Raw genomic sequence first — 69,405 nt, 5'->3', positions numbered from 1 at the left:
GGTTTGTGTTTAATGCTAAGAGGATAAAGATGAAATGTCCAGAGTGAAAAGTAGAAGATTCTCTAAAGTCTAAAATTTCAGTGAGAAATTGTGACCGTTCCAGACAAAATTAATTTGGCAATATATCCAGCCATTCATTTGTGTTTCCTCGTATTCACAAAATGTTATAACACATACTGGCCAATTTGCCATTGTCTTTTCCAGCTTTCAAAATACCTCTGATTCTTCCCTGCTACCGTGTGCTTCCCCCCCCCAAAATGCTTCTTTTTTTTTAACGCTCAAAATGGAAACTGCATGACTACCTCTTCAGAGAATACACTCAGTTCATCGTAACTTGCTGAATTGACGAGAATTACGGCACTGCCCTCAGGAATGTTTGTAACCAGCGAAACTTTCATTTAAAGCACCAATATGTCTTTTTAATTTTTCAAATACTAAATACTGTTTCATATTAAATTCTAAATTTCAACATGTGTAGTGTTTTCTTCCTCTAATAAACAATCTTTTAAGACAATATTCAAGTTTGCAATCGTAAAAATAGACATGTCTACATTCAAACTAGCTAAATATATTTAAATATATTTAATTGCCTCTATTAAATATGTAGACAAATTCATGATGTTGCTTATAGATAATTTGGTTAATAAATTTACTGAAACGGTACACAAATTAAATCAAATTTAATATTTTACTTTTTTTTAAATTATGCAGGGTTTTGATCACATTCTAGTATAGCTTAGCCATATTCATATTGTCCTGTTTCCACTGTATTCTAGCCACATGCACAATCTGACCTAATGACCTGATTCCCAGCTAAGCACTCTAAAACAATTTTCGCTTTATTTTGAACTTTCAGCACCCGCAGATATTTGAGTGTGAGAAATTTTGTGATCAGCGTGAGAGCATGAGAATTTTGTGAAATGCGTGAGTCTCGCGCTCAATGCGTGAGTCTCGCGCTCAATGCGTGAGTCTCGCGCTCAATGCGTGAGTCTCGCGCTCAATGCGTGAGTCTCGCGCTCAATGCGTGAGAGTTGGCAGTCCTGCTAATAATGCAAACATTTTATGCAAGTTCCAATTGTTTGGACAAAAATCACTTATTACTGCTTTATAACAGTTAAGTTACTTTAAGACCATTTCAGAAATGATGGCACTCAACAAACAATCAACTAACAAATTAAAGCAAACTAAAGAAATAACACGTTCCCTTTCCTGACTCGACCTCATAAGCACTTTAACGCTGTTAACAGAGCAAAGTGATATTAATCTCAAGAATCAAAATGGGGAAAGTGCCCAGGGACTGGCTGCCGTTCCCAGATCAGCTCGCGTCCCAGGGACTGGCTGCAGTTCTCAGGTCGGCTCGCCTGCCCCGACCCTGCGAAAACAAATTGAAAAAAAACGTGGTTTTTTGGGTTGCGGGCCGGATTCAGCCCGTGTGCCGTAGGTTGCCGAACCCTGTCCTAGATGTTTGGCCTCATTGTGGTCCTCCCCATGTTTTACAACCAATTCACCTGGTTAGTTTTACCTCCGGCTGCTTCATATTGTCGGCGGCTGCACATCCAATCAAGAAAGAAGAGAAGAGATGCGACGTCACTCACAGCCCCAGACTGCACAGATCGTTGTGATATGGCGCAAAAAGACGAACTCTGCAGGGACTGAAGACAGCGTGAGAATTCTGTCATCAGCGTGAGAATTGGCTGAAATGCGTGACTCTCACGCTCAAAGCGTGAGAGTTGGCAGCCCTGTCTAAGGCCAGGATGTGACAACAGACGCACAGGGAGACACATACACAAAGGAAGACACACACACACAAACACACACACACACACACACACACACACACACACACAGGGAGACAGACACACACACACACACACACACACACACAGAGGGAGACAGACACGCACACACACACACACACACAGGGAGACAGACACGCACACACACAGGGAGACAGACACACACACACGGGGAGACACACACACGGATACACAGACACACACAGGGAGACACAGACACACACAGGAACACACACACGCACACACACAGGGAGACACACAGAGACACGCACACGCACACAGGGAGACACACACAGGGAGGCACACACACACACACACAAGGAGACACACAGGGAAACCGACACACACCTTTCCTTCCCCCCCATCCATCCTCCCCCCTCCCTCTTTCCTCCACTTCCTCCCTCTTTCCTCCCCCCATCCCTCCCTCTTTCCTCCCCTCCCTCTCTTTCCTCACCCTCCCTCTTTTTCCTCAAGCTTCCTCTTTCTCCTCTTTCTCCTTCCCTTCCTTCAATCCCTTACTACATTCCCTCCCCCTGTCTCTCTTTGCCTCCATCCCTCCTTTTTTTTCTTTCTCTCTCTCTCTTTCTCCCCTCCCTCTCTTTCCCCGTCCGCCCAATGGGGAGTCTGGCGGGCACGGTGTAGTGTGGATTGGCGGCATTGGCGCTGCCGTGTGAGTTGAAGGGCAGGAGGGAGGGAGCGAGGTTGCCGCGGCAGCCGGAAGCGCAGAAAAGCGCTGACACCTGCGGCCCGGGACCGACGCGCTTCCCCAATCCATGTAGATCGCTGTCATGTGGCGCAAAGAGACAAACTGTGCAGCAAAGATCCTATAGCTCTGCTATAGGATCTTTGCTGTGCAGGGACTGAAGACAGCGTGAGAATTTAGTCTTCAGCGTGAGGGCGTGAGAATTGTCTGAAATGCCTGAGTGTCACGCTCAAAGCGTGAGAGTTGGCAGCCCTGCTATTATCCTACAATCGCACATCTGCAAGTGCTCTACGTCAGGCCCTATTCCAGAATGACTAAGATCCATACTTGGTTACATTTCCAGTGTAATCTGACTACACACATGACACCATTCCTACCCTCCTGTGACTGTATGTCTCCTGTTCTCAGCTGCAATCGACCACCATGCTCCAGCTATACTTTGGCTTCCACGGCTGCTCAGCTTGCACTGGTGCAGATACCGGGTGATCATCCCAGCCCGTTTGATGAGAGTGGACAACTGAGGTAGAACCAAATGAACTTCCAAACCACTTGATGTCCCTGTAAGAAGCAAAGCATCACCCTCATGATTTTTGATGATGTACTGTAACCAGGTTCAGGAATGGAGCTACTTTGTAGAACTAAATCTGAATCCTTTCCAACTACAGCAGCAATCCTCCAGAATCCAACCCATGCCATCCAAATCGTAATAACGTTCTGGTGTCATGAGTGTTTAACTGTCATATGTATCACCAATATAACAATTACATTCTTACTTGTGGCAGCGTAATAGGCCCTGTAAATACAATACAAATAAATCAATAAATTATTAACAATACACTTGCAAAAAATCCAAAGTCCAATGTGCAACCAAAGAGCTCAGAACATGCATGTCCCTGTTAGAGTGAGGGGCAAGGCAGACAAATGTAAGGAAGCTTGGCTGGTGAGGGAAATTGAGGTTTTGGTCAAGAGTTAGGAGGTGACATGGGACGGGTATAGGCAGTTGGGATCATGTGTATCCCTAGAGGAGTTTCAGGAACTACCGAGCAAACTAAAAAAGGTAATCTAAAGGGCAAAAAGGAGATGGAGACAGCTCTGGCAGATAGCATTAAGGATAATCCCAAGAGATGTTAGAAGTACATAAAGGGGAGAAGGGTAATGAGAGAGAGAATGGGACCACACAGGTGTCAACTCTGTATGGAGCCACATGAGATGGGCAAGGTCCTCAATGAGTTTCTCCTGTTTTTATCGTGGAGAAAGTTCAAATTCAAATTCAAATTTATTGGTCACATACACCTAGGTGTAGTGAAATTATTTTTGCCAATGCAGCACATAAAAAAAGAATACAAACATAACAGTAATAAATAGCTTCAACATAAAAACATCCCCCCACAATGGTTCCCATTATGGTGGAAGGCACAAAGTCCAGTCCCATCCCCATGTCCACCCATAGTCGGGCCTATTGAGGCCTCCACAATTGCCTCTACGGAGGCCCGATGTTCCAGGCCATCCTCGCCGGGTGATGATGTTCCGGCGTCGGGAGAGTCCTCTCAGCGGCATGGGAACCCTGGAACGGCCGCCTCCCTACTCGAGACCGTGGCTTCCGGAGCCGACAAGGCCGCGCCGAATGGAGCTCAACTGGCGATCTCATCGAGAGATCCCAGGCTCCCGATGTAAAGTTCAGCGCCGCCGCCCGCAGCTCCGCGATGTTTTTAACGCCGGTCCCAGCTCACCGGAGTTCCAGCGCGGCGACCCAGGCAAGGCACCGCCCGCCCCGCAATGGCGCTCCAGCGCTGCACCGCCGTCCTCAGACCCGCAGCTCCGCGGCCGCCGATGCCCCGGGCGGTCCCCTCAGGAAATGCCGCTCCAGGCCCGCTGGTAGGCCGCGAGGACGGGTCGAAAGTGCAGCCCGGAGAAAAGCTGCATCTCCGACCAGGTAGGGACCCTGAAAATTAGTTTCCCCCTTCCCCCCCCCCCCCCCACACATAAAAAGTTAGAACTCCTGAAAACAAAACACTAAACTAACTAAAAATAAGAAAAAAGAGATGAAAAATAGACAGCTGCAGGCTAGGCAGCCATACCCCCTACAGGTCGGCGCCTAGAAAGAGGAGGACTGAGGAAATTGAGGCAGTCAATGGAAGTGTTGAGAGCAGTCAGCATTACAGTCGAAGAGGTGCTAAATGTCCTGACATGTATGACAAATCTCCCGGGCCTAATCAGATATATCCAAGGACACTGGGAAACTATTGAGGAAATTGCAGAAACTCTGGCTGAAATTTGAATAAAATACAGGTGCCGGAAGACTGGAAAATGTTGTACAGGGTACCTCTATTCAAGAAAGGCTGGGAACTATGGGCCAGTGAGCTTAACATATGTAGTTGGAAAACTACTGGAGAGTATTCTGTAGGATAGGATATACATGCATTTAAATGGACAAGGGCTGATTAGGAAGAGTCAGCATGTTTTTTTACATAGGAGGTCATGTGCAGTTATATAAGATGTGAAGCCACATTTAGAGTATTGTGTTCAATCCCGAGCACTATGTTATGGGAAAGATGTTGGAAAGGGTACAGAGAAGATTTATGAGGATATTGCCAGGACTTGAGGGTCTGAACTATAGGGATAGGTTGAACAGGCTGGGGCTCTATTCCTTGCAGCGCAGGAGTATAAGGGGTGATCGTATGAAGTATATAAAATCAGGAGAAGAATAGATCGGGTAGACGCACAGTCTCTTGCCCAGAATAGAGGAAGTGAGAACCAGAGGACATAGGTTCAAGGTGAAGGGGAAAAGAGTTAATAAGAATCTGACATGTATCTTTTTCTCACAAACAGTGGTATGGAACGAGCTCTCTTTTTTATATACTCCAGACCAACAGGGGGCGCTGACCTGTGCGCGGCTGCCCAGCCTGCAGCTGTCTGTCTTTTCATCTTTTTTTTATTTTTAGTTAGTTAAAGTGTTTTTGTTTCTGGAGTTCTAGACTTTTTTATGTGGGGGGGGGGGGGGAAGGGGGAAACTACCTTTCAGGGTCCCTACCTGGTCGGAGAGGCAGCTTTTCTCCGGGCTGCAGTTTCGACCCGTCCTCGCGGCCTACCAGCGGGCCTGGAGCGGCGTTTCCTGTCGGGCACTGCCCAGAACCACGGCTTCGGCAGCGGCACAGCGCTGGAGCGCTATCGTGGAGCGGGCGATGCCTTGCCTGGGTCACCGTGCTGGAGCTCCGGTGAGCTGAAGAACCGCCGAGTAAAACATCGCGGAGCTGCGGGTTTGAGGAGCGGCCAGCTGCGGGCGGCGGCGCCGAACTGTACATCGGGAGCCTGGGATCTCTAGATGAGATCGCCAGTTGAGGAGCTCCAACCGGCGCAGCCTTGTTGGCTTCGGAAGCCGCGGCCTCCAGTACGGAAGCGGCCGTTCCAGGGTTCCCAGGCCGCTGCGAGGATTCTCCCGACGCCGGAGCAACATCACCCGGCGAGAACGGCCAGGAACATCGGGCCTCCGTAGAGGCAACTGTGTAGGCCTCAATGGGCCCGACTATGGGTGAACTGGGGTTGGGGACTGGACTTTGTGCCTTCCCTCATGGTGGGAGCCATTGTGGGGGGATGTTCTTTATGTTTAATCTCTTATTAATGTTATGTCTGTATTCTTTCTTTATACGCTGCACTGGCAAGAAGCATTTCACTACACCTAGGTGTATGTGACTAATAAAATAACCTTTGACCTTTGACCTTTAGCTGCAGGAGTAGATAGTTGTGGCAGGGATTATTGCAATGTTTAAGAAACAATTAAACAGGTACATGGATAGGACACATTTAGATGGATATGGGCCAAACACAGGCAAGTGGGACTAATGTAGATGGAACATATTTGGTGGTCGGTGTGGGCAATTATTTCCACTCTGCACAACTCTATGACTCTAAAGAGACAGTCCATGATAGAGGCCCAAGACAGAAAGATTAGTGTGGGAATGGGAGGAGGAGTTTAAAGTGTTTAGCAACTGGGATATCAGGTAGGTTTAGGCAGACTGAGTGGAGGCGTTCAACGAAATGATCGCCGGGCCTGCACTTGGTTTCACCAATATATATAGGAGTCCACACCTGGAACAGCGGATGCAGTGGATGAGGTTGGAGGGGGTATAAGTGAACCTCTGCCTCACCTGGAAAGACCATGATAATTGCTGAGATTAGTGTTGAAGAACCTGATGGTTACTGGGAAGATGCCATTCTTGTGCATTCTTCTCAATGGTAGGAACAAAATGAGCATTGACAAAGTGGTCTTTGATATTTACTGCTTTTTTTGCAACAGCACCTCTTCTAATTACTTTTGATGGTGAAGAGGTCAGTACTGGTGATGGACTGGCCAGTGTCTACCACTGTAACCTCTTTTGTTATTGGGTGCTCAAATTGCTGGACCAGGCCAAGAAATGGTAGCCTATCCCCAGTTGATCTGTAGTGACGATAAGCAAATTGCAGTGAGTCCCAGTCCTTACGAAGGTTGGAGATGATGTGCAGCATAACCAGCCTCTCAAAATACTTCTTCAATACAGATGTTAGTGCCACCAGTCAGTTCTCATTGAAGCATGTCACCTTATTCTTCTTGGGCATCAGTTTTATTCATGCCCTTTTAAAGCCAGTGTGAACCTCTGACCTCGCTGTGCAGATAGTGCTTGTGTTTGTCCAGTGGAAGCAAATCATCTTAGATCCAGAGGAAGCTTGAGAAATTGTCAAAAAAGGCAAAAATTTACAGTCTTTTCAGGTGAGGCAGAGGTTCACTTATACCCCCTCCAACCTCATCTACTGCATCCGCTGTTCCAGGTGTGGACTCCTATATATATTGGTGAAACCAATATATATAGGAGTCCACTCACCTCACCGTCGCGGAGCTGGCCGAGTCCAGAGCGGGTGGAGCGGTGGTGGACGCTGCTGCGACCCGACCTCTGGAGATTCGGTGGCTGCAACTGCGGGTTTGGTGGACGGCGACACCGGGAGCCCGCGGGTCCCTGGAGGGAGTCCGCTTTTCAGGGCTCCCGCAACGGCGACTTCTCCCGCCCGAGTTGCGGGGTTGAAGAGCTCCTGGAGCGGGGCCTACATCACCGCCCCGCGCGGCTTGGAATGGCCGCGGGAGTTTGCGAGCGCACGCCGGGGGCTCTAACACCAAGACCCGGTGTGCGACCTTGCATCACCCGGCGTGGCTTTAATGGCCACGGGACAATTCGCCATCGCCCGCCGGGGGCTTTGACTTTGACTCTGACATCGGGGGGGAGAGTGCAGTGGAGAGATAAGTTTTTTTGGCCTTCCATCACAGCGATGTGATGGATGTTTATGTAAATTATGTTGTGTCTTGGGTCTATTTGTTTGTAATGTATGGCTGCAGAAACGGCATTTCGTTTGGACCTCAAGGGGTCCAAATGACAATAAATTGAATTGAATTGAATTGAATTGAATTGAATTGAATTGAATTGAAGTGCAGGCCCGGCGATCATTTCGTTGAATGCCTCCACTCAGTCTGCCTAAACCTACCTGATATCCCAGTTGCTAAACACTTTAAACTCCTCCTTCCATTCCCACACTAACCTTTCTGTCTTGGGCCTCCTCCATTATCAGAGTGAGGCCCAGTGTAAATTGGAGGATCAGCACCTCATATTTCGTTTGTGCAGCTTACACCCCAGCGGTGTGAACATTGACTTCTCTAACTTCAAATAACCCTCGCTTTTCCTCTTTATTCATCTCTTTCCCTTACTGTCTCCGACTACATTTTATCTCTGTTTGCTTAGTTGTTACCTTCTCCCAGCTAACAATAATATATTCTACATTTTCTTTGAGCTGCATTCCCTTTGTCTTATTTTCACACCCTACACTTTCTTATCTATGTATCTGCCTCTCCCCTGACATCAGTCTGAAGAAGAGTCTCGACCTGACATGTCACCCATTCTTTCTCCCCATAGATGCTGCCTGTCCCGCTGAGTTACTCCGGTATTCTGTGTCTACCTTTGGAGTAAACACAAAGTGCTGGACTAACTCAGAGAGTTTAAATATATTGACTGAAAAAGGGTCTGGACCCAAAATGTCACTCATTCCTTCTTCCAGAGATGTAGCTTGACCTTCCAGTACCTGCTGAATTACCCCAGCACTGCGTGTATATCCTCCACAGATGCTGCCTGGTCCACTGAACTAATCCCGCACTTTGTGTCTATAACCATATAACCATATAACCATATAACAATTACAGCACGGAAATACGCTATCTCGACCCTTCTAGTCCGTGCCGAACACGTATTCTCCCCTAGTCCCATATACCTGCGCTCAGACCATAACCCTCCATTCCTTTCCCGTCCATATAACTATCCAATTTATTTTTAAATGATAAAAACGAACCTGCCTCCACCACCTTCACTGGAAGCTCATTCCACACAGCCACCACTCTCTGAGTAAAGAAGTTCCCCCTCATGTTACCCCTAAACTTCTGTCCCTTAATTCTCAAGTCATGTCCCCTTGTTTGAAACTTCCCTACTCTCAGTGGGAAAAGCTTATCCACGTCAACTCTGTCTATCCCTCTCATCATTTTAAAGACCTCTATCAAGTCCCCCCTTAACCTTCTGCGCTCCAAAGAATAAAGCCCTAACTTGTTCAACCTTTCTCTGTAACTTAGTTGCTGAAACCCAGGCAACATTCTAGTAAATCTCCTCCGTACTCTCTCTATTTTGTTGACAAATCTTCTGCATCTGCAGTTCCTTCCTCCACAAAATTGGTGATTAAGGTCTGGACCTCGAAATGTCAGTCATTCCTTCTCTCCACAGATGCTGCCTGACTCTCCAGTAACTGCTGAGTTACTCCAGCATTTGTGTCTACCTTCAGTGTTAAGCAGTATCTGCAGTTCCATCCAACACAAAGTTGGGAATAAATAGTTCAAGAAGGAACTGCAGATGCTGGAAGCCTTGGGAATAAATAGTTCACTTTTAGTTTGTGCTGGGGGAGCCTCGCGGGCTCCCCCTGGCGGCGGCGTGTGGCGGCTGCGCAGTCGGGCGCTGCCGACAGTTTGGTTGGGAGCTGCGACGGGGCACCACACGTGGAGGCAATGGCGGCGGCAGACGTGGACTTGGGGCAGGTACGGGGCAGGGGGGACACGGTGTTTCTCTATCACCCTCTCTAAATGGGCTCAGAGATGTGAGGTGAGGCCGCGGGTTGGAGCGGCAGCAGCAGCAGCAGGAGCTGGCGAGGCCGCGCGGGTAACGGGGAGCGGGACCGAGACCGCGTGGTGCGGGAGCCTCAGGACTGGGCCTCGGGCCGGGGGCTGCAGCGGGCGGGGGGTCGGGGTCGGGGCCGGGGGTTCGGGGCCGGGGGCTGCAACGGGCGGGGGTCGGGGCCGCCGCACAGGTGGAGCTGAGCACTGCTCCTGCAATAAACCACACACGCTGGCAGCCCAGAATACAAAGCAAACGGGCAATGCTGGAGCCGCGGGTCAGGAGGCGCCCGTGGAGGGAGAGAAACAGTTCACAGGTTAGTTTTGTTCAGTCCGTTTCCCTTCATGCGCCCGCATCTACAGTTGATTTTCGGCCTTTAATCTCTGAGAAATATTCGTTGCCATGAAGTCCCGTGGAAACCATCAAGTCTATTTTCAACTTCTCATATACTTCCAACACGAAGGCGGCAGAGTTTGTTAACTATTATAGGGACTATAGGATGGAAATAAAAGGTTAGCATCTATGAAGTGCACTTTTTTCATTAAATGGAATTATAGGAACGGTAGACGCAAAATTCTGGTCGAGACCCTTCTTCAGACTGAGAGTCAGAGGAGAGGGAAACGGGGGATATAGATGGTGATATAGAGAGATGTAGAACAAATGAATGAAAGGTATTCCAAAATGTAACGATGATAATGGAAGCAGGTCATTTTTAGCTGTTTGCTAGGTGAAAACAGACAGTGAGACTCACTAGGGCGACATTGAAACTCGTACAACGACCTAAGGTGGGGAAGGGATGCTGGGCCGATGTTGCCAAACACTTTAATTCCCCCTTCGCTCCATAGACGCTGCTGCACCCGCTGAGTTTCTCCAGCTTTTTTGTGTACCTTCGATTTTCCAGCATCTGCAGTTCCTTCTTAAACACTTTAATTCCCCCTCCCATTCCCATACTGATCTTTCTGTCCTGGGCCTCCTCCACTGTCAGAGTGAGACCAACGCAAATTGGAGGAACAGCACCACATATCTCGCTTGGGCAGCTTACGAATATTGATTTCTCTAACTTCAGGTAACCCTTGCATCCCCTATGTCTCCATCCGTCCTGTACCCTAGTCGTTGTACTAGTTACAATAAGCGAGTTCAGTATTCTGACTGTACATGCCCAGGTCATAGGTCACTGGAGATAAACATTCTCTGCAGCTGAACTGCTGTGTGTATACAGACCTGCGTTTCATCTGTAGTCAGGATGGAACCGGGTCTCCGGCACTGCAAGTGTTGTTGAATGGCTACTGGAGTTAGCGACACTAGTTCTCCCTTCTCCACTGGTCCATGCAGAAATCTCAGCAGTGACAATCTAATGAATCACGGTCCGGTCCCGCTCAGCCTGGGTGTATGGGTTCCATACACACTCGGGCTGTCCTCCCGGGTTATACATGGTTATTATACAGGGGCGAACCACTCACCCCTCTCGTGCATAATCCCAGGAGGCAGAATTGTGAGCGGAGTCTCACTACCGTCCCCATCCCCTCCCGATTGTCCTATTCCTGTCCGGGTGCGGCCGGACATGTCCGGGGTGACTCTGGACTGGTGGGACATCAGCGCGGAGAAGAAGCGCTAACTCCAGTTAAACTTTGTTCCAACTCCCGAGGAATCGGTTCCCCGACGGGCCAGGGACTGTCAGCTGCATCTCTCGCCTTATCCAGTGGCTGTTGGTTAACCCCCTCGGTGCTGGCGAAAGCCGAGCACCAGTCATCCACGGGGATATACACAAAATGCTGCAGTACAGGTGCACAACCTTTTATCCGAAGATCCAAATAACGAAAACCTCCGAATAGCGGCCATTTTTTCGGTCCTTGAAGAAAGGTCCTTGAAAACGTTCACCGAGGGCGGCCCGCAGAGGTGACAGCGGAACCTCCGGTCGGTCCTCGAAGAAAGGGGAACTAAATCCCCATTCATAAAAGAGAAGATGAGGGTATATTGCGCGGGAGGGTTAATAATTGACAATATGCTGCTGCCTGCCCGCTGAATTAAAAAGTTCCCACGGTAGACTCACGATATACAGTGTTTCGTGAGTCTTGCGTGGGAACTTTTTAACTCAGCGGGGCAGGCAGCAGCAGATTGTCGCTCGCTTCAGTATCACCCCACCTACACCCCTCTGCTTCCCGGCCATGTGTGTGACCCCTTCCCTCCCCTCTCCAGCTCCCCGCCCATTGCACCGGCGCGGGGGCTTTGCACTGTCTTCACGTCGGCGATTGCAGCAGGACCGTGTCAGGACCAATTGGACACCGACCCCCAGGCCCACCGCAAGCACAGAGACCCACAGCCAACAGCAGCCCAGCCCAGCCCCACTCCAACTACAGAGGAACCTGGGTTGCGGATGACGGGGCGCAGCTCGGGGCGTCGTAGGGGCCCATCGGGGAGCGGCCACTCAAAGCCACGCCGGGAGATGTAGGGCCCTGCCCCGGTCTTGATGTTGGAGCCCCCGGCGGGCGCTAGCAAGTCCGCGGCAATTTACAGCCGCGCCGGGCGTTGTAAGGCCCCCCTCCAGGTCACTCTCAACCTCTATGATGTTTGCTCTCAACCCCGTAATTCGGGCGGGAGAAGTCGCCGCTGCCGGTGCCCCGCAAAGCAGTCTCCCACCGGAGACCCGCGAGCTCCCGGTGTCACCATCCACCGGAGTCGGGTCGCAGCAGCTCGCCCCCGCAACTCTCCACGCTCCGAAGCTGGCTAGCTCCACGGAGGTAGTTCCGTAGGTCCACAGCTCCACAGCTCCCACCGCCGCCCACCGACCCCCAGGCCCACTGCAAGCACGGAGATCCCAGAAACCCACAGCCAGCAGCAACTGCAGCCCAGCCCCGCTCCACCCCAGAGGAACACGTAGGGGCAGAAGCTGATGGTGTGCAAGGTACGTCTTGTTCTTGGGGTGGCGGATGAGGGGGCGCAGCTCGGGCTGTGGGCAAACTGCCACTTGTCGCCGTAGCGGCCCATCGGGGAGCGGATTCCTCTGGAGTTGGAGGGGGAGGGGGGTATTGTGCTGTTTGATCGCCCCCTGCTATCCCAGGGACAGGGAGACACAGCGGCTTTTTAGACTGGTGGGCAATCACTTCCAAAGTTCTGCCCACACAGTCAGTACACTTCTCCTACACTGTATTTCATACAAACATTTATTCTGCAAGAAAAAACGACATTGAAGACTCAAACTCGCGATCGAGTAACTGCCAGGATCAAGGCGCAAACTCGCGACCTTGCGGATATGAGCCGAGCACTCTACCACTGAGCCAGCCATTAAAATCTACGCTAAAAAAATTCCATTCCGAAGACCGACAAATTCTGAATTACGAAAAGTGTCTGGTCCCAAGGCTTTCGGATAAAAGGTTGTGCACCTGTATCTCAGCAGGTCAGGCAACATCTCTGGAGAAGGGCCTTGACCCGAAACGTTACCAATTCCTTTTCTCCAAAGATGCTGCCTGTCCTGCTGAGTTACTCCAGCACGTTGTGTCTGTCTTCGGTGTAAACCACCATCTGCAGTTCCTACAGAGTGACGCCTGTCCGCGGGTAAAGAGGAGGCGGCGGGGAGAGAGTAACTCGCTATCACGGCTTCACTGTAGGTCCCGGACTCTCCATCTCCACAAGAACTCCCCGGCGGTAGGACAATCCACCCACCCCCCATCCCCCCCGTCTCCGCAACCAACGTGCAAACCCCGGCACTCCCCGCGGAATGTTAAACTAAACACACCTGTGAGCAAAACACAAACACGCACGTCTTTCACCCTCTCTCTCCCCCACCTCTCACCGTCTCTATGCCAGACCAGTCTCTCCTCCCTGTCTCCCACTCGCATCTGCCCCCTCTCTCTCGTTGTTACACCCCGCTCTCCCGCTATTTGGCATCCCCGTTCGCTTTTATTTTTCTCGAATGATTCCCTGCGTTTTTCGGAATACCAAACTCGCTCATTTTGAGCTTGTTCAGATGTATGGAGTTCGTGGCTATTGCCTGAAAGCTTGTATGATCTGAAAAGTGCACTTCATAGATACTAAGCTTTGATTTCCATTTAATTTGCTTGGTAGGAGTATTATAGAATTCTGGGTCAGAGGGGATGCAAGGGTTTCTTCCCTTGATTCCAGTTGAGGGTAAAGAGAGAGGGAGAAACATAGCAAATATAAAAATTGTGGTATTGGGAACCCTTGAAATGAAATATGTTATTCTTGAGGGCAACAGTCACAGAGCTGTATACCACAGAATCGGGTCCTTTGACCCAACTCATCCATGCTAACCACATTGCCTAACTGAGCTAGCTCCAGTTGCCTGCTCTTGGCCATGTTCTTACAAAACTTTTCCTGCCATGAACCTGTCCGGGAGTCTTTTAAACTTAAATTAAATTGAAATAATAATGGCTTAATTTAAGATTACATGAAAATTACACTTTCATTTTAATGGTGTGCATCGCAGATGCCTTGAATACAACATCCAAGTGTTCTCAAGTTTTAGAGAGTTTGTAATTGAAATGCCTTGTTATCCCAAAATGGATATGTTATTTTGTAATGACATTTGCACCCATGTCATTTCATCCCATCAGGTACGGAAGGCTGTTATTGCATTGAATGAATATGTGAAGAAAGGCAAAAAGGACACAAAGCTATTTCTGAATGAAGATGAAACTATAATGTTAAATGTCACTGTGTGGAAGATTCCAAAACGGGAACAAATATTAAAAATGTGAGTAAACTGAAAGCTCTTTTGAATGCAAAGTTTGAGGCAAAATAGGATGCCACATTTTCTTTGAATTAAAGAAGATTGTTTATTGTGGTGTTTGTACCAAACTTTCATTTTTAGTTTGTTTCAAACTATTGCAAAATGAGACTTCTTGCCCCATGAATCTTTAGGAATGTGTAGCAGGGGGGTAGCAAATTAATAAGGCCTCTAAAAAAATAATAATAATAATTTTACTTTGAATATACGATGTAACAACAGGCCATTAAAAAGCTGCGTTTGTACTTTGCTCTGGCTTTTTGTTTCTCATTAAAGGGCCTGTCCCACTTGCCGATTTTGTTCGGCGACTGCCGGCATCATTGACTGACGTGTCAGGTCAGCGAAAAATTTGCGGAGTGATGACGTACTGACGCGCGGTGTTTTTTTTCAAGTGTCGCAACATTTATTTGTCGCCACTGGATTTTGAAATGTTCAAAATCTTTTGGCGACACTGATGTGACACCCGCAGTCGCCGAATAAATCGTCAAGTGGGATATGCCCTTTACTGTCAGGCTGCTCTCCACTGCCTTCTATCTTGTGCTCATCTGTCTTCTCTTCTAATGCAACTAAACTATCATCTGCAACTACTCTTATGGCAGCAGGTTCCATAATTTTATCTCTTGGGTCCACAGAATATTTTCAAATCCCTACTCGTGGATTGTTATCCTCTTATGATGCCCGCTAGTTTTGCTCATCTTCACCAATCGAAACACACACTTTGTGTCTTATCAGAATCTTTCCTAATTTTAAAGATTACCGTTGGACCCTGTTTTAGCTTTTAAAAATACCCATCCTTTATCATTCCAGGTGTAATTTCAAAGTTCTGTTTTTCATTTTGTGACCTCTTATTGTATCCTCTGCAGTAGCATTGTTTGTATAAATGGCGATCAGATTATTGCGTAGTGCTTGCAAAGTATGATCAAACCAAAGTTAGTACACTTCTAAATCCCTGTGAGAAGTCTGGTGGTTGCAAAGCTTTATTTTATAATTATTGACCTGTATTTCAACATTTGTAACAATTTTGTTCTCGAGATGTCTTTGTTCTCTAGTCCATTTAGATTCTTATTTTCCAAGTAAGGTGTAGTCTGCTTTTAATAAAACGTATTGGCCTGGATTGTGCTTCATCATGGGCGGTGGTTTCAGAGGAAATCAAAGCTCTCCACTTTTCAGTGACGAATGCTTTTGTTTGTCAGATTCAGATTCAAACTTTATTGTCATTGTGCAGTGTACAAGTACAGAGACAACGAAATGCAGTTACCATCTCACCCAGAAGTGTGGGGGGGAGATCAGTCACTGGGGGAAGGAATGTCTGGGGGGGTACACACAATTGCTGGGGAAACTCAGCGGGTGCAGCAGCATCTATGGAGCGAAGGAAATAGGCGACGTTTCGGGCCGAAACCCTTCTTCAGTCTGGGGGGGTGATTGGCAATCACCAAGGTGTAGATTTAAGTAGGGTGGTACAACCTGGTGGAACCTGCGCACAACCTGAAACCTGATGGAACATGTCAACTGCCATTGTCTTTACCCATCTGCTCTTTCCCTGGACTCAATTATGCCGCTGGATCCCTTCATTACAAAAGTATTTAGCTGAGGTTTTGTTCATTTTTATTGATATTACTCACTAATGCGTTTTCACTTTATCCAATTTTCCCATTTGTTAATCCATTTAAATATAGTGAAATATTACTGAATGTTCGAGGCATTTAAAACAGGGTGAGATGCTTTTCACCACATTGAGCTGTCGTCCACATTGGCTTGTGTACACTGGAATTTAGAAGGATGAGAGGGTATCTTATTGAAACATATAAGATTATTAAGGGATTGGACACGCTAGAGGCAGGAAACATGTTCCTGATGTTGGGGGAGTCTAGAACCAGGGGCCACAGTTTAAGAATAAGGGGTTGGCCATTTAGAATGGAGATGAGGTAAAAAAAAATCACCCAGAGAGTTGTGAATCTGTGGAATTCTCTGCCTCAAAAGGCGATGGAGGCAGGTTCTCTGGATGCTTTCAAGAGAGAGCTAGATAGGGCTCTTAAAAATAGCGGAGTCAGGGGATATGGTGAGAAGGCAGGAACGGGGTACTGATTGTGGATGATCAGCCATGATCACAGTGAATGGCGGTGCTGGGCCGACTGGCCTACTCTTACACCTATTGTCTATAGTCTATCCAAATGACAATATTATAGACAATAGGTGCAGGAGTAGGCCTTTCGAGCCAGCACCGCCATTCATTGTGATCATGGCTGATCATCCCCAATCAGTACCCCGTTCCTGCCTTCTCACCAAATCTCCTGACTCCGCTATTTTTAAGAGCCCTATCTAGCTCTCTCTTGAAAGCATCCAGAGAACCTGCCTCCACCGCCCTCTGCGGCAGAGAATTCCACAGACTCACCACTCTCTGTGAGAAAAAGTGTTTCCTCGTCTCCGTTCTAAATGGCTTACTCCTTATTCTTAAACTGTGGCCCCTGGTTCTGGACTCCCCCAACATCGGGAACATGCCTCTAGCGTGTCCAAGCCCTTAACAATCTTATATGTTTCAATGAAATCTCCTCTCATCCTTCTAAACTCCAGAGTGTACAAGCCCAGCTGCTCCATTCTCTCAGCATATGACAGTCCCGCCATCCCGGGAATTAACCTTGTAAACCTACACTGCACTCCCTCAATAGCAAGAATGTCCTTCCTCAAATTAGGGGACCAAAACTGCACACAATACTCCAGGTGTGGTCTCACTAGGGCTCTGTACAACAGCAGAAGGACCTATTTGCTCCTATATTAGACTCCTCTTGTTATAAAGGCCAACATGCCATTCGCTTACTTCACAATTAATCTTGGCCCAAAATTTGCACTCAGCATTGAGCCAACAAGAGTCATTGCTTTCATTATTTAAAAATTGACCACTTAACTTGATGATTGCCCTGGTGTTCAACTCGCATAAGGAATTTTCTTTCTTAAAGTTACTCCATTAAATAAGAAAATTAGAACTGTTTGACATCACAAATTAATTCTAGAAGCAATTTAAATTTTTTTTTTTAACTTTCAGTTCTAATAAACAGTTACATAAAATGGAATCTGGCTGTAGCACATTTTTTACCATAATGATGAGTGATTTTAATGCTTTTCTCCTTTCACCCCAATGTTAATGTGACTGCAGATGCTGGTTTAAATCGAAGGTAGACACAAAATGCTGGAGTAACTCAGCGGGCAGTATCTCTTGGGGAGAAGAAATAGGTGACGTTTCTGACCCGTCACCCATTCCTTCTCTCCAGAGATGCAGCCTTTCCCACTGAGTTACTCCAACATTTTATGTCTACCTTAGGTGTATAACCAGCATCTGCAGTTTTTCCTACACATGAATACTATTTGATATTAGCAATGTATATTAGGTAGCAGTCTCTATTTGACTGAGCCATAGTAATCTACGTTCAGTTTAGATTATTGTCACGTGTACCAAGGTACAGTGAAAAGCTTTTGTGTGTGCTGACCAGTCAGCGAAATACAATACATGATTACAATCGAGCCATTTACAGTGTATGGATACACAATAAGGGAATAATGTTTAGTGCAAGGTAAAGCCAGCAAAGTCCGATCAAGGATAGTCAGAGCGTCACCAGTGAAGTAGATAGTAATTTGGGACTGCTCTCTGGTTGTGGTAGGATGATTCAGTTGCCTGATAACAGCTGGGAAGAAACTGTCCCTGAATCTTGTGGTGTGCCTTTTCAAATTTCTATACCTTTTGCCTGATGGGAGAGGGGAGAAGAGGGAGTGGTCAGGGTGTGAAGTCCTTGATTTTGCTGCTGGTGTCAATGGAAAGAAGTCTTTATTTTCTTATGCAGAATAGGAATCTGAGGGATAACCTTTTCACACAAAGAGTGGTGGGTGTATGGAACAATCTGACAGAGGAGGTAGTTTAGACAGGGACTATCCCTACATTTAAGAAACAGTTAGACAGGTACATAGATAGGACATTGCTCCCAGGATGAGGTGGTCCACACCAGGGCATCGGAGATGTCCTCATTCTTCAGGGAATGGGGGTTCCCCTCCCCTACTATAAATGAGGCTCTCACCAGGGTTTCTTCCACACCCCATAACACTGCTATCTCCTCATTTCCCCCCCCCCCACTCGTAACAAGGGCAGAGCCCCCTAGTCCTCGCCTTCCACCCTACTAACCGTCACATACAACAAATAATCCTCCGTCGCTTTCGCCACCTCCAACGTGACCTCACCACTCGCCACATCCTCCCATCTCCTCCCCTGTCCGCTTTCCGCAAAGACCGCTCCCTCCGTAACTCCTTGGTCAATTCGTCCCGTACCACCCCCTCCCCGGGCACTTTCCCTTGTAACCGCAAGAAATGCTACACTTGTCACTTTACCTCCCCCCTTGACTCCATTCAAGGACCCAAGCAGTCGTTGCAAGTGCGACAGAGGTTCACCTCCCATCCTCCGACCTCATCTATTGCAACCGCTGCTCTAGATGTCAGCTGATCTACATCGGTGAGACCAAGCGTAGGCTTGGCGATCGCTTCGCCGAACACCTCTGCTCGGTCCGCAATAACCAACCTGATCTCTCAGTGGCTCAGCACTTCAACTCCCCCTCCCATTCCGAATCCAACCTTTCAGTCCTGGGCCTCCTCCATGGCCAGAGTGAGGACCATCGGAAATTGGAGGAGCAGCACCTCATATTTCGCTTGGGCGGTTTAGCACCTCATATTTCGCTTGGCAGCGGCATGAACATTACCGTCTCCAATTTCAGGTAGCCCTCACTGTCTCCTCCCCTTCTCAGCCCTCTAGCTCCTCCTCTTCGTTTCTTCTTCCCCCCCCCCGCCCTACATCAGTCTGAAGAAGGGTGTCGGCCCGAAACGTTGCCTATTTCCTTCGCTCTATAGATGCTGCCGCACCCGCTGAGTTTCTCCAGTACTTTTGTCTAACATAGATAGGACATGTTTGGAGGGATATAGATCAAACGCGGGCAGGTGGGATTAGTGTAGCTGGGACATGTTGGCCGGCATGGGCAAGTTGGGCCTGTATTCCACATTATATCACACTGAGGTTGGTTTGTGTGATGACCTGGGCTGTGTCTACAATTTGCTGCAATTTCTTGGATGGAGCTTTCCCAAACTGCTTTACTTTTCAGTTTTATTAGCATTGTGTAAATTTGCACTGCTTCTCTGTTAATTCAGCTACTAATGCAAAGAAACCACGGGTGGCAATATTTTGAACTCTTATTTCTTTTTTTTTGGTTTGTTTTTGCAGAACTCTGCCTCATGAAATTAGAGTGGAGACAAAAGAAGTTTGTCTCTTCACCAAAGATGAACCAAACATGAATACTGATCAGACTCAGAAATACTATAAAAACCTTCTCAACAAGCATGGCGTTAAGAGCATAACACAGGTAGGCTTCAAACCTGGGCAAGTCATGAAATTCTATAAAAAGACAAATTGCTGGGTTAGATCAACGAGTTGGGCAGCCTTTTTGGATACTGGTTAAGTGACGTTTCGGGTCGGGATATTCTTCAGTCTGTGTGTGTGTGTGTTTTTGTTTGTTTGTTTCCTGGTTCTTTCATAAAATTCTATTTTAGATTGCCTCTTTGTAATAAAATTATCTGTATGAAGATCTATGTGGTTCTTTATTGATATGTGTGTTTAATTCTTTGAAATCTTGTCACTCTTGCATAATTGCCATGGTAGTGACCTATAGAACAGCATCGAAGTATCATGTTAACAGGCTTGTTTCACTGTTTTTTAAAAATCTTTTTGTCATTGTTTTTTATGCATGGGAAAGGGAAATTAAATAAAATTAATTGACTTAATTTCTTTTGGTGTATTTCTTCTCATGCATTTATTTGGTGCTTCGATCCATGTCCAGGATTGGAAAATAGCCTTATTCTAATTTGTGCATAACAACCATTGAGTGGAGAAACAGCTTGATATATAGCCTGATTTATTTTTTCACTCATCAAGATCAGTGCAGATATTTCCTCCGTGTTAGTGTGTACCATTGGATACAAAAAGAAGTTGCAGTAATCCAAGCAATGAAATATTTTAAATTGAAGACAGAAGAGACACCAGTAAAACTACAGATCTTGATCCCAAAAAAACGGCTTGAGGATGTCAGTGTTTCAGGCAGCGTCTGTGGAGGGAATGGACAGACAATGTTATGAAAAACAGTCAGAAGAAGAGTCCCAACGTGTAACGTTTTCTGTCCACTCCCTCCACAAATTGCTTGCCTGACCTGCTGAGTTCTCCTAGCACTTTGGTTTTTGCTCAAGTATTTTCATTTTTCATGGTCATGGGTAAACACAAAAATGTTCTCATTAGAGGGACTAGTGTGCACCTTTCATGTATTTCTTTTGCTATAATAGTGTAAATTAAAGGTCTAAAAAGGCATGTTATTACATCGTTGTGAGATTAACAATTTTTGTCTGAAATTGCAAAATATGAATTTATCTAATTCCATTTTTGTTTGTGATTTTTTTTTTTTGTATAACTTTTGTGTCCGTTTTAGGACTTTGGGTTTTTGTTCCTCTGGTGGTTAACATGATCTGGTTATCGATGGCGTTCATTCAATTTGTTTGTAATATTGTAAAATGAAGGACATTTATTACAGGTTGGAGTAAATGACCCATAATGTTTAATAAGCTTGTAAATTGTTGAGGCCTTATCTCCCTTTTTTGAGTTAGTTATCCTGAAAAGGAATAATAGTTACCTTTTAAGTAGGTTATCATTGACAACACCTTAAGTGGGAATCTAATATAATGCTAATCTAAATGTTGTTGTATTAGATCATTCCATATAAGGCATTGAAGACTGAATACAAACCATTTGAAGCAAAGCGTCGCCTGTTGAGCAGATTTGATCTGTTCCTCGCTGATGATCGAATCAGGCGGCTTTTACCTTCGCACTTGGGGAAGCATTTTTATAAGGCTAAAAAGTAAGTTGTGTAAGTTTGCTATGATTGCTTATTGAAGAAGGGTCTCGACCCGAAATGTCAGCCATTCCTTCTCTCCAGATATGCTGCCTGTCGCGCTGAGTTACTCCAACATTTTGTGTCTATCTGATTTCTTATTTCTTTAACCATTGCCAAGCTTTTGATCTCATTTTATTCAGAGCCTTCGGAAATCCTTGAGCTGTCATATAAAATAAACAATTTATTAATTTATTCATTTATCTGGACTACATGTCTTCCCACCCTGCCCCCTGTAAAGACTCCATCCCCTACTCCCAATTCCTCCGCCTACGCCGCATCTGCTCCCAGGATGAGACATGTCCTAAATTGAATTATTACTGGACAGAAATCTTTAAAGTTATTTCTGAAGTCATCAAAGTTAAATTGGACCCTAACCCAAAGCTAATAATATTTGGAATTCCGGATTTACATCTATCACTTACAGTAAATCAAAGAAATTTCTTTGATTACTGTTTAATAATTGGAAAAAAAATCATATTGAAATTTTGGAAGGGAACATTATCCCCCACAACCAAAATGTGGGCAACAGAGATGATGGAGACGTTACATCTGGAAAGAATTAGATTTGTCCTATTGGACAAGTATAATTCTTTTGAACAGATGTGGTCTCCATATATACAGTATTTAGAGAAGTAGCTGTTCTTGGCAACACAGCTCGACGTGCACCCTGCGGGATTTGGTGAGAATAATTCATTTTTATATTGGAATTACATATATGTCTTTATTGATACTATCACTTGTAGTAGTGTTATTAATAATACATATTGTGGTTACTAAAAATGTTTTTTTTTTTTTTTTTTTTTTTTTTTTCGTTTCTCTTTTCTTTCCTATATATAATCAAATTATTATTTAATCACTCTCTTAATGATTTATTCTTCCTCTATTCTTTCTCTATCATTATTTCTAAAAAAACAGTAGATAAGTATTACTAGTGTTTTACTTAATGCAAATTGAATTAATTTGATATAAAGTTGTTTGAAGCATTGTAATTGATTACCTTTAATAAAAAAATATATTACAGGATGAGACGTTCCACACCAGGGCATTGGAAATGTCCTCGTTCTTCAGGGAACGGGGATTCCCCTCCGCCACCATAGATGAGGCTTGCACCAGGGTCTCATCCATACCCCGCAACACTGCTCTCTCTCCCCATCCCCGCACTCGCAACAAGTGCAGAGTCCCCCTAGTCCTCACCTTTCACCCCACCAGCCGGCAAATACAACAAATAATCCTCCGCCATTTCCGCCACCTCCAACGTGACCCCACCACTCGCCACATCTTCCCATCTCCCCCTATGTCTGCCTTCTGCAAAGACCGCTCCCTCCACAACTCCCTTGTCAATTCTTCCCTTCTCTCCCATACCACCCCCTCCCCGGGCACTTTCCGTTGCAACCGCAAGAAATGCAACACCTGTCCCTTCACCTCTCCCCTCGACTCCATTCAAGGACCCAAGCAGTCGTTCCAGGTGCGACAAAGGTTCACCTGTATCTCCTCCAACCTCATCTACTGCATCTGCTGCTCTAGATGTCAGCTGATTTACATCGGGGAGACTAAGCGGAGGTTGGGCGATCGTTTCGCCGAACACCTCCGCTGAGTCCGCAATAACCTACCTGAACTCCCGGTGGCTCAGCACTTCAACTCCCCCTCCCATTCCCAATCCGACCTCTCTGTCCTGGGTCTCCTCCATTGCCAGAGTGAGCAACACCGGAAATTGGAGGAACAGCACCTCGTATTCCGCCTGGGTTGCTTGCGTCCGGATGGCATGAACGTTGAATTCTCCCAGTTTTGCTAGCCCTTGCTGTCTCCTCCCCTGCCTTAACCCTCGAGCTGTCTCCTCCCATCCCCCCGCCCTCGGGCTCCTCCTCCTCCCTTTTTCCTTCCTTCTCCCCTCCACCCCCCATCAGTCTGAAGAAGGGTTTCGGCCCGAAACGTCGCCTATTTCCTTCGCTCCATAGATGCTGCTGCACCCGCTGAGTTTCTCCAGCATTTTTGTGTACCTTCGATCTTCCAGCATCTGCAGTTCCTTCTTGAACAATTTATTAATTTATTTTGATTGTGCATTTGTTTATCCTCAATGAAACAATGGAACGCCGTAATTCCGCCCTTTTTGAACAATTAAGTGGATGTGTTGGGTGGTAGTTTACACATTAAGTAACAAATAATTACTAAAGTTGTACATTCAGACTTCTGTTCAAAAGGGAACTGCAAATGCTGGAATATCGAAGGTACACAAAATTGCTGGGGAAATTGGTTCTCTATCAGGCTCCAGACTTCTAATGGTTTTGTTCATTGCAGTTGTACTAATTGGCTTAAGGATTTGTTTCCAATTTTAAAAAAAAAAAAATTTTAAGTATGTGCATGTATATTGTGCCCTTTATGGTTTGAGTTTTGATATGTAAATGCAATTATAATTTAGGGAAATTAGGTGACCAGCTTGCACCCACAAACATTTCACAGGCCTGGGTAGAGTGGACGTGGAGAACATTCTCCACTAGTGGGAGAGTATAGGACCAGAGGAATGTTCCTTTAAGAAGGGGATGAGGAGGAATTTCTTTAGTCAGAGGGAGTTCATTGTCACAGAAGGCTGTGGAAGTCAAGTCAATGGATATTTTTATGGCAGAGATAGATTCATGATTAGTACGGGCATCGGGGGTTATAGGGAGAAGGCAGGAGAATGGGGTTGAGAGGGAAAGATAGATTAGCCATGATTGAATGGAGGAGTAGAGCTGATTGGCCGAATGGCCTAATGAACAGTGATAAGTCATCACTTATGAACAGTGTCATTTAGATCAATGTTGTTCAAAGAACAAAATGTTGACAGGACACTGGAAGAACTGCTTTGGGTTTCTTTGAATTGCACTTTGGGATTAAGGGTGGGTAGGAGAGTTACTGCTCAGCTTATTGACAGTGGCCCTTTCATCATTTGTAAATCTACATGATGCTCTTGGGTCTTGGAAGTGAGGATTGGTTCTCTTTCAGGCTCCAGTTTTTCATTCATTCAGTTAAATGAGCTATGTACAGTGGAGGTCGCACTCTGGCGTTGATGTTTGTTCCTAGTCGTCGTGATTTTGGTCATGTGGACAACTGCAATTAAATTCTGTCTTTGTGAGGAATCTCTAGGAAATTCCAACTCCAAATTCACAAAGGAAATGTATGATTCAATCGCCCTTTTTAGTGCGGATATGTTATGAGTCATTAAATGAACAAAAGTACATTAATTACACTGCCTAGTGGATCTGATTAGGGGCCACAGTTTAAGAATAAGGGGTAAGCCATTTAGAACGGAGACGAGGAAACACTTTTTCTCACAGAGAGTTGTGAGCGTGTGGAATTCTCTGCCTCAGAGGGCAGTGGAGGCCGGTTCTCTGGATGCTTTCAAGAGAGAGCTGGATAGGGCTCTTAAAGATAGCGGAGTCAGGGGATATGGGGAAAAGGCAGGAACGGGGTACTGATTGGGGATGAATGGCGGTGCTGGCTCGAAGGGCCGAATGGCCTACTCCTGCACCTATTGTCTATTTGAAATTCTGTTGGTATCTCGATATCTGGCACTTGGAAGCTCACAAATACAAATGAAGTACAATATGTTTGGTCCTGGCTATGTATTGTGCATGGACTTGCTTTGATTTTTGTTCTCTGTTTTCAGAGCACCTCTGTCAGTGAAACTGTCTTCAAAGAATCTTGCAAAAGAACTGAATAAAATAATCCAGGGTACAATCCTTCCAATCAGCAACAAGGGCAGCTGTTAGTGAGTATTCAAGATTATGTCTCCATCACTTATTTCCTAATATTTGAAAGTACAGGTGCACAACCTTTTATCCGAAAGCCTTGGGACCAGACACTTTTCGTAATTCAGAATTTGTCGGTCTTCGGAATGGAAATTATTTAGCGTAGATTTTAATGGCTGGCTCAGTGGTAGAGTGCTCGGCTCATATCCGCAAGGTCGCGAGTTTGCGCCTTGATCCTGGCAGTTACTCGATCGCGAGTTTGAGTCTTCAATGTCGTTTTTTCTTGCAGAATAAATGTTTGTATGAAATACAGTGTAGGAGAAGTGTACTGACTGTGTGGGCAGAACTTTGGAAGTGATTGCCCACCAGTCTAAAAAGCCGCTGTGTCTCCCTGTCCCTGGGATAGCAGGGGGCGATCAAACAGCACAATACCCCCCTCCCCCTCCAACTCCAGAGGAATCCGCTCCCCGATGGGCCGCTACCAAAGATCATAGAGGAGCTCCTCTATGATCTTTGGCCGCTACAGCGACAAGTGGCAGTTCGCCCACAGCCCGAGCTGCGCCCCCTCATCCGCCACCCCAAGAACAAGACGTACCTTGCACACCATCAGCTTCTGCCCCTACGTGCTCCTCTGGAGTTGGAGCGGGGCTGGGCTGGAGTTGCTGCTGGCTGTGGGTCTCTGGGATCTCCGTGCTTGCAGTGGGCCTGGGGGTCGGTGGGCGGCGGTGGGAGCTGTGGACCTACGGACCTACCTCCGTGGAGCTAGCCAGCTTCGGAGCGTGGAGAGTTGCGGGGGCGAGCTGCTGCGACCCGACTCCGGTGGATGGTGACACCGGGAGCTCGCGGGTCTCCGGTGGGAGACTGCTTTGCGGGGCACAGGCAGCGGCGACTTCTCCCGCCCGAATTACGGGGTTGAGAGCAAACATCATAGAGGTTGAGAGTGACCTGGAGGGGGGCCTTACAACGCCCGGCGCGGCTGTAAATTGCCGCGGACTTGCTAGCGCCCGCCGGGGGCTCCAACATCAAGACCGGGGCAGGGCCCTACATCTCCCGGCGTGGCTTTGAGTGGCCGCTCCCCGATGGGCCCCTACGACGCCCCGAGCTGCGCCCCGTCATCCGCAACCCAGGTTCCTCTGTAGTTGGAGTGGGGCTGGGCTGGGCTGCTGTTGGCTGTGGGTCTCTGTGATCTCCGTGCTTGCGGTGGGCCTGGTGGTCGGTGTCCAATTGGTCCTGACACGGTCCTGCTGCATCAATCGCCGACGTGAAGACAGTGCAAAGCCCCCGCGCCGGTGCAATGGGCGGGGAGCTGGAGAGGGGAGAGAAGGGGTCACACACATGGCCGGGAAGCAGAGGGGTGTAGGTGGGGTGATACTGAAGCGAGCGACAATCTGCTGCTGCCTGCCCCGCTGAGTTAAAAAGTTCCCACGCAAGACTCACGAAACACTGTATATCGTGAGTCTACCGTGGGAACTTTTTAATTCAGCGGGCAAGCAGCAGCATATTGTCAATTATTAACCCTCCCGCGCAATATACCCTCATCTTCTCTTTTATGAATGGGGATTTAGTTCCCCTTTCTTCGAGGACCGACCGGAGGTTCCGCTGTCACCTCTGCGGGCCGCCCTCGGTGAACGTTTTCAAGGACCTTTATTCAAGGACCGAAAAAATGGCCGCTATTCGGAGGTTTTCGTTATTTGGATCTTCGGATAAAAGGTTGTGCACCTGTATCTATCTCTTCATCTAAATGCACAAAATTGTTTATGTTTTAATTTACAGAATAGTTCTGAATGAGATTGGTGAAAGAATTAAAGTGTAGACATTCCAAACCCACAGATTCCCACAATCATTGATATTGCCTCAGTTTTTCTCTGTCCGCGCAGCCTGACATGGACATGTCCCACAGCTCTGCCGTCTGTAACATTTGTGTTCTTGGTGTTTTCACTAGCTAATGATCCTCAATTCAAAGCTTTATTCATTATCTCCCCCCTCTCTCTCTCTCTCTCTCTCTCTCTCTCTCTCTTCCCCTGCTCCCTCCAATCAATTAGGATATCAGAAACGTTATATTTATTCCATCCATCGCTACCCCACATTCGGCAACGTAAGACTAACTTTTTTTTAAATTTTTGTGTTTTTGGCAAAACCTCATAGACCTGAAAGATATTTTGTATAGCGGTCCTACCTAGTTTGCCGTATATTTTCAGCATTTTCTGTTTTTCTGAGTTCCAGCATCTGCAGTTTATTAATTATCTTCCATTTTTCCTGGTAGTGCTTCCCAGGTAGCTCACACTGGGATGAAACTGGAGGAAGTCGTGGAAAATGTTACAGCAGTTATCAGCACTATTGAAGTCAAGTTACCCCAGGTAGATTTAAAATAGCTCTTTTTGAACTGTATGCATAACTTAGTCTTTACACTTCTATTTCCATTTTGTATCTTACCATTTCTCCAACTCTTTATGTTGTACTACTGAACCTTTATCTTTAATAATGTAGAGGGCTAGAATGTTGCAAGTGATGTAAAGATGTTTTTTTATGGACAATTAACACTTAACATTTTTTGATTTGGATGCAAATTGCTGAAACATGTTTTAGTGCCAAAAGAGTGCATTTATCTAAGAACATTATTATTTTTAACTGGTACAGTATACATTGAAGAAATGTAAGAAACACAGGAAGATCCCGTGCTTAACAATTACAATCACATTTTCATTAAAAAAAAAGTGCCGGAGATACTATGCGTCTGTGGAGGGAATTGACAGATGACAGGACCCTTCTTCAGACTTGCATCTGTAAAGGGAATGGGCAGGTCCCATTCCAATGCCTATTCCCACCATATATGTTGCTGACCCGCTGAGTTCCTCCAGTACTTTGTGTTTTGCTCAAGAATCCAGCATCTGCAGTTCCTTGCATCTTTGCAGTTACTGTTTGATTGTGTTTGTTCCTATTTGAGGTGATGATAAATTTTCTCTTGACCACAACAGACATGGCTGCAAATGAATTCTCAGGTTATTGCATCATCCAAACCCCTTGTGATTAGAACAGTTTGTTAAAAGTTTCTTGCACTCAATTGCCAATTTAGAATTATAATGTCAGGTAAAATGTTTTTTTTAATAGGAAATTAAGATGAATAGAAAATGATTTATAGAGTATATTAAATATATTCTATTGGGCCAAAGGTTACTTTTTGTGGGAATGTAAGCAGATTGTAATAGTTACATTTTGAAATACCGCAAACGTTGAAAATTGGATAAAAATTAGAAATTAAATTCCAATCTTAGGCTATTGGTCTTCTCAATCATGTTTGTGCTCTCCACCACATGGCTTGAGAAGCTCAGAATTCAACTTTGCCAGTCCAGTTCTATTGTATTAAATGTACCGGGTTACTTTACAGAAACTTGGCATTTTGATGTTGTGCAGGAGGAGATGAGGCTTGGTACGCAATGGATGCTGAGTCGAGCAGTTCAGTATCGCCCAAAATAACGCTTATGAATTAAATATTTGCATGCTATTTTGGCATGCCTTACTATATTTATAAATATGATTACCAGTGACGCTTTATGAACTAGTCAATATAAGCTTGCACAATAGTACATGTCTAACACCGCTTTGTTTGGGGTAAACAACTGATTTTGCTTATCTTCTCAATTGTATATGGTTCTTGGAGGAGGACTGGCCAAATTTTTGCAGCATTCATCACTGTGGTGGATGTTTGTGTTAAATTTTTATTGTGTATTGTGTGTTCTTTATCATTGTACCGCTGTTGACAAATTCATTTCACTTGCACTTTATGTGCAATGTGACGAATAAAACCGTATTGTATTGTATTTTACTGGTATCTAATCTATTTTCCTCATGTGCCTAAAAGTTTTTTTTCTGACTGTAGCAATGGAAAAATGTGAAAATTCTTCATCTGAAAACCACAAATTCTCCTGCACTTCCTATATATACATCTAATATGTATCACCTTAAAGAACTGCAAAAGAAGGATCCCAAGAAACACAAACAAATAGTAAGCTATTTAAAAAAAATCTTTATTTAAAAAAAAAAGGGGGCATGGTATTCCCTAATTTACTATATAGAATAGGGGAGTTTTGAAGTTGGGGTTTCTAGTCAAGTAATTTCTATGACAGAGATAAATGTATCGGGTCACTTTACAGAAATTTGTCTTTTTTGATGTTTTGAGGGAGAATGTAAGGTAACCACTGGATGCTGAGTCAAAGAGCACAGAATCACACAAAATAACACTATCGATGAAATATTTGTATTACCTAGACCTGTACACTGTACATGCAACAATAAAGTATCATTAAATTGACTGTTAATTTGCTTTTAGCAAGTTATAACAGATATACCATAGTCTTGTGATTGGAAGAGACAAGCGGATGGAGGAACCAACCTGTTTCTTTTAGTGGTGGGCTATATTATGTCCACTTGAAAGAAAATTGGACTTCATCCAAGTGACGAAGAAGAGATTGATGCTAACAGTGAGAGACTCCATATTATCACAGAGGAGGTGTAAAAACACATAGACGGAGATAAATCCCCAGGACTTGATCAGTTGTATCCTAGGGCATTGTGGTAAGCTCGGAAAGAAATTGTGTGGCCCCTGGCAGATATTACCATGAGGAAATTCTTCAGCTAGAGGATGGTGAATGTGTGCAATTCAGTGCCACAGATGGTTTTGTAGGCCAAGCCAATGGGTATTTTTAAAGCGAACATTGATAGATTCTTGATTAGAAAGGGTGTCAAAGGTTTGAGGGAGAAGGCAGGACAATGGGGTTGAGAGGGAAAAATAAATCGGCCATGATTGAATCGTGGAGTAAACCCAGATGGGCAAATGGCCTAATTCTAATAATAATAATGGATGGGATTTATATAGTGCCTTTCTAATACTCAAGGCGCTTTACATCGCATTATTCATTCACTCCTCAGTCACACTCGGTGGGGGTGAGCTACTTCTGTAGCCACAGCTGCCCTGGGGCAGACTGACGGAAGCGTGGCTGCCAATCTGCGCCTACGGCCCCTCCGACCGCCACCAATCACTCACACACATTCACACACAGGCAAAGGTGGGTGAAGTGTCTTGCCCAAGGACACAACAACAGTATGCACTCCAAGCGGGATTCGAACCGGCTACCTTCCGGTCGCCAGCCGAACACTTAGCCCATTGTGCCATCTGTCGTCCCAACTTGCGCCATCTGTCGTCCCAACTGCGCCTATGTCTTATTTTGGGCTGATGAACCTGTTCTTGTGCTGTACAGTTCTGTGAAAGTGGAAACACGGATAAATAGGGTGATGAAGAAGGCATTTGGCATCCTTGCCATTATTAGTGAGTGTATTGAGTACAGGAGTTTGGACTTCATGTTGCAGCTTATAAGATATTGCTACTGCACATTTCAAGTACTGTGGAGATTTTTGTCGCTCTGCTTATAGGAAGGATATCTTTAAACTGGGAAGGGCGGAAAAAAGACTTATGAGGGTAGTATAGGGTCTGGAAGATGATTTGATTTACAAATCAAATCATCTGAGTGACATGATTTTTATGATAATGCCTGGAGCATTATCCATCAATAACTGCTCTTTTAATAATGCTTTTTCACTGTTGACTTATTTGGTAGAATTCATTGACGTTATTTCTTCTAGTTTCCCAACATTTTTCCTCTTCTTGTCCCACACCCATGTCACTGGAATTGATGTCTTCTTTCTCAGTCTGTGTTGCTTCTTGGCTCTTATGCTTTTGTCTCTGGATTTTCTCTTCGTGTATACTGATGGCACGTTTGGTGCGGGTCCCCTGCCTGTCTATGACTGCTGTTGTCAGGTTGTCCTTTACCTGGTTTAAGAGGAGCTACAATTTCCCATAAGTAATCTGCCTTTTGGGAACAGGATGGGGATATTTAGCTGTTGGATATATTTAAGGATTATTAAGTCTTTGAATTCAAACGGAATCGGGGGAATGAGGAAATCAGATGAAAATTGGGCAAGCTAGGAAATCAGGAACATTATTTTATGGTGCAGTGATTTAAATGTGATCATGATGGATTGCACCTGTCGGGACATTTTCAATTAAGCTTCAGAACGAATGAACCCATTATATATTTAATTCTTTGCAGCCATTCTCTCGGGATGCAATAAATGATTTGATGTTTTACAATCCCAACGACACCAAGCCAATCTGAAAATCTTCCTATCCAGCCACAAATGCCACTTGTTCTGAACTTTGCTTTTATTTCCTGCCTCTGTCCATCTGCCACAGAAACATTATCCGTGTCTTTATCACTTTGGGAACTGAACATTACTATCATTTTTTCCCACTATAAAGAGTGGCTGATTTGGATTTTTGCTGTCAGCAGTTCTTTCCCGTTCTTTGCTTTTTTTTAAATTTGGATTCTCTTTCCAAAATGACTCTGACATCCAATTATCTCTTCATATTCTTGCTCTCAACTTCCCAAGAACGTCTCAATCCTAAGTTTCCTTTCTTCTGGCGCTGGCCTTTAATGCAGTTTCTCTTCCCTTTGTGATCTCATTGGTGACTTCCTAGTGATATGTTTTGAAACCCCTTCCATAATGCCCTCTGCTTCTCGTTCTTCTGATTAAACAGTCTCCAAGCTTTCAGTCACCCCTCACAAAATCTCAATTTTTGCAAACATTTTTTGCCAGATTTCACCTCTTGTAAAACATACTACATAAATAGAGTATTGTGTTTAGTTCTGGGCACTATCATATCGCAAAGATGTTGTTAAGCTGGAATGAGTACAGAGAAGATTTACGAGGATGTTTCCAGGACTAGAGGGTCTGAGCTATAGGGAGAGGTTGAGTAGGCTGGGACTCTAGTTTTTGGAGCGCAGGAGGATGAGAAGTGATCTTTTAGAGGTGCATAAAATCATGAGAGGAATAGACTGGGTCACAGAGTCTCTTGCCCTAAATAGGTGCATCGAGGACCATAGGACATAGGTTTAAGGTGATGAGGATAATATTTAATAGGGGTAAATTTTTTACACAAAGGGTAGTGGGGGGTGTAAAACAAGTTGCCAGAGGAGGTAGTTGAAGCAGTGATGATCCCATCGTTTAAGAAACAGTTAGACAGGTACATGAATATGACAGCTTTCGAGGGATTTGGGCCAAACGCAGGCAGGTGGGACTAGTCTAGCTGGGACATGTTGGCCGGTGTGGACAAGTTAGGCCGAAGGGTCTGTTTCCATGCTGTATGACCCTATGACATGGAATGAGGTTGGCTGCATAGACTTCAGTTTTACCTCGACTCCGTCCGACCCATTCCACCCTGAATCCCTAGATGAACCGAGATGGATGGGGTGATTGGCAGGGCAGAGGAGCAGGGTCGGGCCACACCGATGACCAGATTCTTCCCGGTTAACCACTTTTGGTCGCCTCCTCGACAGAGGCGACGTTTTCCATGTCGCCTCCCTCGCTGCCTAGCAGCTTGGATTGGAGCGGCCTTTCCCGAAGTCGGGCCCGGAGCTTCAGCAGCGGGCGCAGCGTGAACTTCTCCATCGCGGAGCGGGCGAACCCTTGCCAGGGGTTGCCAGAGAGGAGTGCTCCGATCGCTGGCCTGGTGACTGACATCAAGGGGCTGTGGTCTGTGGAGCTTCTAGCCGCGGGCGTGGAGTGGACTTACCATTCGGAGTCTGGGATCCCTTGCCTATGATCGCCAGAGAAGAGCGTCGGCCAGCGGCCTATAACATCCTGAAGCCGCGATCCCCGGTAGGAAAGTGCCGATTCGGGCGCTCCAAGCCGCGGAGTGTGTTTGACCCTCCCGACGTCAGAGTTTGGATCATCCCGATGAGAAGTCCTGTACATCCGGCCGTCCATTGCAGCAACTACGGAGGGTTTATGGCCTCGACCACGGATGAACAAAGGACGAGGACTGGCTGAACTTTGTTGCCTTCCACCACAGTGAAGAGTGCTGTGGTGGATGTTTGTGTTAAATTCTATTGTGTATTGTGTATTTTTTCAAGTGTATCGCTGCTGGCAAATTCATTTCACTGCACCTCCGGGTGCATGTGACGAATACATTTTACTTTGACTTTAATGAATAGGAGCACTGCTCCCACATTCCCAATCTTTGTTTTATCTTGCCCGTCCACTCCAGCCACCAACACTAACTGCAGGTACTTTGGATGGAGTCTAATAAATTGATTACATCCTGGAAAAATATCGCATTTGTAAAGTGATGCTGAATATATCTGTTTCTGGTATGGAAGCAGATTAAAACTTCAGAAAGGTGTTGCTGACATTTGAATTTTTAAGCAGTATGCACCTCAATTATTGGTTTCCTCAAAAGGAAATCGAGGATTCTTGGAGGTACATTTCAATTTGAAGAATACTGCAAATAAAATCATTTAGTTCCAAGACATTGTTGAACAATAAATGGTTGTATAATGAGTTATTCTACTTTGTACTTACCAGTGGGTGGAAAAGTCAAACTGCAGTTGTGTTTTGAGAAAGCATTAATTCTGATCCATGCCCAATCAGTAGACATCATGAACTAAGCTGCCAGGAACCAGAGTAGATCGTTGAGATATATGAAGTTGTCATTTTCCTTAAAGGTGATCATTTAACATGGCGGAAGGTCTCATTACATTTTGTTTTAAATGCATTCTTTTTTTTCCATCAGAAGAAACAGAAGAAAACAGCAAAAGTGAAGAACTTGGAAGCTCCAACTGATGAACAATCATCTGAGGTCACCAATGTTCTTTTTGAGACAGTGGAAAAAAACTCTCAAAACATAAAGCCTTCTATTGGCAAGAAGCATTGCGCAGAAGAAATACCGCAACTGGTCCCTATTGACGAGCAAACACCTGCAAAGAAGGCAAAATTACAAGTATGTTGCATAGTCTATATGGATTTTTTTTCTGTTTTCTGTCTTGGAACAAATTGTGTCCTTGCATGACATCCCTGTGTACAAATACCATTGGTGTGTTCACTATGAATTATAGATTATGTGCCTAAATATATGACCATCTCATCCAGATCGTCAGTGTGAAAAGGTGACTGAGTAATTAAGCACAAATAGAGATAAGCAAATGCGATGACATGGGATATGCATTGGTGGTGGTGAGGCACAATGGGATGGAGAGCAAAAAGTAGGGAGAGAAAGAAGGAAAAATGACAAGATATACAGAAAGGGAAACTGATGCAGGGTGGGGTAATGGGGGGAAGATGAACGCAGATGGGAAATGGGGCGGATGCACAATGGACACAAAGGGAATGAAACTGAAAAACTGGTGGGGATGAGTAAGGCAAAGGCATTAGGAAATGATTTAGGATGAGAAAGAGAGAAAGGCAGACAGAAAATTAGTAGGTAATTGGATATTGAGGGGGGATGCTATGGAAAGGCAGATCTACAGAAACCAAGAATTAACGGGGAGAGAAGGTTTGGAGATACACAAAGCTGGAGTAACTCAGCGGGTCAGACAACATCTCTGGAGTCTGAAGAAGGGGCTCAACCCGAAACTTTACCTATTCCTTTTCTCCAGAGATGCTGTCTGACCCGCTGAGTTACTCCAGCTAAACAGAAGGTTTGGAGATTTTTGTTTTAAATACTGACCAAGCATAGACTGAATATACAGGAGGAAAAACTACCAGAGAAAGAGAATAAGCTGCCGTGTTACAAGGAAATAAGGAAAACAAGGAATGAGGGAATAGCACTCTGCTGGTTGTGAACTTGGACCCAATGGGGAAAAATAGCCTCCTGTGTCATCAAAAGAAGGAAACAGTGAAGCAAGGGAAGGCAAATGTGAAAAACACGGAACTATACTTTGGGCACAGTTTTTGTAAAGTGAGATAAAGTATGAAACAAAGGGCTGAGGGAGTGCACATCAACAATGAATTCTAAGTAATTAGTTTAGTTTAGAGATGCAGCGTGGAAACAGGCTCTTCGGCTAATCAAGTCCACATCAACCAACAAACTATAGCTAGTTCTGTACTGCACTCTTTAAGGACAAGTTACAGAAACGAGTTGACCTACAAGCCTGCAGGTCTTTGGAATGTGGGAGGAAACCCCCATTTCCATGAGAAACCCATGCGGTTACAGGGTGAACGTGCAAACTCCGTAAATTCAGCACCTTATCGAACCCGGGTCTCTGGCGCTGTAAGGCAGCAACTCTACCGCTGCGCCATAGTGCCGCCCACAGTTAATTTAGTAGTTAGTGTGACTCTTGTATGGAAAGGATTTTTTTAACCAAAGCGGAACCCTGTGGAATACGCTTGACTGTTTATAAATGTAACAAAAGCCAAGCATGTTTTTAGTTCCTTCCTACACATTTTTGGTTGATTTAATTCTACCAGCAGTGACAAATTGAAAATTGGCAGAATTTTAATTGTTCTCGCATATAAATTTGGGAGTGATTTGTGATTTTTGTGTGCAACTAGGATATCTCACTGTGAAGCGTTCTTAATTTGAAGTGAATTAGCTGCCATTTATGGAAATTAGGTCTCATTACAAACTAGTCCGTTAGTCTTTTTCTCTATTTAATATCAGATTTGTCTTTATTCCTTTATGTTCCTTTTTTTGCTGTGCAGAAATTACAAGGCGTAGCCCACACCACACCTAAGCCAGTTGATGAAAACGAGACCCCAGTTGGTAAAAAACCGCAGCAAATAAAACACAAAAAAATGCAGAAAACGCCTAACAAGAACCTAGGAAGTCTCAAACCGCAAACTCCGGGTAAAAAAGGGAAAGGCCTTCAGATATCAAAACCAGAAGTGAAAGAAAATGAATTTTCTTTGGAGAAAATTGCGCGAAAGAAAACAGCTAAAAAACCTGAGAGAAAGTCGCTCGGAGCCCCGAAGACAATGAATACACCCAAACAGAAAAAAAAGCAAAAGATTCCGCAGTCTGTCTGAGTTTTACCCCTGTATATTTGAGTAGTGTAAATCTTTTATTCAAAAACTGCTAGTAAATTCTTTACGATGCAAAGTGGTCGGTTTGAATTTTTTTTTATAATAACTGTTCAGGTGTACGTGACGCGGTTTAATAATGTAAATTAGATCTTTCATTGATAACCAATAACGATGATAACATCACTATCATCGGTGTATCAATCCTGGTAATAAAGAATGTTAACTAATTATTGGTGTAATCAAAAATATACTTTGATCTTCGTGTCTGTATTTTTCAACGAACGACATAACCAGCTGTCTCTCCTTGATACATGTTTTCCTTCGCCCATCAGCCATTTTCTCCTTAAAGGACATTGTGTTAGTGTGATTCTGTGTCACAGTCTAGGCAATAATTTAATGCTTTAACTATGTCTTAGAAACATAGAAACAGAAAATAGGTGCAGGAGGAAGCCATTAGGCAGTTTGAGCCAGCACCTCCATTCATTGTGATCATCCACAATCGGTAACCCCATACCCCTTGATTCCACTAGCCCCTTGAGCTCTATCTAACTCTCTTTTAAATTCATCCAGTGAATTGGCATCTACTGCCTTCTGTGGCAGGGAATTCCACAAATACACAACTCTCTGGGTGAAAGTTTTTTTTCCATCTCAGCTTTTAATGGCCTCCCCTTTATTATTAGACTGTGGCCCCTGGTTCTGGACTCCTCCATCATTGGGAACAATTTTCCGGCATCAAGCTTGTCCAGTCCATTCTATAACGTTTCTTTAAGATCTCCTCTCATCCTGCTAAATTCCAGTGAATACAAGCCCAGTCTTTCCAATCTTTCCTCATATGACAGTCCTGCCATCCCGGGGATTAACCTCATGAACCTACGCTGCACTGCCTCAATGGCAAGGATGTCCTTCCACAAATTAGGAGACCAAAACTGCACACAATACTCCAGATGTGGTCTCACCAGGGCCCTGTACAACTGCAGAAGGACCTCTTTATTCCTATTCCTATACACAAATCGTTATGAGATCGAACATGCCATTAGCTTTCTTCGCTGCCTGCTCTACCTGCATGTTTACTTTCAGTGACTGGTGTACAAGGACACCCAGGTCTCGTTGCACTTACCTTTTCCTAATCTGACACCATTGAGATAATAATCTGCATCCTTGTTCTTACCGTCTAAGTGGATAACCTCACGTTTATCTTTTTGGTTTTTGTCTTTGTACCTCCGTGGAAGAGGCTTACAGATAACTCAGTACAGTCAGCTGTCCATTGCAAAGAACAAATGACAGTGTAATCAAAACCGATGCAGAATAAGTACATTTGCAAAAGAATGGATGTTCCTTAAATTTTAATATCAACTGCAACAAAATTGTACAAAAACATTTCTCATGTCTGAATGTGAATCAGATTGTTCAATTTTAGTGATATCTTAGTGTAATAGGGAAATGCATTGCAAGATTTTTATTTGATTTCCAATGCACAAGATTGCAATGCTCTTTAATATATGCCCATATTTGTATTCAATTTGGCTCATCTTCATTGTAGTTGCCCTGTGAGGAACGTTTGCCATGAGAACAGTCAATTGAAATATAAACTCATGTCACAAGTTTGTTTATTAATAGTATATTGGCCTTCAGACATCAAATAAAACTTTTTTTAAATTGTAGCTTCAGTTCTTTGATTTTCTAATATAGCTCATTGGCTGATGTCATAGGAGCAGAATTAGGCTATTCGGCACATCGAGTATACTCCACCTTTTAATCATGGCTGATCTATCTTCCCCTCTCAACTGCGTGCACCTGCCTTCTCCCTGATCATGAATCCATCTATCTGTTTTTAAAATATCCATTGACTTGACTTCCACAGCCTTCTGTGGCAATGAATTCCACAGATTCATCTCCAGCTGACTAAAGAAATTCCTCCTCATCTCCCTAAAGGAACATCCTTTTATTCTGACTCTGACCTCTGGTTCTAGAATCTCCCACTAATGGAAAAATCCTCTCCACATCCACTCTATCCAGGCCTGTGAAATGTTAGTGCGTGCAAGATGGTTTGAGTAATGCATGTAAAACTGGTTTCATATATTTAATAAATATAACTATAACTGTTGAGTTCCAGTCACACGGGAGGCCTGGTCCCCCAACGCAATATTCCACCACTCACCTGTAACCCCAATGCAATATTGTGTGTGGGGGAGAGGGTTGTGTGGGCGGGGAGTGAGCTCGGAGAAAAGACGGGGGCATCATGGGAGGGAGGGAGGAGCCATAGAGGGGGACCAGAGGGTAGTGGCTGGAATTGGCGGTGCGATGGGGACTCACAGCGGGCGCTGGTCATTCTCTGCCAGGATCAGAGTCTCCGCTTTCTGTTTGGTGACATCTCTGACTCCGGGCTGGGCTGGGTTTCTCACGCTGGGCTGGGCTGGGACGGGTCTCTGATGTTGGGCTGCTTGGTGCTGGCCTGGGCTGGGCTGCTTTGGGTCCCTCCGAAAGTCCGGTTGGAAACGTCCGCTGGCCATCCTCGGCTCCAGTAAAGACGCGATGGTGCAGGAAGGGGTGGACCATCCTGGGGAGTGACGGGAAGAAACTGCGCTAACTTTTACGGCATTCTACCAATCGGAACGAGACTTGGTGCACTCACAGCACATGAACCATTTTTGTGCAAATAGAAAGACCGCCAAACCTGAAGATAACAAGATCGGAGTTTTAGTTATGTATAGATAGATAGAGCGTTTGAATCCCCATTTTGTTCAGTTACTTGTCATTGAGGGATATTAGGTGCATGGTTCTGGTTTATTGTTCCAGTTTTGACCACTTGATTCCTTGAAAGCGGTGTCACACCTAGTAGAGAGGATAGTCAAGACTTTCGACCCATTAGTTTTCAGTCAGAGTACTGAGTATCAACCATCAGATATGACTACATAATCCGACTTTTACGCCACCTCCAATGGGATCCCACCACTAGTCACATCTTCCCATCTCCACCCCTTTCCGTCTTCCGCGGAGACTGTTCCCTCTGTAACTCCCTGGTTAACTCATCCCTTCCCACAGAAACCACCCCCTCACCAGGTACCTTCCCCAACAACCGCAGGAGATGCAACACCTGTTTCTATACCTCCTCCCTCGACTCTGTCCAGGAACCCCAACAGTCCTTCCAGGTTAGGCAGAGGTTCACTTGCACCTCCTCCAACCTCATCTACTGCATCCGTTGTTCAAGATGTGGACTCTTATACAACGGAGAGACCAAATGTAGACTGGGCGATTGTTTCGCTGAACACCTTCACTCAGTCTGCCTGGACCAACCTGAACTCCCGGTTGCTAAACACTTTAATTCTCCAATGCTGATTGTTCCGCTGAGTTACTCCAGCACTTTGCATCTGAGTGAACTGAGCGAAATCCAGGTTAGCCGGGAAGTGGTGTTAGGTAAATTGAATGGATTAAAAGCCGATAAATCCCCAGGGCCAGATAGGCTGCATCCCAGAGTACTTAAGGAAGTGGCCGCAGAAATTGTGGATGCATTAGTGATAATTTTTCAAAACTCTTTAGATTCTGGAGTAGTTCCTGAGGACTGGAGGGTAGCTAATGTAACCCCACTTTTTAAAAAGGGAGGGGGAGAGAAAACGGGGAATTACAGACCAGTTAGTCTAACATCGGTGGTGGGGAAAATTCTGGAGTCAGTTATTAAAGATGGGATAGCAGCACATTTGGAAAGTGGTGAATTCATTGGACAAAGTCAGCATGGATTTATGAAAGGTAAATCATGTCTGACGAATCTTATATAATTTTTCGAGGATGTAACTAGTAGAGTGGATAAGGGAGAACCAGTGGATGTGTTATATCTGGACTTTCAGAAGGCTTTTGACAAGGTCCCAAATAAGAGATTAGTATACAAACTTAAAGCACATGGTATTGGGGGTTCAGTATTGATGTGGTAGAGAACTGGCTGGCAGACAGGAAGCAAAGAGCAGGAGTAAACGGGTCATTTTCAGAATGGCAGGCAGTGACCAGTGGGGTACCACAAGGCTCAGTGCTGGGACCCCAGCTATTTACAATATAAATTAATGATCTGGATGAGGGAATCGAATGCAATATCTCCAAGTTTGCAGATGACACGAAGCTGGGGGGCAGTGTTAGCTGTGATGAGGATGCTAGGAGGCTGCAAGATGACTTGGATAGGTTGGGTGAGTGGACAAATGCATGGCAGATGCAGTATAATGTGGATAAATGTGAGGTTATCCACTGCTGACAAAAACAGGAAAGTAGACTATTATCTGAATGGTGGTCGATTAGGAAAAGGGGAGATGCAACGAGACCTGGGTGTCATGGTACACCAGTCATTGAAAGTATGCAGGTGCAGCAGGCAGTGAAGAAAGCAAATGGTATGTTAGCATTCATAGCAAAAGGATTTGAGTATAGGAGCAGGGAGGTTCTAGTGCAGTTGTACAGGGTCTTGGTGAGACCACACCTGGAGTATTGTGTACAGTTGTGGTCTCCTAATCTGAGGAAAGACATTCTTGCCATAGAGGGAGTACAGAGAAGGTTCACCAGACTGATTCCTGGGATGGCAGGACTTTCATATGAAGAAAGACTGGATAGACTCACAGGCCCGTACGAAGCTTTTCAAAATGGGGGGTGGCATGACAGAATTACAAAAAACTTAATGTGAAATAATGTGCGCGCTGCGCACATCACGTGCGAGAAGCGTGAAGTCCCTCGATGCCAGGGTTTTTAGATGCTCTCTGATGCATTCTGAGCCTTATTTTGGAGCATTTTTGCACCAAATTTATGACCAATATTTCAGAAATTAACAGGAACCTGAGAGGTAGCTTTTTCACACAAAGGGTGCTGGGTGTATGTAACGAGCTGCCAGAGGAGGTAGTTAAGGCTGGGTCTATCCTAATGTTTAAGAGACATTTGGACACGTACATGGCTAGGACAGATTTAGATCGATATGGGCCAGACGCGTGTGAGTGGGACTAGTTTAGATGGGACATGTCGGTCGGTGTGGGCAAGTTGGGCTGAAGGGCCTGTTTCCACACTGCATCATTCTATGATTAAAAAGTGAAGAAGAAAAATGCATGTAGATAAGTAGAGCAGATTTGAAAGAGGAGTGAAATGTAAAGGCAGAGAGAGGTTTATGGGTGGAAAGGAACATAGGAAAAGAGGGGGAGAGTGGGCTTGGGCAGATGGGTGAAGGGAAAATAGTCAGAAAGTGCTGGAGTAACTCAGTGGGTCAGGCAGCATCTGCGGATAATATGAATAGGCGACGTTTCACAGAGTGCTGGAATAACTCAGCGAGTCAGGCAGCATCTGTGGAGAACATGGATAGGTGACATGTCACAGAGTGCTGTAGTAACTCAGTGGGTCAGGCAGCATCTCTGGAGAAATGGTATAGATTATATTTTGGGTCAAGACCGTTCTTCAGTAATATTCATGATGTGACATGCATAGACATTCCTGAATGTTACCCAAACCATCGTGAGCTACTTTGTTACGGTGCTTGCCCTCTCCTATAACATCTCTGCTGCCTTGGGTGATGCAGGACAGGACACAAGCTTTGGGACACAGTGTGAAGCTGTTGCCGTCTGTCCCAGCATGGTAAAAACCTGGATGGAGTGGATTTGGAGAGGATGTTTCCACTAGTGGGAGAGTCTAGGTCCAGTGGCCACAGCCTCAGAATTAAAAGACATTCCTTTAGGAAGGAGATGAGCAGGAATTTCTTAAGTCAGAGGGTGGTGAACTGTAGAATTCATTGCCACAGACAGCTGTGGAGGTCAAGTCAATGGACATTTTTCAGGAGGAGATTGATAGATTCTTGATTGATACGGGTGTCGGAGGTTATGGGGAGAAGGCAGGAGAATGGGTTTGAGAGGGAAAGATAGAGTCATAGAGTGATACAGTGTGGAAACAGGCCCTTCGGCCCAGCATGCCCCATCTGCACTAGTCCCACCTGCCCACGTTTGATCCATATCCCTCCGAACCTGTCCTATCCATGTACCTGTCTAACTGTTTCTTAAATGTTGCGATAGTCCCTGCCTCAACTACCTCCTCTGGCAGCTTGTTCCATACACCTACCATCCTTTGTGTGAAAAACATACCCCACAGATTCCTATTAAATCTTTTGCCCTTCACCTTAAACTTATGTCCTCTGCTCCTCGATTCACTTACTCTGGGCAAAAGACTCAACCATATTTATTAAAATCATGATTTTATACACCTCTATTAGATCATCCCTCATCCTCCTGTGCTCCATGAAATAGTCCCAGCCTACTCAACCTCTCCCTCTAGCTCTGGCTCTCTAATCCTGGCAACATCCTCATAAATCTTCACTGTACCCTTTCCAGTTTGATGACATATTTCCTATAACATGGTGCCCAGAACTGAACACAATACTCTGAATGTGGCCTCACTAACTTCTTATGCAACTGCAACATGACCTCCCAACTTCTATACTCAGCCTGGCCCGCTGAGTTACTCCAGCACTCTGTGAAACGTCACAGAACAGGGCAAGTTTAGCAAGTTTGCTGATGATAAAGAAGTGATTGGTTTAGCAGATAGTGAAGATGGTTGTGAAAGATTGCAGCAGGATCTGGATCAATTAGCCAGGTGGGCAGAGGAATGGTTGATGGTTGCATGGTTCCTTGAAGGTCGTGTCGCAGGTATATCAGGTGATCAAAAAGTATTTTGGCACTTTGGCCTTCATCAGTATTGAGTATAGAACTTGGGAGGTCATGTTGCAATTGTATAAGACTTTGGTGAGACCGCATTTAGAATATTGTGTTCAGTTCTGGGCACCATGTTATAGGAAAGATGTCAAACTGAAAAGAGTACAGAGATCCCATCCTGGATCAGTCCAATCAGGGTTGTGTCATCCGCAAACTTGAGAAGCTTGACAGAGGTGTCTGTGGAGGTGCAGTCATTGGTGTGGCGAGAGTAGAGGAGAGGGGAGAGTACGCATCTTTTGGTGCTCCTATGCTGAGCGTTTGAGGGGTCCGAGATATGCTTTCCCGCCTCACATGCTGCTTCCTGTCTGTCAGAAAGCTGGTGATCCACCGACAGAGGGGTTCAGGCACAGTCAACTCAGAAAGTTTGGAGCTTAGTAGCTCTGGCACAATGGTGTTGAATGCAGAGCTAAAATCAATAAAACAAAATCCACGCATAGGTTCCCTGGCGGTCTAGCTGATGGAGGATGAAGTGTAGGCCCAGATTGGCTGCATCATCCACAGATCTATTGGCCCAATATGCAAAATGCAGAGGGTCCAGCAGAGGGATTGTGATATTTTTCAGCTTGGCCAGCACAAGCCTTTCAACGGTCTTCATGACTACAGAGGTCAGTGCGTCAGGCCTGTATTCATTAAGACCAGTAATCCTTACCTTTTTGGGTACAAGGACAATAGTGGAGACTTTGAAGCAGGCAGGGACTGGTTAAAAATGAGTAATTGGGTGTGAAGTGGTGATTGGAGTGGGATGGGTGTGGAAGGCCCCAGTCTTTGCAGACTGAGGTCAGGCTGTGAGTGGGTGTGAAGTGTTGGGTGGGGTGGGAAAGGGTCCACTTTCTTCATACTGGAGTCTTGCCTTAAGTAGGTGTGAAGTGGTGAATGGGAAGGAGAGGGTGCAGGGTCCATTCTTTGCAGACTGGGGTCTGGCTGTGTTTGTGGGGTAAGGGATTTCAGGGTTACGTTTCTGATTTTCAAACTTGCAGTAAAACTCATTCAGGTCGTTCATCAGCTGACGATTGTCCAAAGAGCGGGGGGCTTTCCTCTTATAGCTGGTGATTTCTTGCATGCCCTTCCAAACTGAAGAAGAGTCATTAGCTGAGAACTTGCTCCTCAACTTCTCAGAGTACCTTTCCTTGGCAGCTCTGATTCCTCTTCTCAGCTCTTTATCATTTAGGCTATCTTTTAACTCTTTAACGATTAGGCTATCGGCTTGACGCATATTTGCCCCCAACCCCCCCCTCCCCTCGATCTCGAAATTGAAATGTTACATCTGTATATAATGATCCCATTAAAATGTGTATTTATGTCAAACTATGGAATTCATATTTTTCAGTATTGTTATCAAGGAAAAGAAAGCAGTTCCAATTGTTTGATATTATTTGATATTGTTTAATATTATTCATATGGAGAAAATATAATAGCTCTAAAACCTACCTTAATTTTGCAATCTCACTAAAGATAATCCCCCTTTCCCTCTCCCCTCCCCCATCTCTCTCCCCCATCCCTTCCCCTCTCTCTCTCTCCCCCTCCCCCCTCTCACATCCCCCCCTCTTTCTTGCGGGGGGGGGGCAAAGATGAAGGTGGCGCGGGCCCAGCGGGTGGGGGGGATGAAGGTGGCGTGAGCCCAGCGGGGGTGGCGGGGGCACAGCGGGGGTCAGTGAAGGTGGTGTGGGCCCAGCGGGGGTGGCGTGGGCCCAACAGGGGTCAGTGAGGGTGGTGTGGACCTAGCGAGGGACAGCGGAGGTGGCGTGGGCCCAGCGGGGGTGGCGGGGGCCCAGCAGGGGTGGCGTGGGCCCAGCGGGGATCAGCGAGGGTGGCGTGGACCCAGCGGGGGTGGCATGGACCCAGCAGGGGTCAGCGAGGGTGGCGTGGACCCAGCGGAGGTCAGCGGGGGTGACGTGGGCCCAGCGGGGGGGGGGGGGCATGAGCCCAGCGGGGGTGGCGCGGGTGGCATGGGCCCAGTGAGGGTGGCATGCGCCCAGCGGAGGTGGCATGCGCCCAACAGGGGTGGCGTGGGCCCAGCGGGGGTGGTGTGGGGGGAAGATGGCTTGGGCCCCGGCGGCGGGGGGGGGTGAGGGGAGTCTGGTGTTGGGGTTACAGCCGTTGGGTTCAGATTCAGCCACTTGCCCGGCGACGGGAGAACAGAGAACTGGCCGTTTCCAAAGTGGAAACGTTGAATTTTTTTTTCCAATTTTTTTTTTGTGATTTTTTCTTGGGGGGGGGGGGGGGGGGGGGGGGGGGGGGTGCGGTCGCACCCAATGCACCCCCCCTTCGGACGGCCATGGACTCGTCTTGTACACGCTAGAATTCAGAAGATTGAGGGGGGATCTTATAGAAATTTACAAAATTCTTAAGGGGTTGGACAGGCTAGATGCAAGATTATTCCCGTTGTTGGGGAAGTCCAGAACTAGGGGTCACAGTTTAAGGATAAGAGGGAAGTCTTTTAGGACCAAGATGAGAAAATCATTATTTACACAGAGAGTGGTGAATCTGTGGAATTCTCTGCCACAGAAGGTACTTGAGGCCAGTTCATTGGCTATATTTAAGAGGGAGTTAGATGTGGCTCTTGTGGCTAAAGGAATCAGGGGGTATGGAGAGAAGGCAGGGATGGGATACTGAGTTGGATGATCAGCCATGATCATATCGAATGGCGGTGTAGGCTCGAATGGCCGAATGGCCTACTCCTGCACCTATTTTCTATGTTTCTATCTATCAAAGTTGGGAGGTCATGTTGCAGTTATATAAGACATTGGTGAGGCCACATTTAAAGCATTGTGTTCAGTTTTGGGCACCATGTCATAGGAAAGATGTTGTCAAGCTGTAAAGGGTGCAGAGATGATTTATCTTGGCAGGATTCGAGGGTGTGAGCTACAGGGAGAGGTTGAATAGGCCAGTACTCTATTCCTTGGAGTGCAGGAGGATGAGGGGTGATCTTACAGAGGTGTATAAAATCATGAGAGGAATAGATCGAGTTATTACACACAGCCTGGAGTAGAGAAACTAGTAAAGGACATAGGTTTAAAGTAAAGGGGGAAAGATTTAAAAGGAACCTGATAGGTAGATTTTTTACACAAAGGCTGGTGGGTGTATAACGAGCAGCTGGAGGAGGTTGTTGTGGCAGTGTCTATCGCAATGTTTAAGGAACATTTAGAAAGATACATAGATAGGACAGGGTTGGAGTGAAAACGCAGGCAGGTGGGTCGAGTGTAGCGGGAATGTGTTGGTCGGTGTGAGCAAGTTGGGCCGAAGGGGCTGTTTCCGTGCTCTATGACTTCTGCTACAACCAGGATAAGGATCAACTCTTCGGGTCAAACGGCTTACTGCAAGGTTGCAGTGAATAATGTGATTTGCAGACGCTGCTGAAATGTGACTATTACCACCTTTGAGGGGTGTATAGAAACTTGTTCTTTGTCTGGAAACTCTGACATTAGAAGTGATGATTTAAGTAATTGGTCAACAAATGGAAATAAAAACTTCAAATATAGTGATTAGTTGGTAGAAACAGCTAGGAAGATCTCTAGCCTGAAAATAAATTTACTAATTGCAATGTTAAAAAAATGCTCTGCAAGCTACAGTTTATTTTGTTCATTCTTGTCAAGGGGTTACTATTTATAACTTAAACAAAATACTTTCGGATCCATTAGTTTATATTGGATATTATGATTTGGTTCCCAGTTATGTTTAAGAAGCAAGTGTTTGTATTGTAGAGAACTATTATTTAGGCCACACTTTTCTGCATTCCATGTAAGGTTAGCTTCAGTATGTCTGGCGGTGCCATGTGTAGCTGTTACTGGTGCTCCCTCATAGCATAAACAAGTATTCAAACTCAAAGATTTCCCTGCACTCAAAACTGTCACCAATGACTAATTCCTTGTATGTAGCAGCCTCTAAGCTTCCTACAAAGAAATTAATCTTCAGTACTAACGACATAAAATGGATTAAGAGCATTGTGCGGAATCAAAAGTTGCCATGGCAATAGCAAATGACAGTCTCTTGATTTTATTTTGACAGCCCCCAAGTAGTTATACGTTCGCATAAGCAAAGTAGCTCATCTTTCCACAGTGGATCCAAACTATTCTTGGTGAACAATGTGGTCTACATATTCCCCTGTGTTTGACAATAAATTATAGCCTGACTTTGGAAGCCAACAAGGCTGTGTAAGAAATGGAAACAATGACTTAAGAACAGAAGCTATTTCTTAAGTAATTCTTAAGTAATTCAAAGGGTTAGCGGAATCAAGGGATATGGGCACAATGAATGGCAATGAATGGCAGTGCAGGCTCGAAGGGCCGAATGGCCTCCTGCTGCACCTATTTCTATATTTCTATTAGATCCTCCAGGCCTGTCCCACTGTTCAATGAAGTCATGGTTGATCTTTTTCTTAACACTACATTCTTGTACTTACTACCAAAGTCTCTTTATTTACTAACAGTCAGTCCCTTGATCTTTGTTTTGAATTCACACAGTAAATGAGCCTCTACAAACTTCATGGCTGGAGAATTCCAAAGATATACCACTTTCTGGATGAAGAAATCTTTCATTTCAGTCGAGAATGTAGAGAAGGGGAGAGAGACACTTTTAAGAAGTTTAATAAAGTTTAGCGGGCATTTTACCTACCGGTAGGTTTTCCTTGGTCCTGAAAACTCATATGATCCAATCAAAATGCCCGGTCAGCGAAGGAGATTGCGTACGGCTGCCCTCGACTGCCTGTAACTAAATAACGACCCCACTCCACTGCACTACGAGTTAAAAAGAACCGTGCCGACCAAATTTTATTTGCAGAAAAATTTTCAACATGCTGAAAAATGTTTCTGTGACCTAGATGAGGCCATGAGTATTCGGGAACTTCCCTCGAGCATGAAGAAGAGTTCCAGTGACCTCATAGGACCTCCTAGGACCACCATGCTGCGAGTTTGAAGGTCGAAGACGCTCTTCTAAACTTGCAGATTAATTCGCCCCTTTAAAAGTTACTATTGTATCTGCTTCCACAATTTAGTAGCATGATAGTCATCTATCAGTTTCTGTGTAAAGATAACTCGCCCCATACATCTTTAAACTTTCCCCTGTCACTTTAGAGCTATGGCCTCTAGAATTTGACATTTCTATCCTGGGAAAAAGATTCTGACTGCCTTCTCTATGTCACTTACAATTTTATATCGCATCATCTGTCTGCCTCCACAACTCCAGAGAAATCAATCTAACTTTGTCCAAACCCCCCTTGTAGCTAAAATGATGAGAGAATTATCTTGAAGTTTGCTGATGACAAAAGGTTGGGTGAGAGAGTGAACTGTGAGAGGGGTGCAGAGTGGTTGAGGGATTGGGGAAAATGCCCAACAGATGCTGTAAATGTGGATAAACATGAGGTTTGATGCCAATAATGAGAAGGCAGATGTATGGCAATAATTAAAAAAATTGAAGGTGTAATGACTAGGCATGAACCACAAATGCTGGAGTCTCCAGTCTGAAGAAGGGTCTCGACCTGAAACATCACCTATTCCTTTTCTCCAGTGATGCTATCTGACCCGCTGAGTTATTCCAGCTTTTTGTGTCTATCTAAGGTGTAATGAGTCCTGGGTGTTCTTGTGCACCAGTCAATGAAGGTAAGCCTGCAGATGCAGTGGGCAATTTAGAAGGAAAGTTGTATGCTACCCTTCATAATGAGTGGACAGCCATTTCTAGCTACAATGGCACCAGGCCTTGAGATCATACATAGAGAATAACCTACAGTTTTAGCCTCTTTATCCAAGGGAAGATGTTCTTGCTCTGGAGAAACTGCAGTTAAAGTTCACCACTCTGATTGCTGGGATATATCAAGATAAATGAAGTCTATTAGGCTGGAATTCAGAAGAATGGGAGAGATCACAACAAAATTCCAACAGGACTGGACAGATTAGATGCAGGAGGGACTCGGTGACCAGAGGTTACGGTGCAAGGATAAATATGTAAGATATTTAAGATTAAAGAGGAGAAATTTCTTCTCCCAAAGAGTGATGAACCTCTAAAATGTTGTTAGAAAACCAATTGAATCCAAATAATTAAATATACTCAAGGCGTTAGATATTGTTCTGAGAACAAAATGGATGAGTGGATGTGTGGGGGAAACAGAAACAGATTTGGTATTGACATTGGTTTATTGCTGTTACATTAATCCAGATTCAGTGAAATGTTTTAGTCTGTGTGCCAACCAATTAAACCAGACAATCATACAATCATCGGTCATACTGAACAATCAAGGCACACACAGTTTCAACGGGTGGTGCAAAGAGAAAAATACCAGCGTGCTGTATGTAGTTTACACCATTTGTGGCGTTGCAGTTCCAGAGAAAAGTCCAATGTCTGCAATGAGGATGGTTGCAAGATGGGGACTACAGCCTAGTTTATGTGAGGTCTGTTCAACAGTCTGTTAACAAAGAGGAAGAAGCTGTTGCTGAGTCTGGCAGTACGTACTCAACGTGGCTGCTCGGTCAAGAAGGGGGGTCACATGGTGGGACAGGTTCCCTGAGCCTATTCCTGCTTTTACTTTTCTGTTCCTCTGTTTCTACTTGACTGATGATCACCCAAATGTCCAAATATACCACATCTGCTGGTTTTATAAGTTCTAGGAGGAGAATGAGGCCATTCAGCCCATCAAGTTTACTCTCCAATTAAATGGGATCAATGGCTGATCGGTCTTTCCCTCTCCTGCCCTTTCTCCTGCCCTGACGGACTAATGAAGAATCTGTCAATCTCCGCCTTAGAAATATCAATTGACTTGGTCTTCACAGCCGTCTGTGCCAATGAATTCCACAGATACACCACCCACTGACTAATGAAATCCCCCCTTATCTCCTTTCTAAGTGTCCTTTTATTCTAAGGCTATGATCTTTGGTCTTAGACTCTCCCACTTGTGGAAATATCCTCTCCACATTTATTCTATTCAGCTCTTTCACTATTCGGTTACTTTACAATGAGATCTCCCCTCATCTTTCTAAACTCCAGCGAGTACAGGCCCAGTGCCATCAAATGCTAATCATATATAACCCCAAACATTCCTGGGATCATTCTCATAAACCTCCTCTGGACCCTCACCAGCACCAATACATCCTTCCTCATATAGTGGAGCCAAAACTGCTCAAAAAACAGTTTCCCCTTATTTTGTCTGCAACTTACAATCTAAAAGAGTTAATAGATTTATCAAACATAACCTTAGCCCATGTTGAATTTGCCAAATCCTGCTATTATTTCCAAAGTGCCCGGTTGCCACTTAATAATAGATTCCAGCCTTCTCCCAACTGTGTCAGCTGGAGTCTGCGATCCCCGTTTCCTCTCTCTCTCTCTGTTAAATTGTAAGATTACATTTGTTCCCTTCCATTCTGTGGGACGTGTTCTGGATTTCCATAACATTTTGGAAGATGACATCTTGTGCAGCACTATCTCCATCGGTAGCTCTTTCAAAATGTAAGAATGCAAGTCACCACTCCTATTAACTACTCCAATGTTGATATTTCACCTATGATTTTTCAGTCCCAATTTCCACTATTTCATGAACGTTTTTTAAGTGATGTAACGATAAGTATATGGTTCATTTCTTTACCCTCCCTATTCCCAATTTCATTTCTCCTGTTTCAACCTGTAATGGACCTGTCCCACTTAGGCGACTCTTTAAGCACCTGCCAGGGACTAATTTTAATGGAATTCACCTACGACAACACCTACGTTAAACTACGACAGCAAAAATTGTCGCCACTTTTGCCGAAAACTTTTCACCATGTTGAAAATTTTGCGGCAGTGGCCTGTAGTAGTGCAAAAAATGTGCCTAAGTGGGACAGGCCCATAAATTTTCCACATTATCCTTTTTGGGTTGGATTGGGTTGTTTGGGTTGATTACCAAAAATCTGTAGCCTCCTTTTGCTCTGGTATTTTATTTAATTCACATGTTTAATTGATAATGTTTTATTATTAATGTCAATGTTTTATGTGTCTTCCCTAACTGTCACTGTATTTCATGTTGTCACTTGCGGGCGGAGCACCAAGGCAAACTCGTTCATTCATTCATTCATTCATTCATTCATTCATTCATTCATTCATTCATTCATTCATTCATTCATTCATTCATTCATTCATTCATTCAATCATTCATTCATTCATTCATTCATTCATTCATTCATTCATTCATTCATTCATTCATTCATTCATTCATTCATTCATTCATTCGTTCATTCTTTGCTACCCTTTTCCATTTCATATCATTTCGGAAGCTTTTACAAAATGTCTTTATGTTTATTATCGGTTTACTCTCCTATTTGCTTTTCTTTATTGGCCTGTGGTGACTGAGTCTGGATTTAATGTGACATGTCTTTAAGGTGTGCTTGTGAATTGTAGCGAACTGCCGTCAGGTTTGAAATGAGAGATATCCTACAAAGTTGTCATCTCCACTTGTTTTCATCATCTGGAAATATATTTGGCAAATATGTAATGACTTTTGCGGGGCACAGGAACACAGCCAATAATCGATCCACCATCGTCTTATTCCTCGGCATTGAATGATTGTTTGCAGACCTTAAGTAATTTATGTGGGGAAGAGGAAATGTCAACAGTCTGCATCTGGTCAAAGTTCCCTGAATACAGGTGGTGAGATGCATCCAGGCAGCGACTAAACAAAACACATAGTTACTTCGTCGATTTCAGTCTCGGATCTCAGTCTCAACCTCTCCACCGACATATTTCATCCAACGATCCAAGACTATGGGCCGTTGAGAGGTGCCTGCAAGTCAGACCGGGGAAGCGCTTTTTTAAACCTTTCGCTGGTGGGGCAACTGCAAAATCACGATTTCCTGGTGCAGGATTCACAAAGGTTGTTCCTCGCTTGCGATCTTCAGTGTGTGTGTGCAATGCGGACATGTAGCTGAGAAATGCTCAATAACAACGGCTGTGAGTGACACACATTCTCGCAGATGATGCTGCTGCGACATTTTTATTCAAGTGCACTCTGTGGACAGTGGTAAACACCTATCAACAATTACATGTGACACGCTGTGCTAGCTGAGAAATGACCAGCTACCATGACTTTACGGATGCAATAAGCGGTTGCCACAAATGTACACGTAGAGCAACCTGCTTCTGAAACCCACTGATGCGCAGAACACATAGATTTCTTTACCCCTCTCCAGATTAAGACCATCCTGCCGGCCTTCTCCGAGCCCAGAGAATCAAACTTCAGCAGGAAAAATGTTCCGGATGTTGGGGGAGCCCAGAACTAGGGGTCACGCAATTTAAGAATGAGGGGTAGGCCATTTAGGACTGAGATGAGGAAAAACTTTTTCACCCAGAGAGTTGTGAATCTGTGGAATTCTCTGCCAATGAAGGCAGTGAAGGATAATTCAGTGGATGTTTTCAAGAGAGAGTTAGATGTAACTCTTATGGCTAAAGGAATCAAGGGATATGGGGAGAAAGCAGGAACGGGGTACTGATTTTGGACGATCAGCCATGATCATATTGAATGCCGGTGCTGGCTCGAAGGGCTGAATGACCTATTTTCTATGTTTCTAAACATTCACTCGCCCGTCAAGGTTCTCTTCCCGGCCCATAACTTAGCGTTCACTCGCTTCAGAAACTGCCCCCCCCCCCCCCCCTTAGTGTTACCGTTATTATCTCTCTCTCATCAACCACAACCGCTGTGCGGTCACATATGCGGTCGCGACAAAGGTGATCGAGGCTTGTTTACTTTGACATAGCCACCGGCTCCCTCCCCATTGCCTCGACACGCGTAGCTATTTCATCCACTCGTTCATATCCATTCATTCGTAGTCACATAATCTCCTGAAGCGCTTCCCATCCCACCCAACCCTTTCAGTTCCTTGTATACAATGACAACAACCAGCTCCGCACTAACACTTTGATCTCTCCGTAGTATTTAACTTGTCCAACATCGCATTCCCTTGCTACTGATTCCTCTGCCTGGGAACTCTGAAAGAGAACGAGTTTACAAACTCGGTGTCCAATTTGACTTCTTCAGACATCATATTTGCATCGTAATTAAGACCATTCTCTCTCACTCCATTGCACCATCCTATCTCCGTGGCATTTACTTAACCGTAAACTTGGTTGTTCGGATGTCCAGGATATGGGGAATCAAGAACTAGAAGGCATATGTTGAAAATATAGGTGCAAGAGTAGGCCCTTCGAGCCAGCACCGCCGTTCAATATGATCATGGTTGATCATCCAAATTCAGTACCCCGTTGCTGCTTTCTCCCCATATCCCTTGATTCCGTTAGCCCGAAGAACTAAATCTAATTCTCCATTGAAAACCAATTCTGCTCCTTTTACTTATGAACTGATCAACCTGAAGGGAAACGGTTCCACACAGAGGGTAGTGGGTATACTGAACGAACTTCGAGAGGAAGTAGTTGAATCAGCGACACAGTAAGCCCTTGTAATAACGGAGGGGATTGGGATTGTATATTTTATTGCTGATTGCCCACTATCACGAAAAGAACACAAAGTGCTGGAGTAACTCAGCAGGTCAGGCAGCATCTCTGGAGAATTTGGACACAAACACGTGTCCCTGATGACTACACCGGTGGGAATGATGTCCAAGTGCAGCTCCTTATAGGCACAGCAGGGAACTGGAGCTGTAGCTGGATGGCCTCAGAATCTTGGACTGTTGGGATCTCTTCTGGAGCTGAGGTGAACTGTACAAGATGGATGGGGGTCGCACCTGAACTGGAGGTGAACCAATATCTTCGTGGGTAGAACGAGAGTTCAGATAGGCAGAGAGCGAGGAAGGACTGTTCGATTGAATTGCATTTGATGTGAGAGGCTTGACGGGTAGGACAGATGAACTCAGGGCATGAATAGGTGCATATGACTGGATCCTGGTCGCCGTTACAGAAAATTGACGAAAGCATGGGCAGGACTGGCAGCTTAATGTTCCAGGGTACAGGTGCCATAGGAGAGATAGAGGTGCTGGAAAAGGGGAGGGGGTGTTGTTTCATTAAGGAGAATGTCACAGCAATGGTTCAATTAAGACATTAGTGAATGTGACTGAGGTGTCTGTGGGCGAGCCTTTTGGGCTCAGCGACCACACTTCTATTAGCTGTAAAATAGTGATGTTTAAAAAACAGGGCTGGTCCACCAATTAAAATTCTGAATTGGGGCAAGGCCAACTTTGCGGCAACTTAGAAACTTGTGAAAGTTGATTAGAGTGGGTTGTTTGTGGGCAAAATAATGTCTGGAAAGTGGAATGCTTGTAAAAGTGTGATGGCAAGGGTTCAACATGTTCCTGTTAGAGTGAAGAGCAAGGCAGGTGGGCACAAGGAAGCTCGGACGGTCAGGAAAAATGAGGGAAGGGACAGGTGGAGACCGCTGGGATCAAGTGTATCCCTGAACTAATTTCAGGAACAGAGGAGCATACTTGAGAAGGGAATGCGGACAGCAAATAGAGGACAGGAGTTAGCTCCAACAGGTAATATTACGGAAATTCCCAAATGTTCCTAAGTACATTAAGGGAAAGCGTGTAACCAGAGAGTGAATAGGGCCCCCAGACACCAAAGCGGTCATCTCTTTGTGGAACTGCAGGAGCTGAGCAAAGTACTCAATGAGTATTTCTCCTCTGTTTTACCAAGGAGAAAGACATGAAGACTGGGGAACTCGGGACAATTAATGGAGAAGTCTTGAGGACAGTCCGTATTACAGTCAAGGGGGTGCTCACAACACTACACAGCACTAACCCCAACAATTAACTTCCGTGGACAGTCCTTCGTTGCACTAGTACTTAGGGCTGTTTTGGATTCAGACTTAGCTGGAATTTCTTTCTTGAACCTTTGGGTGTCTTTGTCCTGGTTTCTCTGTTAACGCCTATCCCGAAAATGGAAAACAGTCGGAATGGGTTCCAATCTTTATTTGCCGTTCCATGAACCCATTGTAATTGTGTGAGAGGTGATATGAGTGATTGTAACACACAAGTGGCGCGCATGATGCATGCCATGGTGGGCTCCTCTACAGGCACCTCCTTTAGGGCTGGCTCTTCCCCGTTTCTCCCCCCAGCCAATGGAGCTGTGGCAAACAGAGAGGTGTTCTATTCTCATCGTTAGTCCAGGCAATGCAACTTTGCTGAATTGCTGCAAAGTCTTGTTTCATCGCATTGTGTTCGCCGGGCACGCAATCTAACGTCGATATCGGCAAAGTAAGTCCAGTATACCGCCACGCTGAGAAGTCGTTAACATCCAACTTCGCGCCCACTCTATCTCTTTCTCCCTATGTCTCTCTCTCTCCCTCTGTCTCTCTCTCTCTCTCCCTCCCTCTGTCTCTCTCTCTCTCTCTCTCGCCAACGGTTGTTGCCGGCAGATTGGTTCAGGCCGTAATAGCTTTCATTGTCGACCGTAAGTGTGGAACCAACACTTCTGACGACGTGGCCAGGTTCGCATTCAACTGTTCTTTAGATGCTTGTAAATAACCGGCAGATCTGTGATATATCTCAATATCTGATTTTTTTAGGACATTAGAGCGCCAAGGTGACAACTAAATTGTGCGTTTGCTAATACAATCTCGGCAAAAAAAGTCTTCAAATAACTCATCGTAGAGAGAGAAACACCCTGTTTCACGGGACTAGGTTTTAAGTAAATGGATATCGTTGTTTATCGATTTCAGAAAGTGATATATGCTTCAGCTGGCCTTTTTCTGCTGCGAATGTAAAGACTAAAATCGCGATTCAATTGTATAACATGTTTCTCTCTGTAAATTGCATAAAATTTGTGAGGCCGAACAAGTACAAGGATGAGCAGGCGAACAAATATGAACGTTACACTACATACCCAATTCGCCATAGATTGTCAGGGTAGTATGTTAAATTACACCAGATATCTATCCTGTCATCAATATCCTCATGTATTTTCACCTGACTGTGCCTTCTCTCTGTCGCTGCACCCCTTTCATACATACTGATTATTATTTAAACTCTAAGAACTGCAAACGCTGGTTTCTAAACAAAAAAACACGAATTGCTGGAGTAACTCGGCTGGTCAGGCAACATCTCTGTCTGAAGAAGGGTCTCGAGCCGAAACGTCACCTATTCCATCTCTCCAGAGATGCTGCCTGTCCCGCTGAGTTACTCCAGCATTTTGTGTCTAAATGTTATTTAAATATGCCAGTATGCCTGCCGCAGTGTTTCCTTGCGTGGTGTTTTACTGATTTTTTGTCTGTTGCTGTTATTGCATTTTGAACGCAGGGCAGAAAGATAGCAGGAAGCGAGCGAACTAACCAAAGGAGCAGGAGCTAAACGACCAATAAGGTGAGGGATTGATATAAATCACCGTCAAACACCACGGAAACAGCCCCTTCCGCCCACCAAGCCGACCATTACCCATTCATATCTATCTATACTCTACTAATCCCAATTATTTTTCCCACATTCTCCTCAACTCTCTCCAGTTTAATAGATTTAATAGACAATAGGTGCAGGAGGAGGCCATTCGGCCCTTCGAGCCAGCACCGCCATTCAATGTGATCATGGCTGATCATCCCCAATCCCCAATCAGTTCCATTGTGTCCAGTGAACAGAACTCATCCCGTTAGTATGCATCCATCTAAAGGCACCAAGTCCTTGAGAAATGGAAATAAAATGCCAGAGAGGCGCCCCATGACGTCAGTTCATAGATGCTAGATGGAAGCATTTATTAAAGTGGGAACGGATAGTTGCTCAGAGAATAATTAACAATCACTGAACCATGATGGAAGCTGGACCAATCTCATTATGTCAGTTGTGTAGGAGAGAACTGCAGATGCTGGTATAAACCGAAGATAGACACAAAAAGCTGGAGTAACTCAGCAGGTCAGCGCATCTCTGGAGAAAAGGAATAGGTGACATTTTGGGTCGAGTCTGAAGAAGGGTGTCAACCCGAAACATTACCTATTCCTTTTCTCCAGAGATGCTGTCTGACCCGCTGAGTTATTACTCCACCTTTTAGTGTCTATCTTCATTATGTCAGTTCACTGGATATGTGATGGGCTTCCCATTCACAAGGTTTGGTTGCTCACTTGTTATACTTGAGCATAGCATCTAAACTGACAGCACAGTGCAGTATCGAGGTACATTCATTACCCGTCTTGGACTACACCAGTGATAACCCTGCAAAAGTGATCGTAAAGTACTTGGGGCATCTCAAAATGGCAAAATGCATGTCTTTTTTTCCCAAACATCCCCAGACTTTGATAGATGTTGTACACATGTAATGATTTATTTTACCTTATCTCCTCCCTTTCCTATACTCAAGTTGAAATTCTCTGCTACATACTAGCATAGTTGAACCTGTAAATCTTAGACATGAATTAAGATATTTATGTTTTCACACAAATGTGCCATAGAAAGCATCCTATCTAGATGCATCACTGCTTGAATGTCATTGTTTCGTTGTCGGTACATATAACAATGGAACTGTCCTGACTCTCTTGGTTTAGCAACTTCTCTGTCCGAGCCCACAAGAAATCACAGAGTGTTGTAAATACAGCCTAGTCCATCATGGAAACCAGCCTCCCTCCCCATTGACTCCATCTACACTTTGATGCCTCTGGAAAGCAGCCAATATTATCAAGGACCATTTACACCCTGGTCATTCTCTCTTCCCCCCTCTCCCATTAAAGCAGAAAATACTAAAGCTGGAAAGCATGTAATACCAGATTTGAGACAAGACTTCCCTGCTGCTATCAGACTCTTGGATAGATTTCTTGTATGGAAATAATGTATTCTTGATCTTCCAATCTACCTCATTGTGCTTCTTGCACTTTTTTTGTTTTTATACATTTCCTCTGGAAAAGTACATTATATTCTACACTGTTTATTTTCTGTTTTGCACTACCTGTTGTACTTATGTTTGGTATGATACTGGATGGTATTCAAAACAAAGTGAGATGACAATAGCAAACCAATACCAATATTAATGGTGAACTGAGATGGGTTGGTGTTAAGGGGTGAACCCTTCAGTCACCTTGTCCAGATGCTTAGAGCAGATTCCATTGATATCTTGCATGGGAGGCAAGTATCTCAGGTGGTTTGTTAGTGATGGCTCACCCGTGGATCCCATGAATCATGTTTCAGAGATCAAAAATCAATACTTCCATTAAAATGCTGAGCTTGTACCCATGTATTATTTAAATTCAAATGTTGAACTTTAAAAATGAAATGTGTGAATTGTTGTCGTGAACTTATGTTATGTACATCAAGGCACATGTTATTTATTTTTCCCACAAGTTATTTTAACCTTTCAAGATGAACAAGAACTAAAATAAAAACAGGAAATGTTTGATATATACTGCAGGTCAGACAATATACTTAGCGAGAAAAATAGTTCATATTTCAGGTCCATGGAACTGGGAAAGGTAGAAAACAAGAATGATTTTAAGTTCTAGAGAGGTGGGAGCAGAGAAGAAAGGTAATTTATGTGATATGTGGGGAAAAAATAGTCATACTGCACTGAAACAAGCTCTTCAACCCAGATCTTCCATGTCGATCAAACTACTCCAACTGAGCTATTGCCATTTGCCTGTATTTCTCTCATACCCCTCCAAACCTGTCCTATTCTGTACCTGTCCAAGTGCCTTCTAAATATTGTTATTGTATATACCTCAACTACCTCCTCTGGCAGTTCATTCCATATACCCATATCCCTCTGTGAAAAATTTGTCCCTCAGGTGCCTATTAAAGTTTTCCCCTCTCATCTTAAACAAATGTCCTCAGGTTCTTGATTCCCTGACCCTGGAAATCAGTGCATTTCCCTATCAATTCCCTTCATGATTTTATACACCTTTATAAGATCACCCCCCTAGCCTCCTGCGATCCAAGGAATAAAGCCTTAGCTTGCCCAATTTCACCCTAGAGCTCAGGCCCTCGCGTCCTGAAGCATCCTTGTGAAAAAGGATAACAGATTAATGAATGAAAACAAGAAAAACCTACAAATGCTGAAAACCAGAAGTTTTGGAAACGCTGTTCCGGCCTGCTGTAGGTTCTGCATCTATAACAATCAATTAAAGTTTTCTCTCTCCATTGATGCTGTCTTGCTTCCTTCATGAATCTGTCCATCAGATAGCTTCATCAGCAGCTTGTCATCACAACAACCCTGGCATCACCATATCAGAGACATTGCCTTTGTCCCATACACCCCACTGCTGCTCTTCCTGAACTTGAAACAAACTTATTTCTCTTCTTTCCCATCTCTGAAGGAAGCTCGGTGACCTGAGATTCACTCTGTATCTCTCCCCACAGACGCTCCCTGACCTGTTGAGTGTTTGCACGATTTTCTGTTCTCCTGTCATGAATTGGCGGTGGTTGAGAATAGGAGGTGAAGGCTTCTGACTTGCAAGGAGATGCGTAAAGGGGAGAATAGGGGAGAGAGGATATGGATGCTGAAACTGTCAATGTGCAAGGTTGGTGGAAATCTGAAGTAAGAAAGAATGTTGAGGAGAGAGAGAATCTGCTGCATAACCTGTTGACACAAGGAACTGCCGATGCTGGAATCTTGCCTGGAACACAAGGTGCTGGAATAACTCATCGGCTCAGGCAGCATCTCTGGAGGACAGTCTGACAAAGAGTCCTGACTCGAAATGTCGCCGATCCATGTTCTCCAGAGAAGCTACTTAACCCTCGGACTTACTCTCGCACTTCATGTTTCTCTGCATATCCCGCTGGGCTTCTGGATCTGTTATGTAGATATAGCAAAAGATAGGCCAAATGGTCTCCCAAATGCCATTCATTTAGAATCATAGAGTCATGCATAGTGGAAACAGGTCCCTGGGCTCTACTTGCCCACACTGGCCAACATGTGTGAGGAAGGAACTGCAGATGCTGGTTTAAGCTGAAGATAACATGTCCTAGCTACACTAGTCCCACCTGCCCACATTTGGCTCATATCCTCCCAAACCTGTCCTATCCATGTACCTATGCTTTATCAACGTGGCGATTGTACCTACCTCAACTACTTCCTCTAGCAGCTCGTTCCATACACCCGCCATCCTTTGTGTGAAAAAGTCACCCCTCAGATTCGTATTAAATCTTTCCCCATTCACCCTAAACCTATGATCTCTGATTCTAGCTTCCCCCACTGTGGGCAAGAGACGCTGTGCTCCTCTCATCATTTCATACACCTCTATTCATATGGTTCCTCGTGAGAAGTCTCAGATTGTACCACACACCGATCTTTGCAGTGGTTCACCAGCAATTTCATTCAACTAACATATTTTTTACTTTTACAGATTACTCGGAAGATGCAACTTGTAGCCTTGGGCTCGAACGAGTTCGGCTCAGGTCAACTCTCCTTGCAGGCGAGTGCGAGGCCCTACCCGTTGGGGGGATCTCAGGCGCGGCGGGACACCCGAGCCGAGTTGGGCAGCGCGGCTGAACGCGAGGAGTTGACCCAGTGGATCTACTATCACAAACCCGTAACCGTGTTCGCCATCGGACTTCTCGTTTTACTGGCCGGAGTCATTCTCACCATCCTTCACTTCACTGGAGTGCTCGACGTCCCGTACGTCCTGGGGCCGGTGTGTCTCTCCATTGGGTTGATGTTCATGGTGACCGGACTGGTGTGGATCCCCATCGTTAAGGAGAAGATCAGACAGAACGGGTTCATAAGGAAACTGGACGCCAGGCGCACGTGATACATGTTTTGTCCGGTTTATCTGACACGCGTTTTTTAAACATCCCCCATCCAAGTCGTTGTACTGGTTTCAACGTCGTCTTGTTGTGTCTCATTGTCTGTAACTCGTTTTCACCTAGCACACAGCTAACAATGGCCCGTTTCCTTTACCGTCGTTACTTTTTTTTGCAAGGCTTTCATGAATTTGTTCTATATCTCTCCACCGCGCGTCTATATCTGCCGTTTCTCTTCCCACTGGCTCTCAGTTTGAAGAAGGGTCTCGACCCGAAACATCACATATTCCTTCCAACAGGAGATGCTGTCTGACCCGCGGAGTTACTCCAGCTTTCTGTGTCTGTCTTCGCTCTGTCGTGTTCTGTCTACAAACCATAACTGGCAGGTTATTGCATCCAGAACTCCTCTGGCAACGAGTGGGTAGTTCCCAATCTGTGATTGTCAGTGATCACCCCCCCCCCCCCCCCACTTTCATCCCCCACTCCACGGGCCATTAATACCTGACGTGACCCAACCTTCACACCGGGCCTTAATCTGGGCATTTATGCAGTGACTGTTGGCAAAATAAACTTCCAAAGACCACAATCTCTCTCTCTCTCCCACCACTAGTCTAGTTTAGTTTAGAGATACAGAGCAGAAACAGGCCCTTCGGCCCTCCGGGTTCGCGCCGACCAGCGATCCCCGCACATTAACACTATCCTACACTCACTAGGATCATTTTTTACATTTACACCAAGCCAATTAGCCTACAAACCTGTACGCCTTTGGAGCGTGAGAGGAAACCGAAGATCTCGGAGAAAACCCACGCAGGTCATGGGGAGAATGTCCAAACTCCATACAGACAGCACCCGTAGTCGGGATCGAACCCGGGTCTCTGGGGCTGCAAGGCTGTAAGGCAGCAACTCTACCGCTGCGCCACCGTACCCCCCCCACCCCTCCACGAATCCCGACCGCTCACACAATACAGCATTAACATTCAGGTAATGGACGACAAAGGGTGATGTAAAGTCATATAACTTTTTTGTCTGGGTTTACACTTTCTGAATGCTATGCAGCAAACCCTGTTTCCCAGGTTTTACTCATTTTGATCCGCTCCTTTACATTAGAACGTTAACTCTGTTCATTTTCTTCAGCTGCTGTCTGACCTGCTGGGTATTATGTTTTTATTACCATGTGGGTTTGGATCTATGAGGGTGGTTGAGATGTTTAGCGAGTGACTGTCCAACTCACAATCCCTCGCTTGGTGCTGATTGGAACTTGGAAGAAAGAGGCAGCTCTTAAACACGCGTCTCGTTGCCGCTCACGGACCTGCGATTCCCTCCTGGCACCGTGGTGCAGCGGTAGAGTTGCTGCCTTACAGCGCCAGACACCCGGGTTCGTTCCTGTATGTTCTCCCTGTGACCGCGTGGGGTTTCTTCCAGATGCTCCGGTTTCCTCCCACTCTCCAAAGACGCGCAGGGTTGCTTCGGTAAAATTGTAAATGGTCCCAAGAGTGTAGGGTACCGCTGGTCGGCGTGGACTCGGCGGGCCTGTTTCCACGCTCTACATCCAAAATCCAAAATCCCTAGTTCCACTGAAGTTCGGTCCCGGCTATTGCGGTAGCAGTCTCTCGTTCTTCACAGGACTTAATCTATAATGTAGGGAGGATATTGATTAGGGTACGAGAACAGTTTAAAGTGGAGATTGAGTCATGGCATTTGATCATACAGTACAGAAACATGCCCTTCGGCCCACCATGTCCATGCCAACCATCATGTTCTCATCTACACTAACACCCTTTCATCAACACTTCTCCCGTAGCCTTCGACACCATAGCGATTCCAGTACTCCTCCAGATTCTGAAACGTTGCTATAACACTTGCCTTTCCTACCACTCAGACAAAACATATCATAAGGCTGCAATATTTTGTGTGTGTTCTCTATCACTTTGCAGAGTACATGTTTTTCTCTTCCTCTCATACATCATGCAGTAGAACTTAATTTACAATAGTCCTTAATAAATATATCTTTTTTTATTTTAATTGATATAGTGAACGTTACATTCACAGTATGTTATCCAAAGTAAAGTAAAAATTAATCCTGTTGCAATAAAAATATATTTTAAGAATTGCTATTGATAGACTGGGGCTAACCCGAGATGTTTTAGAAAATGCATCAGTTTGCAAGATAACAACCTTCGCTCAGTCTGCCTGGACCTACATGATCTCCAGGTTGCCAAGCACGTGAATTCTCCTTCCCATTCCCACATCACCTTTCTGTCCTAGGCCTCCTCTACTGTCAGAGTGAGGTTAATCACAAACTGGAGGAACAGCATCTCATATTTTGTTTGGGCAACGCGCTATGAATATTGATTTCTCTAACTTCAAATAACCCCTGCACCCCCTCTCTCTCCATCCCTTCCCACCCAGGTCGCATCAGGTTACCATCTCACTGAACAAACAGCTAACTATGGCCTGGTTCCTTTATAATCGTTACTTTTTTGCATATCTTTCATTCATTGTTCTTTATCTCTCTACATCATCATCATCATCATCTATATCTCTTGTTTCCCTTTCCCCTGACTAGTCTGAAGAAGGGTCTTGACTCGAAAAGTCACCCATTCCTTCTCTCCAGAGATGCTGCCTGTCCCGCTGAGTTACTTCAGTTTTTAGTGTCAACCTACATTTTGATCTATGCAAATAACTAATGTACAGCACACTCAATGGAAAGTGACTAGAAGTGTTTAACCATTACAACACGACTCTTTTAGTATTGTGGGCCTGTAATCCTTTAATAAACATGAGAGTTGAAATGATATAATATTTGCTTGCAATAGTATTTTCAATCCTCTTGGGGAACATTTATACAATCCCATAAATTCCTAAAGCTTTGTGCCAAAAACACTTTTACAAAAATGTTATCTGGTATATAGCTCGTCTACATATAGTAAGAGGTGACACTTCACTGAAATAGACCATTATGGAAAACCCCATAACCTGAGTATAGAAGTCGGAATGTCATGTTGCAGTTGTACAAGACGTTGGTGAGGCCGCAATTAGAGAATTGTGTTCAGTCTCGGCACCATGTTATAGGAAAGATTTTGTCAAACTGGAAAGGGTACAGTTGTATGGAACAAGCTGCCAGAGGAGGTAGTTGAAACAGGAATGATCCCAACATTTAAGAAACAGACAGGTACATGGATAGGACCGATTTGGAGGGAAGTGGACCAAACGCAGGCACGTGGGACTAATGTAGCTGTAACATGTTGGTCAGTGTGGGCGAGTTGGGTCGAAGGGCCTGTTTCCACACTGTATCATTCTATGACTATGAGTCTATGACTACAAATAAGATGTCAGTTATTGGATGTTTTACCATTTTCCGCACAAAACACTGAATGTCAATGCCCTTCCAATACTTTAAAAAGTGTAGAGTACTTGAAGCCTTCACCCAGGGCTGCAGTAGTTTGAATGCCTGAGGCCTGTCGTTGCAGGTGAAATGCTATAAGGTTAGAACACCTGATTCTGACGCTGTCAGTTAGTGAGCTCATCCACTAAGTAGATTGTTTTCCACATCACACTTAGCATCATGGTAATATTGAAACAACATTGTTTTTGATAAAAGTGTTTTGCTAGCCCTTGCTGTCTCCTCCCCTTCCTTAATCCTCTAGCTGTCTACTCCCACCCTCCCATCCGCCCGCCCTCGGGCTCCCCCCCACCCCCCATCAGTCTGAAGAAGGGTTTCGGCCCGAAACGTCGCCTATTTCCTTCGCTCCATAGATGCTGCTGCACCCGCTGAGTTTCTCCAGCAATTTTGTGTACCTTTTGTTTTTGATAAAGATCTCCATAGAGCAGTCTGGATAGTGTTAGAGTCGCCTGCTGCCACACATACAGTTCACAGTGGGACCATTCTGTGACACGCCTACGGTTGTTTTGAAGGGAATAGCATTTTTTCGTGGAAGATAGACACAAAAAACTGGAGTAACTCAGCGGAACATGCAGCATCCCTGGAGAGAAGGAATGGGTGACGTTTCGGGGCGAGACCCTATTTCAGACTCCAGAGATGCTGCCTGCCCCGCCGAGATACTCCAGCATGTATTGTCTATCTTCGGTGTAAACCAGCATCTGCTGTTCTTTCCTCCACAATAGTGAGGCATGACTCGATTAGCAAAGTGCACTTTGAGGCAAGGGGAATCCTGACAGAAAATTCAGGCATGAACCCTCAAAACTTCATAATACATTCTGTGCTACGTGGTTTGGGAACGAACCTTTGAAAGTAAATGTTTCAAGTCTGAAGAAGGGTCTCGACCCGAAACGTCGCATATTTTCTTCGCTGCATAGATGCTGCCTCACCCGCTGAGTTTCTCCAGCACTTTTGTCTACCTTTGAAAGTAAATAGTAGTTTCCCGTCGTGGACAGTTTTTAATGCACTTGGCAGCGACCTGGGGGTTATTTCGGGCGCGAACGTGATATGTTTGCTCTTCTCACGCTTCAACGACCACTTTGTGCTTGTCGGTGCGAATGAGCAGTGAGAGTCAGCTGTCTATTCCATTATGAAAATACAACATTAAAAACACACAAAGCAGCCCGTCAGCTTTTATACCTGAGACAGACACAAAAAGCTGGAGTAACTCCATGGCGCCACCTATACCTTCTCTCCATAGATACTACCTGACCCGCTGAGTTACTCCAGCTTTTTGTGTCTAATTTCGGTTTAAACCAGCATCTGCAGTCCCTTCCTGCAGCTTTGATACCTGACGTGCTTCTTTCGATTTGCATAGTGCAGTTATTCGCCACATCCCACTGCGCTGAGTTTCCATCTTACAGTTATATCCCCTATAACTGGTGTGACAACGCTAGCCAGATCCGGACTCTTCTGCCCAGATAAACCAGTAAATTCCTCATCTCCTGAAACAAAAGCACATAGACACTGAAGAAGGGTCTCGACCCGAAACGTCACCCATTCATTCATCCCCTCTCAGAGATGCTGCCTGCCCCGCTGAGTTACTCCAGCATTTTGTGTCCATCTTCAATGTAAACCAGCATCTGCAGTTCCTTCCTACACACAGATATTTAGATGTTCTTTCAAGCGTAGAGAGAATGAGTGAGATGAAGAATTAATGAACCCCCAATTTTAACTTTTAACACAACATTAATAGACAATAGACAATGGACAATAGGTGTAGGAGTAGGCAATTCGGCCCTTCGAGCCAGCACCGTCATTCAATGTGATCATGGCTGATCATCCCAATCAGGTTCCTGCCTTCTCCTCATATCCACTGACCGCTGTTTTTAAGAGCCCTATCTAGCCCTCTCTTGAAAGCATTCAGAGAACCTGCCTCCACCGCCCTCTGGGGCAGAGAATTCCACAGACTCACAACGCTCTGTGAGAAAAAGTGTTTCCTCGTCTCTTTTCTAAATGGCTTACATACCCCTTATTCTTAAACTGTGGATAATAATTGGATATGTTTGAGAAAATAAAGGTGGCGGGGAAGGTGTTATGGTAAAAAAAAAAATCTTCAGACCCCTTGTTGGGTTGGTACGCATTCCAGCGCTCCCTCTGCTCGAGTGCATTAGAGGTGAGCGTGTACAACTTGTAAAACGCCAATGAAGGCAGCCAGCCAGCCAGCGCCGCTGCTCCGCCCACATGTGACGTGCGGCCAGGTGCTGCACCCAGGTGAATGGGAGCTTGTGTTTGGCTGCGACCTTTCCCCCCATCGTTACCTGTGCGGGGAGGGCCGGTGGGCAGGTGCACGGCGCTGCTGCTGCTGCCGCTGCCGACATGGTCTTCCTGCAGGCCGGCTTGGGCCGCTGCGCCTGTGCCTTCTGGCTGGCGATCGCCTTCGACGCGGTGGGGCTGACGGTGCTGCTGATCGGGGTGTTCGTCAACGTCTTCTTCTACGACTTCCTGATCTACGCCGGCTCCATCGTCATCTTCCTCAGCCTGGTCTGGTGGATCTTCTGGTACACGGGCAACATCGAGGTGCCGCTCGACCAGCTGGAGGACGACGTGGGGCTCAAGAAGGAGGCCAAACTGAGCGGCTTCCTCAGAAGTTTCTCCAGGAGCTTCTCGCGAAGTTTCGGGAGCAAGTCGGGCAATAGGTTGGCCGTCAGCCGGACAATTGAAACCGCCAGCTCGATGAGCACAAGGACGAAGGCGAGTTTAAGCACTTTCCCTCCAGCGGACACTCCTCTGCAGACCCTCTCCGCTTCTCTCAGCACCGAGGTGAATTTCAGCGCGCTGGACAAAGCAAGCGGCGCAAGAAACATAACCATCTAGTCAGGTAACACCTGCGCATTTAACCACGTTCGCTAAATAAAGATTTTTATTTGGGGAGATATCTTTGCAAGGAGCTTTGGCCCCGAGGTTAATAATTAACCGTTCCTGTCATCGTTGGGACATCGATTAGTGAGAACCAGGAACTGTTTACAGAGCGGTGTACGACTGGCTGGGTGGGGACTTTGTCCAATTTCGCTTTACCAATGAACCCACGCTGCAGGCGGGCACGGCCCTAAAAGACTTTCGAGTCGTTGAAAGGTTTTAGAAAGAGATGTGTAGGAAGGAACTGCAGGTGCCCGTTTACACTGAAGATAGACACAAAATGCTGGAGTAACTCAGTGGGGCAGGCAGCATCTCTCGAGACCCTTCTTCAGACTGAGAGTCAGGAGAGAGGGACTCTAGAGATATCGAAGGGTAAGGTGTAGAAACGACTGATTAAATCAGAAGGTGATCAATGAAATGTTGGCTGAGGGGAAGGTGGCAACGAGGCATACAAAGAGAGATGGTTTGTTGTGAAATTTTCACACACTGGCGGCAGGTGAGGGGTTTGCCCCATCAGACTGACTTTCCCCTTTCTCTGAGTATCACCACCTTTGTTGGTGACATCATAATTGAGAGTGACTGCCTCTGGCCAGTGTGGCAGCCAGCAGCCGTCCCTTGCTGCCCTTGGACATCCATGTTATCCAATAAAAAATGCGAATTCGCCCTAAGGACGTGTCTCGCCTTCTGCTGCATGCATTCACACCTTTAGACAGCACATATTAGTAACACAAATGATATATTTTGCCAATGTAGATAGATACAAGGAACTACAGATGCTGGTTTACAAAAAAAACCCCATTCAGAGTGCTGGAGTAACTCAGCGGGTCAGGCAGCATCTCTGGAGAACATAGATGACGTTTAGGGTCGTTATATATTTTGCAGTTTATTTTACTTGTGAAGGATTTTAATACTGTACAGGCCATCAACCATATTCCATTTTGACTCAAATTAATTCAAATGTTTGCTTTAAATAGTAATACAAATTATGCATACAGTCTTAATATATTATAGGTTGTTCACTCAATATTGCTATAACACCGGTCATGAAATATGTGTAGCCTTGCAGATAAAATAAAAATAAGTTTAAATGTGGCAATGTTTTTGTGACAATTGTGGGATGGTTCGATGGTATTAAGTAAGTAAGTAAGTAAGTTTATTGGCCAAGTATTCACATACAGGAATTTGCCTTGGTGCTCTGCCCACAAGTAACAACATGACATAGTGACAGTTACGAATCTCAGAAAACTCTAAATATTAATAATAATAAAACATTAATGATAAAACACCATTGATCAAACATGTAAACCAACAAAATATGTCTACACATATGTTTGCACATACAATATTGTGTGCTGTCTCTGATCAAATATAATTGTTACACCAACATTGAAAGTGGAATTACAGGGGGGGGGGGGGGCACAATGAGTTTGAGTTTAGTTTATAGTCATGTGTACCGAGGTACAGTGAAAAGGTTTTGTTGTGTCTAACCAGTCAGTATAAAACAATACATGATTAAAATTGAGCCATTCACAGTGTACAGATACACGATAAAGGGAATAACATCACAATAATGATCACATTCTCTCATTGGGATGATTCGTTCAGTTAGTTGCGATCAATATTATCACCATCAGCACCATATATGTAGAAAGATTTGCAGGAAGGAACTGCAGATGGTGGGTTAAATCGAAGATGGACACAACATGCTGGAGTAACTCAGCGGACAGGCAGCATCTCTGGAGAGAAGGGATGGCTGACGTTTTGGGTCGAGACCCTTCTTTAGGTCTTACAATGAATTCGTAAGAGACGAGGAATAATTAAGGAAACAGTTATTCAAAGTGGAAAGTCTTGGAGTTATGCTCATGAGTCCAGTTTCTGTCTTACAACTAAAATTTGGTTGTCAATATTTTGCCTAAATGACAACTAGAAATCTCAGGAACAGTGTCATTATGAAAGCAGAAGTGATTCAAATAGAGACTTGAAGCTACTTTCTCAAAGGAGCCTCAGCAGGGTAATAAATGCTCAGTGGAGTAGATTTAAGCAGGGTGGCAAGGTAGATTTAAGCAGGGTGGCAAGGTAGATTTAAGCAGGGTGGCAAGGTAGATTTAAGCAGGGTGGCAAGGTAGATTTGAGCAGGGTGGCAAGGTAGATTTAAGCAGGGTGGCAAGGTAGATTTAAGCAGGGTGGCAAGGTAGATTTAAGCAGGGTGGCAGGGTAGATTTAAGCAGGGTGGCAGGATAAATTTAAGCAGGGTGGCAAGGTAGATTTAAGCAAGGTGGCAGGGTAGATTTAAGCAGGGTGGCAGTGATTTCTGAACTTCTAGCTCCTGACTGATTGTACATTCTCTGTCATCACCTCGCGCTAGATGTAACAGAAGTTGCTGACTTCCCTTCTCTTTATTGCATTGATGCATTGCTCCCCCAACTCGGAGATTTCTCTGTGGTAATAAACTCAATGGTGGGGTGCCACAGGTGATATAATGTGGGCTCTCTGTCAACACAAGGAACAGCTGCTGCCAATAGCCAGCAATAGGCCAGAGTTACTGGGTGGCTTGATGCAGTCCTGAACCCAATGTCTTTAGGCCATACAACTTGACTCACTTGGGCAATACACCAAGCCCTCACATGTAGTCATTGTACATTATTACCTTGGTGACTGAATTAGTTTAGTTTATTATAGTAGGCCCCCCTGACCATGGGTGATGCATCCTGGTCGGATGCAAGCCTGGGCGATGTCATATGGAGGACAGGCTGTTGCCCATGCAGCACGTCCCCCCTCTCCACGTCGCTGATCGATCCAAAGGAACAGCAGGGCCATTACAGT

The 69,405-nt window shown here is 45.1% G+C and overlaps 2 protein-coding genes and 1 long non-coding RNA gene across 3 annotated transcripts in view; 2 read left to right on the top strand and 1 right to left on the bottom strand.

Moving 5' to 3' along the window:
- Positions 1–9,505: 9,505 nt before the first annotated feature.
- Positions 9,506–37,617, top strand: rsl1d1 (ribosomal L1 domain containing 1). The gene is made up of 9 exons (XM_033040300.1): positions 9,506–9,592; positions 14,240–14,379; positions 19,664–19,802; positions 21,193–21,341; positions 25,021–25,122; positions 27,366–27,459; positions 28,980–29,105; positions 33,729–33,935; positions 35,636–37,617. Exons 1-9 carry the CDS (start codon positions 9,563–9,565, stop codon positions 35,957–35,959), a joined length of 1,311 nt encoding a protein of 436 aa, XP_032896191.1. The 5' UTR covers positions 9,506–9,562; the 3' UTR covers positions 35,960–37,617.
- A 17,930-nt stretch (positions 37,618–55,547) lies between these two features.
- Positions 55,548–60,450, bottom strand: LOC116985466. Its single transcript, XR_004415270.1, has 3 exons — positions 60,334–60,450; positions 57,334–57,337; positions 55,548–55,558 (listed from the first exon to the last, which is right to left on the bottom strand). It is a non-coding gene; the product is annotated as an uncharacterized LOC116985466 (long non-coding RNA).
- Positions 60,451–65,968: 5,518 nt separating this feature from the next.
- LOC116985525 (transmembrane protein 238) overlaps positions 65,969–69,405 on the top strand; it is a 10,009-nt gene continuing 6,572 nt past the window's right edge. Inside the window, exon 1 of the mRNA XM_033040299.1 lies at positions 65,969–66,544. Coding sequence (XP_032896190.1) covers positions 66,043–66,540 — 498 coding nt within the window. The 5' untranslated portion in view covers positions 65,969–66,042 and the 3' untranslated portion in view covers positions 66,541–66,544. The remainder of the gene's footprint in view (positions 66,545–69,405) is intronic.

This window comes from Amblyraja radiata, chromosome 22 (genome assembly GCF_010909765.2).
Source record: "Amblyraja radiata isolate CabotCenter1 chromosome 22, sAmbRad1.1.pri, whole genome shotgun sequence".
In the NCBI taxonomy this organism is placed as follows: Eukaryota; Metazoa; Chordata; class Chondrichthyes; order Rajiformes; family Rajidae; genus Amblyraja; species Amblyraja radiata.
This window is presented reverse-complemented; position numbering and strand designations above follow the sequence as displayed.

What these genes read in the sequence shown, in the direction of transcription:
- rsl1d1 (XM_033040300.1), top strand. Translation starts at nt 9,563, where the DNA reads ATGGCGGCGGCAGACGTGGACTTGGGGCAG. An exon ending in GCGTTAAGAGCATAACACAG is followed by an intron (nt 19,803 to 21,192) that starts GTAGGCTTCAAA and finishes TTGTTGTATTAG; the next exon opens with ATCATTCCATATAAGGCATT. An exon ending in CCAAGAAACACAAACAAATA is followed by an intron (nt 29,106 to 33,728) that starts GTAAGCTATTTA and finishes TTTTTCCATCAG; the next exon opens with AAGAAACAGAAGAAAACAGC.